General features: G+C 49.0%; 1 protein-coding gene and 1 long non-coding RNA gene across 3 annotated transcripts; both read right to left on the bottom strand.

Annotated features, from left to right (window-relative positions):
- Nucleotides 1-19797: 19797 nt before the first annotated feature.
- Nucleotides 19798-23195, bottom strand: LOC132209268 (uncharacterized). The gene is made up of 2 exons (XR_009445349.1): nt 22437-23195; nt 19798-22327 (listed from the first exon to the last, which is right to left on the bottom strand). It is a non-coding gene; the product is annotated as an uncharacterized LOC132209268 (long non-coding RNA).
- A 113-nt stretch (nt 23196-23308) lies between these two features.
- Nucleotides 23309-42163, bottom strand: LOC132209266 (utrophin-like). 2 transcript variants are annotated; one of them, XM_059644393.1, is made up of 3 exons: nt 33823-33895; nt 27782-28050; nt 23309-23661 (listed from the first exon to the last, which is right to left on the bottom strand). In XM_059644393.1, the coding sequence occupies exons 1-3, from the start codon at nt 33878-33880 to the stop codon at nt 23515-23517; spliced, it is 474 nt and encodes a 157-aa protein (XP_059500376.1). In that variant the 5' UTR covers nt 33881-33895; the 3' UTR covers nt 23309-23514. The 2 variants fall into 2 exon arrangements, 1 of the variants encoding a protein (XP_059500376.1); XR_009445347.1 differs by lacking the exon at nt 33823-33895 and adding an exon at nt 42005-42163 and having other exon boundaries at nt 23314-23661.
- Between the last annotated feature and the right edge of the window lie 25812 nt (nt 42164-67975).

The raw sequence follows: 67975 nt of genomic DNA, 5'->3' as shown, positions 1-67975 counted from the left end.
AGAGGTGAGAATGTGTGCATGAGATTGAGAGAGGGAGCGAGAATGTGTGTGTGAGAGAGAGAGCGTGTGTGAGAGAGAGTCTGTGTGTGTGTGCGCGCGCGCGCGCAGTACGTTTGTGCATGAGGGACAGGATATGCGTGTGCAACATAGTGTGACTGTGAACTTCTGTTTGTGCCTGTGAGTGATGTGATGGGGAGAACAGGGAAAGGAGAGATAAAGAAAGAGAGAGAGAGAGAGAGAGAGAGAGAGAGAGAGAGAGAGAGAGAGAGAGCGCGAGCGCATGAGAGAGAGATGAGATGAGGAATTAGAAATGATGAGTGGTCAATACCTGGAGGAAAAAAAGAACAGCGTCTGAGCGTTAAGAGAAGCCGCTGGATGTAATATGGAGTCTATTGTTTCACTGATTGTACTAAATGAAAAGCAAGTGTCACCTCTCAGTGTCAGGGGACAGGGGATGTGCATTAGAGAAGGAGATATAGTCAGCCTTGTTATGGACAGCAGACATGTTGCAAATGCAAAAAAACTGACATTAAAGCTTTCTTATCAATGTGTAAAGAGGTGAGACAAATATGACGAGTCAATATTGTACCTTTGCGCTCAGTAAAATCATTGAATCATGAATCAGAGAACCCTTACAGTGTGGAAACAGGTCGGTCAGCCCAACATGTCCACACTGCCCGTCAAAGCATCCCACCCAGACCCATCCACCTCTAACTCACCTAACCTACACATCACTAAACACCTTGGGAAATTTAGCATGGCCAATCCACCGACCTTGCACATCTTTTGACTGTGGGAGGAAACTCGAGCACCCGGAGAAAACCCATGCAGGCACATGGAGAATGTGCAAACTCCACACAGAAAGTCATCAAAGGGTGGAATTGAGACAGCCGTGTTAACCAGAGCCACTGTGCTCTATATGATGCGAATTCAGCTGCAAGCATTTTTTTTCAAGAAAGGAAACTTACCATTGTCACAGGATGCGAGTGCTTTCAATTTTCTATCAGCTTTGAAAACTTTATCCATATCTGCCTTCACAAGGGCAAGGTGATGGCAATGGTGTGAGACTGGTTCGTATTCAGCAGCTTGCCATGCAAAAAAAAACGGCACTTTCAAGGCTTTTTTCCCTAGGGGCATAACAGAAAGACAGGAACATGAAAAAATCCTGAAATCTTTCTCCAATTTCAATCTCAGGGGGACCATCCATTCATCAAAATCCATAACCATTTGATTCACTTTAAATCAACTATAACACTAATTTCCAAAGCTTTGAAAACTCAATGTCCTGTTTTTCGAAGATGTCTGCATGTTCCATGTAAAATCATGTATTTTCCACTGCCGACCAGGCTTATCATTCGCTCACTATGATCTCTGACTCACTCTCTCGCCCTCTTTGATTTCTGTAATACCCGCCATCCCTACCCTCAGCGACCTGTGCTCATATGCTCGAGGCTTCTCCAATTTTCTGACGTTCCTGCTAATGCTTTAAGATCCTTGCACTGAATGTCAGCAATTTTTTCCAGAAGCCTCAATGACTACTGCCCAGCGGCTCTTCCATCCATATTTATGACTATGAAGTGTTTTGAGAGGTTGGTCATGGGTCACATCAACGCCAGCCTCCCACATTCCCTTGATCCACTGCAATTCACCTGTTAATGCAGCAGAGCCATGGTAGATGCCCTCTCCTTGGCTTTACACACATCTCTGGAATGTCCAGATAACAAGGGCATTTACGTCAAGCTCCTACTTATTGACCACATCTCCACCTTCAACACCCTAATTCCAAACAAAAACATCTCCAAGATTGAGAGTAGGATCAATTTCTTATATTTTTATGCCAATTATATGGCTGAATTAATTAAGTCGATTTAATTTTCAAACAAGTCTAGGTTCCTTTTTATTTTATCAGAGTCCAAATGTAAATTTATTCACATTAAAATTATTTGTTTGTTGAAGCCATCCATCTAAGTTCTTATGACACTTACAAAACATGATGAAGCAAGGACACCCAACATGCTGTCTCTATGATAACACGGGGTCGAGCTGAATGAGCACAGCAGGCCGAGCAGCATCAGAGGAGTCAGAAAGCTGACGTTTTTGGTCTTGATCTTTCGTCAGAAAATGGACGCTAAAGAATCTGAGATAAAAGGTGTCGAGCTGGATGATGCTGCTTGGCTTGTTGTGTTCATCCAGCTCTACACTTTGTTATCTCAGATTCCCCAGCATCGGCAGTTCCCGCTATCTATGTGGGCCTCCTCCTATGTGGGCGCTCCAGTTTCCTCCCACAGTCCAAAGATGTGCAGGCTAGGTGGATTGGCCATGCTAAATTGCCCGTAGTTTTCAGGGGTGTGTGGGTTAGAGGGGGATGGGTCTGGCTGGGATGCTTCAACTGGCGGTGTGGACTTACTGGGCTGAAGGGCCTGTTTCCACGCTGTAGGTAATCTCATCTCTGAGCATGTGCCTCTGCCTCAGTTCTGTCACAATTGCATTGAGACTTACCCTTCGTATTGGCCCTCTAATAATGCGGCACTTCCTCAAGACTGACCATACAGAATTGAGTCGCTGCCTCAGCATTGACCGCTTGACAACGAGCCACTGGTTCTGAATAGAGCTGCAATACCTCAGTCCTGACCCTCCATTCATGGGGCATGCCTTGAATTCTGACACCTGCATAATGAGGCACTGCCTCTGACAGCAATGCACTCCCTCAGTTCTGACCCACTCAGTACTGAAGATCTAACAGTGCTTCAATATATCAGTGTTGATCCTATGAGAATGAGGCAGGCAGTCAGTGCTGAGTCTCTGATAGAGCTGCATAAAGCTCATTCCTGATGAGTTAAACATGTGCATACCCTCAATTCTGGCACTGAGGCACTGCCTCAGAATGGACCATCTGACAATGATGCAATACCTCAGTTCTGACCCTCTGACAGTTCTGCAACACCTCAATCTGCACCCTTCAATCAGTAGGCACTCGCTCAATTATGAGCCCTTTTTGGGTTCGTTCTGTGGCAATACCTCATTGCTGCAGTGTCAGTGCTGAGAGCGGGCCTTTTCATTCACTCATCAGTACCTAAGGCACTGGCTAATTGTCAGCAGCTCAGTTCTGAGGCAACGTCTCTTTGACACAGTGTCAGCACCAAGGCAGACCCTCACTGTAATGGTGTCAGAATTAAAAGATTGTCATTTAGAGGGTCTAAGAAGTGGTGTTTCAGATCAGTCAGAGGGTCTATACTGAGGCATTTCAGATCAGTCAGAGGGTGCCTCATTTTAATGCAGTAAGACTTGACAGAATGCCTCATTGTCAGAGGGTCAGAACCAAGTCAGTGCCTCATTATCAGACACAGTCCAAAGAGAGGGCCTTGATGTCAGTAGATCTGTTCTAAGGTGATACCTCATTGAAGGATCATTCTTGAGTGTGTGCCGCATTGTTCGTGGGTCAGTACGGAAGGAGTGCCTCAAAACTGAAGAGAGCCACGTAATTAGAGATTTGGTGCTGAGGTCAGTGCCTCATTGTTACACGGTTAGTTCTGAAGCAGGCTCACATTGCTAGAGGGTTAGTTCTGAGTGAGTATATTAGTTGCACACAGTAAATACTGAGTCAGTACCTCAATGCATTGGGTTCAGAGTTGATGGAGTACAACATGATCAGAAGTTCAGTCCTGAACGATTGCAGCTCTGTCAGAGGGTCAGAACTGAGGGGGCAGTGCTTTACTGTCAGTGGATCAGTTCTGACACAGTACCTCATTGCTGGAGGGTCAGATCTGAATGAGTACCACATTGTCAGAAGGCCAGTACTCAGTCAGTGCCTCAAACAGAGAGTACCCATGCCAATAAACAGTAAATTAAATCTTAAAACACAGAGGATCCTGCAAACAAACGCTAAAACAGAGAGCCTCCTGGAAATAAACTCAAAAACACAGAATGCTCTGCAAATAAACTCAAAAACGCAGATGGCACTGTAAATAAGACACAGAGCTCATTGTTTAAAAAAAACCCTGAAACAAAGATCCAACTGAAACAAAACCATGAAATGAAGATCCTCCTGTAAATAAATGCTAAAGCCCAGAGCTCACTGGAAATAAATCCTAAACTACACTGCTCACTGTAAATAAACCCTAAAGCAGAGAGCCTTCTGTAAATAAACCTTAGAATACAGCCTTTCTATGTAAACCTTAAATCACAGAGCTCTTTGTAAATAACCCGAAAACACAGGCCTCAATGTAAATAAACTCTAAAACAAAGACCACCCCCCCCCCCCCCCCCCCACCCGGCCAGTGTCGAAGCACTGCAACACAGAGCCCCCGGTAAATAAGCCATAAAGCACAGATCTACCCTGTAAATTAAGTCAAAAACATACAGGACAGTGCAAAACACAGAGCCCCGTACAATTGTACACTCAAATACTCAGACCCCTTTAAAATGAACTCGAACACACATCCCCCAGGAAGTAGACAGGAAAAGACAGGGCTGAATAAAGCCGAAAACACAGCGCACCTCTTCATGCACCCGAATACTGAGCCGACCTGTAAACTATCTGTAAGACAGGGCCCTTCACAAATAAACCCTAAAAGACAGAGCTCGCGATAAATAAAGAGCGCCCTGTAAATAAACTCTAAAACACTGAGTAAAAACCCAAAGAACTGCGGATGTTGCAAATCAGAAAACAAATACAAAGTTGCTGCAAAAGCTCAGCAGGTCTGGCAGCATTTGTCAGCGGAAAAACAGAGCTAACCGGTTCCGGTTCGGTGACCCTTCCACAGAACCTCCCTCAGTTCTGCTGGGCTTTTCCAGAAACTTTGTTTTTGTTCCTGATTTGCAGCATCCGCAGTTATTTCAGTTTTCAATTCACCAGGCAGTCAGTAACATCAAATGGTTGTGTATCACATATTTACCAGTCAGGCTCAAACACGCCAAACTCGTTCGCTCACGTGGTCTGAGAGAACAAGGTGTCGAGCCGGATGAACACAGCAGGCCAAGCAGCAGGAAGGCTGACGGTTCGGGCCTAGACCCTTCTTCAGAAAAGTGGTCACTTGTTAATCTTGTAATCTTTGCCCCTGAATATCCTGTGGTCTGCCCTGTTTACTCATATCGGTTAGCACTCAACAAGGCTTCCGGAGGCTGGCTGGTGTGTCTTTAGTGATACAGGGCCAATCGCCTTCAAATATCCTTTTGTGTGGTTTTTGTGTGACATTATATCATAAGCCTCTTTACTGTTGCACTGAAGGTCCTCTTTCCCAATGCACCCACAGCGCTCCATGTGACCACTATCGCGCTCTCATTCATTCATAACTTTACTGGCCACTCACTAGGGTCCTCTGTTTACTGTTAGCGCATTTCATTCATTCATTCATAAAATTGCGATCTTGCCATACTTTTCACGAATAAAGGGAGACTATAAATTAAAATGTTCCTTCCACGCATTACTGCCTTTTCACAGTTTGAACTCGTGTTGCTGACAGTGTCCAAACCTGTGTCTACATCAGAGTCAATCCCTGACTATGTGTTAATTTTCTAATCTATTCAGAACAATATCTTCCCATCCATCGTGTCACCCGAAACTATGAATAATTATAATATTAATCAGCCCTCAACAAACGTCTCCCAGGACTTGAATAGCTGGCGGGACATCAAACAAGTTTCTGCTTTACCTGTTTCTCTGTTAGATACATATTGACTAGGGCCCGCGATCACTTTCAGAATGTTCCGACTCTCTCTCAAAACAGCTCTTCCGTGAAATTGAGCGAGAAGAATGAGAAGGTCGGCAATAGTGAAATCTCAAGTCCCGGCCGCGGTAATCAGGCCACTGACCTTTCTGCTGTCATCAACTGATTGTCAGCCCAATCACATCACATCGGGTTGATAATCTTTCTGGTGTCGTCTAATTTTTAAAAAATAAAAAGGATCCACACCAGTCATTGCCCTATTTCAAATACCTCAGTCCTGTCCCTGTAATAGCCCTCAATCCTGACCCGATTGGCCGTCAGACAACACTGCACGTCTACGGTACTGACCCTCTGACGATGAGGTACTCTCACAATGAGATGTTATTGTATAACGTCCCATTGATTTCGATACTTCTACAAATTAAAGTCTTTCATCTGCCGACGCACAGGGATGCAGGCACTGCCCTGAAGCTTCCTGCCCAGCTAGGAATTCAGTGTAAAACTTTTGTAACTCTTTGTCTTCCCACACATCGGTATGCAGACACTGTCTTAAGCTTCCTGACTGAATACAATTAGAATTAAACTGTGTCAAATAGGGTTCGGTGGGGAACATTTGTAAAGGTGTGAAACTTCTAAAGCATGCAATTTCTGTCGCTGACAAAGGGGCCAGGGCACTGAATTTGTGATTTCAAGTTGCCAGTGTGTCTGGCTGGCTGGAACAATCTGTCCGGATAACGACTTGAAATCGCCTCATGCCATCAGCAGCCACTTCAAGAGCAATCGATACTATATCCTGTGAAAATGGGAACTGCAGATGCTGGAGAATCCAAGATAATAAAATGCGAGGCTGGACGAACACAGCAAGTCCAGCAGCATCCTGAGATCAACGCCCTTGACCGCGTCTCCCGCATCTCCCGCGACACATCCCTCACACCCCGCCCCCGCCACAACTGCCCCAAGAGGATCCCCCTCGTTCTCACACACCACCCTACCAACCTCCGGATACAACGCATTATCCTCCGACACTTCCGCCATTTACAATCCGACCCCACCACCCAAGACATTTTTCCATCCCCTCCCCTGTCTGCTTTCCGGAGAGACCACTCTCTCCGTGACTCCCTTGTTCGCTCCACACTGCCCTCCAACCCCACCATACCCGGCACCTTCCCCTGCAACCGCAGGAAATGCTACACTTGTCCCCACACCTCCTCCCTCACCCCCATCCCAGGCCCCAAGATGACATTCCACATTAAGCAGAGGTTCACCTGCACATCTGCCAATGTGGTATACTGCATCCACTGTACCCGGTGCGGCTTCCTCTACATTGGGGAAACCAAGCGGAGGCTTGGGGACCGCTTTGCAGAACACCTCCGCTCAGTTCGTAACAAACAACTGCACCTCCCAGTCGCAAACCATTTCCACTCCCCCTCCCATTCTCTTGATGACATGTCCATCATGGGCCTCCTGCACTGCCACAATGATGCCACCCGAAGGTTGCAGGAACAGCAACTCATATTCCGCCTGGGAACCCTGCAGCCATATGGTATCAATGTGGACTTCACCAGTTTCAAAATCTCCCCTTCCCCCACTGCATCCCCAAACCAGCCCAGTTCATCCCCTCCCCCCACTGCACCACACAACCAGCCCAGCTCTTCCCCCCCACCCACTGCATCCCAAAACCAGTCCAACCTGTCTCTGCCTCCCTAACCGGTTCTTCCTCTCACCCATCCCTTCCTCCCACCCCAAGCCGCACCCCCAGCTACCTACTAACCTCATCCCACCTCCTTGACCTGTCCGTCTTCCCTGGACTGACCTATCCCCTCCCTACCTCCCCACCTACACCCTCTCCACCTATCTTCTTTCCTCTCCATCTTCGGTCCGCCTCCCCCTCTCTCCCTATTTATTCCAGTTCCCTCCCCCCATCCCCCTCTCTGATGAAGGGTCTAGGCCCGAAACGTCAGCTTTTGTGCTCCTGAGATGCTGCTTGGCCTGCTGTGTTCATCCAGCCTCACATTTTATTATCTTGGAATCTCCAGCATCTGCAGTTCCCATTATCTCTCTCTCTAGCATCCTGAGATGTGCTGTGTTCATCCAGCCTCACGTTTTATTATCTTCGGGACTATATCCTGGTCTTTTATGTTCTTGATATAATAATTGTTTGGTATCCTGTCTTTGTCTGTTGTAGTAATTGTTTTATGTATCATGTCATTGTAAAATGTGTAATTATTTTATGTATCATGTATTTTGTAAAGTTTGAAGAGCGGGTCTGTCCGCTGCTCGGGGAGAATTACCTGCGAGACTCTGCGCTCTGTGCCGGGTTAAGTGCTGTGATTCTCCACAGCTTGTACTTGCTTGGTAATAAAAGGATTCGTGTTTTTCTAAACAGGTCAGTGTCTTGTTATTGCAACAAATCCGTGAGGGTCTCCGAAAACGAACATGACAACAGTACTGATTCTCTGACAGTGAGGTCCTCCATCAGTACTGACCCTCTGACAGTGAGGTTCTCCCTCAGTACTGACCCTCTGACAGTGAGGTTCTCCCTCAGTAGTGACCCTCTGACAGTGAGGTACTCCCTCAGTACTGATTCTCTGACAGTGAGGTACTCCCTCAGTACTGACCGTCTGACAGTGAGGTATTCCCTCAGTACTGATTCTCTGACAGTGAGGTACCCCCTCAGTACTGACCCTCTGACAGTGAGGTGCTCTCTCACTCCAGTACTCTCACAGTGCTGCAATAACCATCATCCAATGGTACTCCCTCAAATCTGACTCTTTGACAAAGAGGCCCTGCCTCAGAACTGACTTGCTGACTGAGGTACTAACTCAATCCGACTAATTCGCAGTGCTGCAGTGGGAGCTGTGTTTTTTCATGTTGATTTACAGTGGGCCTTCTGTTTTAGGCTTTATTAACTGGATGTCCTGTGTTTTGGGGTTTGTTTGCAGTCGCCTCTGCGAGTTTATTTGCAGGAGGCTTAGTTGAAGGGAGGATTTGCTGGGGGCACTGTGTTTCAGGAGTTATTTACTTGGAGCTCTATGTTTTACACTTTATTTACAGGGACTCTGGCTTTTATGGTTTCTTTTACATTTTATTTCCTGAATGACCCTTCTTAGGATTTATTTAAAGGGGTGTCTGTGCTTGAGAGCATACTTACAGGGTTAACAAGGTGTAGAGCTGGATAAACACAGCAGGCCAAGCAGCAGCAAAGGAGCAGTAAGGCTGGCGTTTTGGGCGAGACCCTTCTTCAGAAATGGTAGGGGGAGGGGGATCTGAAATAAATAGGGAGAGGGGGGAGGCAGACAGAAAATGGATAGAGGAGAAGATTGTTGGAGAGGAGACAGACAAGCCAAAGAGGCAGGGATGGAGCCAGTAAAGGTGAATGCAGGTGGGAGTTAGGGAGGAGATAGGTCAGTCCAGGGAGGATGGACAGGCCAAGGGGGCAGGATGAGGTTAGTAGGTAGGAGATGGGGCTGGGTTTTGAGGTGGGAGGAATGACAGGTTAGGGACCCTGTACCCCACTGGTGTCAATGTGACTTGACAAACTTCAAAATCTCCCCTCCCCTGACCGCATTCCAAAACCAGCCCAGCTGGTCCCTGCCTCCCTAACCTGTCCTTCCTCCCACCTATCCCGTCCTCCCACTTAATTTCTCCTCTATCCGCCTTCTATCGGCCTCTCCTCTCTCCCTATTTATTTCACAACCCCCTTCCCCTCCCCCATTTCTGAAGAAGGCTCTCGGCCCGAAACGTCAGCTTTCCTGTTCCTCTGGTGCTGCTTTTCCTGCTGCGTTCATCCAGCTCTTCACCTTGTGACCACAGTCACAATGATCTTTAATTGTAAACTAATCTGTCATATAATTTGATCTGTTAAGGTTACAATGGTTCCCGTGCCTCCTATGGAATACACAAATGCTCTCCCTCAGCTCTGTCTCTGGGAATGCAAAGCTGCTTTCTTCCACGCTACCCTCAGAGATAACACCAGCTTTAAACCTAAGCCTAGCCTCAGCCCTAATGTTCACACTTGCATAAACATGAAGCCTAGCCTCAGCCCTAAATCTTATTTACTGGGGGCTGTGCGTTTATGGTTATGTGCTTTATGTACTTGAGCTCTGTGCTTTAGGTTTTATCTAATGTGGGTTCCGTGTTTAATAAGAACCAAAAGAACTGTGGATGCTGTAAATCAGGAACAAAAACAAAGTTGCTGGAAAAGCTCAGCAGGTCTGGCAGCATCTGTGGAGGAGAAAAACGAGTTAACTTTTCAGGTCCAGCAACCCTTCCTCAGAATGGAAGGGTACCCAGGCTCGAAAAGTTAACTCATTTTACTCCTCCACAGATGCTGCCAGACCTGCTGAGCTTTTCCAGCAACTTTGTTTCTGTGTTTAATAGTTTATTTACAGAAGGTTCTGTGTTCTAGGTTTTATTTACAGGAGGTTCTGTGTTTTCGGGCTTTTTACAAGGCACTCTGTGTTTTAGGAAAATTTACGAGCGGCTCTTTGTTCTGAGTTTCTTTTTTACAGTGATCTCCGCGTCTTCGGGAATATTTACAGTGAGCTCTGATTGAGAGCTTGTTTACAGAGGGCACTGTGTTTTAGGGTTTATTTACAGCTAGCTTTGTGATAGGGTTTATCTACAGGGAGCTCTCTGATTGAGGGTTTGTCGGTAGTGAGATCTGTGTTTAGGGTTTATTTACAGTGAGATCTGTGTTTTTAGAGTTTATTCACAGGGTTTTCTGTATTTCATGGTTTATTTACAGGGTTTTCTGTGTCTTTGGGTTTGTTTACAGTGATCTGTGTTTTAGGGTTTATTTACAGTGAACTCAGCGTTACAGGGCTTATCTTCAGGGCCCTCTCCATTTTGGGCTGATTTACACGGTACTCTGTGTTTTAGGGCATATTTACCGGAAACTCTGTGTTTTAGGTGTACATAGATATTCGAGGGTCAGTATGGAGGGAGTGCCAGGCATCAGCCCTCACCCTAGCCTCAGCCCAAACCCTAACCTTCACCATCGGCCTAACCCTAACCAGAACAGGAAAGAGCCTAAGGGGCCAAATTGTGGGTACGCACCCTTCAATGGAAGGAGAGGGGCACCTTCTTCCCCCTCTCCCCCAACTCGACCTACACCCCCACCCCCACACCCTATCCCATCCCCCATCCCAAAACCCTATTCACACTCCCCCTCTACTTTTTATTCTAAAGAGGAATCCAAAATTAGCGGTGTGCACCCATAATCCCTATTTCTGGGGGCGCGGGGGTGCTAGATAACCCCCAGATTAGGGTTGCGCCAAAATAAATGCAGCCTCTGGCACCCTCTCGCCGTGCCCCCCAACCCCGCAACCTGACCTTTATGATAAGGGGGTGGGTGCCTTCCGCCTTTAAAGGGTTGGTTTGTCGGGAGGGCGGGGATGGGGAACCGATGCTGCCTTTCGGGGACCGAGCCGGCAGATCGCAGCAAAGATGAGCACCACCACGGGCGGGCCGCCAGGGGGCTGCAGTCAGAAGAAACATCGCATGGGCCCAAGCTGTGCCTGCCTTTTTGTAGGTTGCATGGAACAGTCCCTCTTCCGAAGTAACACTGGCCCGAAACCCACCTCTTCCTCCATAACATTAACGACTGTATCGGCGCCGCCTCGTGCTCCCACCAGGAGCTTGAACAGTTCATCCACTTCACCAACACCTTCCACTCCAACCAGAAGTTCACCTGGACTATTTCTAATACCTGTTCACCTGGACTATTTCTAATACCTGTCTCACCTTCCTGGACCTCTCTGTTCCCATCTCCGGCAACCACCTCGAAACTGATATCTATTTCACCGACTCCCACAGCTACCTAGAATACATCTCCTCCCACCCACCTTCCTGCAAAAATAACACCCCCTGTTCTCAATTCCTTCACCTCCGCCACACCTGCTCCCAGGATGAGGGCATTCCACTCCAATACATCTCAGGTTTCCGAATATTTCAAGGACCGCAAATCCTCCCCCCGACCCCAACAGTGGTCGAGAACGCCCTTGACCGTGTCTCCCACATTTCCCGTAATTCATGCCCCTTCTCTGCAATAACAACCAAAACACAATCCTCCTCATCCTCATGTACCACGCCACCAACCTCTGGATCTAACGTATCATCCTCCAACCATCATCTGCAATCCGACTCCACCAAAGACATTTCTCCCTCCCCACCCTTATCTGCTTTCTGGAGGGACCACTGTCTCTGTGACTGCCTTGTCTGCTCCGCACTCCCCTCCAGCCCCAATACACCCGGCACATTTTTCCCTGCAACTGCAAGAAGTGCTCCACCTGCTCCTACACCACTCCCCTCACTCCCCATCCCAGGCCCTAGGAACACTTTCCACCTCAAGCAGATGTTCACCTGCACATCTGCCAATGTGGTATACTGCATCCACCGTTCGCGTTGTGGCATCCTCTACATTGGGGAAACCAAGTGGAGGCTTGAGGACCGCTTTGCAGAATACCTACACTTGGTTCGCACTCAACAAATGCGCCTCCCAGTTGCGAACTGTTTCAACTCCCCCTCCCATTCCTCAGACGACATGTCCATCTTGAGCCTCCTGCAGTGCCACAACGATGTCACCTGAAGGTCGCAGGAACAGCATCTCATATTCCGCTTGGGAACCCTGCGGCCCAATGGTGTCAATGTGGGCTTCATAAGCTTCAAAATCTCTCCTCCCGCTACCGCATCCCAAAACCAGCCCAGCTCGCCCTTGCCTCCCTACCCTTGTCCTTCTTCCTACCTCAAGCCCCAACCTCCGTCTCCTACCTACTAACCTCATCCCGCTCCCTTGACCTGTCCATCCTCCCTGGACTGACCCAGCTCCATCCTACATCCCCATCTACACTCACCTTTACTGGCTCCATCCCCACCTCTTTGACCTGTCTGTCTCCTCTCCACCTACCTTCTCCTCTATGCATCTTCCATCCATCTCCCCGTGTCTCCCTCGTTATCTCAGAACCTCCTTCCCCTTCCCAATTTCTGAAGAAGCATCTAGGCCTGAAACATCAATCTTCCTGCTCCTCTGATGCTTGACCTGCTGTGTTCATCCACCTCTACACCTTGTTATCTCAGATTCTCCAGCATCTGCTGTTCCTACTATCTCTGCTAATGCAGAAAACTTGTTTGATATCCTGCAAGCTGTTCAAGTCCTGGGAGACGGTTGCTGAGGGCTGATTAATATTATGCTTCTTCAAACGATGACACGATGGTATTGTTCTGAATAGGTTAGAAAATTAACATGTACTCAGGGATAGACACTGATGTAGAGCCACGTTTTGCAGCTGTCGGCAAAATAAAGCCGTGAGGATTAAAACTGTGAAAGGGCTGTAAATGGGGTGGAAGGAGCATTTTAATTCAGTCTCCCTTTCATAGTGAAAGAGTAGGGGTAAATGGGTGTTTATCTGGCTGGCGGTCAGTGGCTAGTAGTGTGTCTCAGGGATCAGTGTTGGGACTGCAATTGTTTACAATTGATACAGATGATTTATAGTCGGGGATGAAGTGTGGTGTGTCAACATTTGCAGATGATACTAAGATGAGCGGTAGAGCAAAGTGTGCAGAAGAACTGAAGGCCTGCAGATGGTTATACAGTCTCAGTGAGTGGGCAATGGTCTGGCAGATGGAGTTCAATGTCAATAAATGTGAGGTCATCCATTTTGATAGGAATAACAACAAAGTAGGCTATGGTTCAAATGGTAAAAAAATTGCAGCATGTTACTGTGCAAAGTGACTTGGGTGTCGTTGTGCAGGAATCGCTCAAAGTAATATTGTAGCAGGTAATTATAAAGGCAAATAGAATTTTGTCTGTCATTGCGAGAAGGATGGAGTTTAAAAACAGGGAGGCTATGCTGCAGCTGTATAGGGTCCTGATGAAGCCTCACCTGGACTACTGTGTGCAGTTTTGGTCTCCTGACTTGAGAAGGGATATACTCTCACTGGAGGGGGCACAGAGGAGACTGACTTGGTTGATTCTAGACTTGAGAGGGTTGGAATATGAGGAGAGACTGAGTTGGCTGGGATGATACTCATTGGAATTCAGAAGACTGAGGGGAGAGCTTATAGCAACATACAAGATTATGATGGGAATAGATAAGGTGGAGACAGGGAGGTTGTTTCCACTGGCAGGTGAAACGAGGAGGAGGCGGGTATAGCTCAAAATAAAAGGAAGCAGATGTCAGACTGAGGACAGGAGGAACTTCTTCACCCAAAGGGTTGTCAATCTGTGGAATACCCTACCCAGTGAAGCAGTTGAAACTACCTCGCTGAATGTGTTTAAGGCAAGACCAGATCACGTTATGAACATGAAAGGAATTTAGGTTGATGGTGAGCGAGTGGGTGAGTGGAGCTGAGTCTCAAAAAGATCAGCCAGGATCTTATTGAACAGCGGGGCAGTCTCGAGGGGCCGGATGGCCTACTCCTGCTTAGTTCTGATGTTTTTCTATTATAATGTTATAGAGCCTCACAGAAAAAGGATATTTTAAAGCAATTGACCCTGCATTACTGAAGACGCGCCAGCCAGAGGTTCAGAGGAAGGATCACCTGACCCAAAACGTTAACTCTTTCTTTTCCCTCACAGATGCTGTCAGACTTGCTGAGCTCTTCCAGCAACTTTGGATATTTCCCTGATTTGCAGCATCCGCAGTTCTTCCGGTTTTTACTGTGTGCTTTGGTATTTATTTACAAGGGGCTCTTTACTTACAGCCAGCTCTGTCTTTTAGGGTTTATTTGTAAGGGGCCCTGTTTTACGGATAATATACAGGTCGGCTCGATGTTGGGGTGTATTGACACGTGCTCTGTGCCTTCGGCTTTATTGAGAAGGAGCCCGGTATTTCACCTTTTACTTCCTGGGGGATATGTGTTCGTGTTCGTTTAAAGGGGTCTCTGTATTTGAGCGTATAATTACAGGGGGTGAAGTTGATATTGTAGAAGTTTGTTTAAACAGGACTCTGTGTTTTGGGGTTATTTACAGTGAAGCCCGCTTTTTACGGATGATAGACAGGTGTTTGAGGGGCTCTGTGCAGGCGGCTCCGTGTGTGAGGGCGATGAGTGCGGCTGAAACTTGGTGTAGTTTGGGCCTGAGGTTCTGGTGAGTGCCGGATTGGGCGAGCGTGAGGTCTGAGCTTTTCCAGCAATTTTGTTTTTGTTCCTGATTTTACGGTATCCACAGTTCCTTTTAGTTTTTACTTTTTTTTAGTGTTTATGTACAGGGGGCTCTGAATGTCAGGGTTTATAAACTGGGGTTCCTGTGTTTTAGGCTTTATTTCACGGGTGCTGTTTGTTTTAGGAGGCTCTATTGTTTAGTGTTCATTTACAGGGGCATCTGTGTTTGGGGTTTATTCACAGTGAGCTTCGTGTTTTAGGGGTAATTTAGTGGGTTCTGTGTGTTCGGACTTCGATACGGGGGCTCTGTTTTCGGGTTTAGTTAAAGGGGCCTTTTTTTAAGGAGTTATTTACAGGGCGCTCTGTGTTTTAGGGTTGAATATCAGCGACCATCTCACAATGATCACTCCCACAGATCTGACCCGCCGACAGTCCTGCAATCTGTTCGTCCTGAGCATCTAATCATGTAGCACTCCCATCAATTCTGACCCTCTGATAAAGAGGCACTTTCTCAGACCAACACAGTGACAATGCCACAATTCCTCACTACTGACAAAGTACTAACTTCTCACAGAGGTAATTTTTCAGTATTGAGCCTCCAATAGAAATGCAATACTTCCGTACTGACCTTCTGAATGGGTTGCTCACCATTAATTCTGAACCCGTTCCAATGAAGCTCCTCCTCTGTGTTCAGTCTCTCATAATAATGCACTCTGGCTGTTCTGATCCTCTGACAATGCTGCAATTATGTATGAATTATTATCTTGTATTATCAGTACAGGACTCCCTCAATGCTTCCTCCATTACACTGAGGTCTATCGTTTAGATCGGCTCCAACAAACCTGCTCTTATTTAACGGGCCAGGCATTGCTTCACTTGTACAGATTTTGTCAAGTCCTGCTGATGCTTCTGGGAGGACTTTTTCTGACACCTCAGAATTGACCCCTGACAATGTTGCACTCCCCCCTCACTTATGACCGCACCTGAGCTACAATACCTCGGGGCTAACCTCCTAATTATGTAGCACCCATGAATTCTCAGCCCCTAAAATGAGATACTGCCTCAGTATTGACCCTCTGTTACGAATGCACTAAGTCAGAACAACCCTCCAGCAATGTGACCCTGCCTCAGAACTGACACTGAGAATGAGGCACTCCTTCAGCACTGCATCTCTAATCATACATTACATTGAGACATTCCTTGTGTACTGACCCTTTGAACAATCAGGCATTCCCTCAGTACTGACAGTCTGACGATTGTGCACTCCCTCAGGACTGGACCTCTGATAATGAGGCACTCCCGTAGTACTGACCTCTCATAGACCTGTAACACCTCAGCCCTTATGCTCTGACAGTGTTTCAATACCTCAGTACTGACCCTCTGACAACGGGTCAGTGCCTCAGAACTGCCCCCCTGACAATAAGGGAAACCGTCATACTGACCCACTGCTTCTGAGGCCCTCCCTCCACACTGACCTCCCAGTGCAAAACTATTTCAGTACTGGCCCTTGAAATGTGAACAACTTCCTTAATTCTGTCCCCCTTAAATGGCAGCACTCCCTCAGCACTGACCCTTTGACAATAACGCACTCCCACATTTTTGACCCTGTGACAATGAGGCACTCCCTAACCCCTGATGCTCAGACAGCGCTTCAATATCTCAGTACTGATACTGTCACTGCCTCAGCACGGACCACTTGACAACGAGACACTGGTTAAGAACTGACCTGCTCACAGAGCTGCAATACCTCAGTACTGACCCTCTCATCAAGGGACACTATCTGAATTCTGACAGCTGCATAATGAGGCACTGCCTCAGCGTTCACCCTCTGACAAACTCCTGACGACCCCCTGTAAAGACTGACAGTCTCCCTGGACGTCCTATAAATACTCACAGTCTCTCCTGGACTCACAATGAACACTGACACACGCCCCAGGGACTCTTTGTAAATACCCACACACACACACACACACACACACACACACACACACACACACACACACAGGGGCACCCTGTAAATATTGACACACACACACAGGGGCACCCTGTAAATATTGACACACACACACAACCTGTGACACCCTGTAAATATTGACACACGACCTGGCAATCCCCTGTCAAGACCAACAGAGTCCCCGGGGACACACTGTGAATATTGCCACATCTGTGTGACCCCCTGGAAATACTGACAAAGCCCCTGAAATCACCTGTAAAACTGACACACTCCGTGGGACCCCCTGTAAATATTGACACAGTCTCAGCAAATCCTGAAAATAGTGACAGTCCCTGGGACCCTCTGCAAAGACTGACGCATTTCCCGGGGCCCCCTTTAAATACTGAAAAATTCCCGCGACCTACAGGGGTTCAGGGACTGTGTCAGTATTGACAGGGGCTCTTGGTGAGAGTGTCAGTATTTACAGGGTGTTCCGGGGAATTTGAAATTATTTACAGGTGCTCCCGGGAGTGTGTCAGTAGTTACAGGCGGTCCCATGGAGGGTCAGTATTTACAGGGCGTCTCAGGGATTGTGTCAAGATTGACAGGGAGACTTGGGGAGAGCGTCAGTCGTTACAGGGGGGCCTGTGGACTTTGTTTTTTCAGCGGGTGTTGGGGAGAGCTACAGTATTTCAAGGTGGTCCCAGGGAGTGTGCCAGTGTTTACAGGGATTCCAGGGGAGTGTGTCAGTATGCACCGAGCCCCTAGAAGTTCTGACACGCTCCGCAGGACTCCCTGTAAATACTGACATAGTACCTGAGAATCCCTGAAAATGCCACCACACTCCCAGGGACCCTCTGTAAACGCTGACACATTTCCCAGGGCCCGCTTTATACACTGAAAAATTCCCTCGGCCTCCTCTGTATACTGACACACATACCCGGACCTTTGTACGTATAGACACACTCTACGCAACTAACCACAAATACTGGGATATCCCGTAAATACCGACACACACCTCACGACACACTGTAACTACTGTCACATTCCCTGGAATCCGCTGTAAATACTGAGAAACTCCCTGGGGCTGCATGTAAATACGGACACATTTCCCAGGGACCCCTCTAAACACGAACACATTCCCCGGGACTTCACCTAAACACTGACACATTCCACGCAACCCCCGTGAACACTGATAAACTCCCAGGACCCCCTGGAAATAATTACACATTCCCCATTCCCCCTGGAAATACCGATACACAGCCCGGAACTCCCGTAAACACTGACACACTCCACCCCCTGTAACTACCGATACTCTCCCTGGGACACCCTGCAAATACTGATGCAATCACCAGGACCCCTGTAAATTCTGTCACACTCCTCGGGAAGCCCTCTAAATACTGACACATTCCCTAGACACCCTTTAAATACTGGCACCGTCCCAGAGAACCCCTAAAAAAACTGCCACACTCCCCAGGACCCTTTGTAAATACTGATATATTCCCCGAGACCAGCTGCAAATATTGACACATTCCTTGTCCCCGCTTTCAGTACTGAGAAACTCCCTGTATATAATGACACATTTCCCAGGGTCCCCTCGAAACACTGACACATTCCCCAGGAGCTCCTCCAAATCCTGACACACAGCCCCAGACCCCTGTACAGGCAAACTCCCTGCGACCCACTGTAAATCTTGACATACTCCCTGAGACCCCCTGGAAATACCGACACACCACCCCTCCCGGGACCCCCTGGAAATACCAAAACACTGTAGGGATCCTCTGATTCTATTCTATGATGCCCTTGTCCTGTGAATGAATAAATAAAGAAACCTGGTGAAGCCGCCAAACAGCATAGCCAGCAAGTGATAGATACAGCAAAGTGATCCCACCATCAATGGATCAAATCTGAGCTCTGCAGTCCTGCCACATCTCGTCATTTACTGTGGTGCACAATTAAACAACTGATTGGACGTGAAGACTCCACACATATCCCCATCCTCAATGATGGAAGAGCCCAGCACATCAGTGCAAAAGATAAGGCTGAAGTCACCAGTCAGTGACACACACATCCAACAAATAATTGAAGAAACAAACTCCTATTAATTACAGTGATTTTTCACAGTCTCACAGCCAGCCATGCCTCATATACACACATCTTAGTGACAATATGGTGACCGTAACCAGACCCACAGTGAGCCTGGGCTCATCCACACTCCTCCCAGTCACATTTCTGATTTGAAAAATACACCTTTTTCACAAGAAATCTCTTTGTATATGTACAATGTCACAACTGCAGTTGCCTTCTGTCCAGCTGCATATCAAATAAACAAATAAAGCATTGGACTTTGGCTCCACCCAACAAACCAAAGACCTCTCTTAGACATACAACAAAACTATTTACATACATGTGAGACAAGGGGAGGGTCCGAGGACTGAATGGACCCCCATTTACCTTCAGCAGGAAAATCTCAGTGGTCCTTTCCGACTGTGCCTCGGCAGCAGCAGCCCCATCGTCCCAGTTATGCCCCAAACTTTCAGTGCATCAGTGGTAGCAGGACGGCCAACCCCTCACTCTTTCCCAGTGGGGTCTACATGTTAATTACTCCGGGAAGCGTTTCTGTATGAGCCTGGCCTGATCTACACATCTCCCAGGAACTATATGGTAACTGTAAACAGTCTTAAAGTGAGCCCGATTGATTCACCCTCCTATCAGTGACTTGCCAATGATGATTGCCTGTTTCATCATCAGTCCAGTCTCATCTACTCTTCCTCTGAGTGAATCCTTTCTGTCCTCTTCCATTCAGCCCGTGCCTGGGAGAATGCAGCCAGATTCCCCTTCAGGCTGCATTTCATTCTCCTCACTGTCTCGGTGCTGCCACAGACATCACCTGTCTCTCCATTTCCCTCTGTAACAGTTCTTGTGAAATCCATCCCCCTCCCCGCCCCACCTTCCAGCTGCAATGTTGGAATATCACCACATTGGGCATTGCCATTAGTGCTCCAGCTCATTCAAATTTCTTCACAAAACAGAAACACAACTCATCAACAAGACTAAGTGGCAGGCAAATGAGATACATCATACATCTAAAAGCAGTTTGTTGTTCAAAAGTGGAACTAACTTTAATTTGTATGCGTATAATAGAATCAGGAAGAATAATACATATATAGCATGCAACTCATTTCACTGAACACATTTGTGCAAATAAATGATATCTCTGCAGTTCAAACAATTCCAACAGCATAACATTAGAGACAGAGCATTTGGAAATGATACAGAAATTTCAGATACGAATGATTTAAAGAGGAGGACAGATTAAGATGGGGGAAACTGAACAGGGTGTACACACAAAAATCCATTTCGCAATTGGAATGCCTCATTCAGGCAATTACATCTCTCTCCCTCAGTCTCAAATGGTCTTCTTCCCATTCGATTTTCTTCCACTCTCTGAGCCACCCCCAATAAGCAGTTCCCTTCCCTCCCCAGTTTAGCCTCATGCCTTCCTTTGCACTGGTATGTAATGGTACCTTTCTAGTACATGTTTGATTTTCGATGAACACACCGCACTGGTTTGTGACCAGGTCGGCCAGTTGAACCTCACAGAATATGAGTTGCCTGACTGGTCCACATTAACAGCCCAATTCAGGGAGCCCTGACTGACAGCTAAGTCGTGTGAGGGTCAGAGATGCTGACACCCTGGCAACTATCTCTGAATGAGGCAGTGCTAAAGTTGAAGACAGTTCATTTGTAAATAAAAGTTGAATTGGAGATCGACACTGGCCTCAGTGTATTTAAAATACATCTCCAGCACTGGGTTTGAATATTATTGTTATCCTTTTGTTATCAAACATCTCTGTGTGCAGTGATCAGCAGGGTTATAACATGGAGATGTGGGAACAGGATTGTTTAGATTCCCTACAGTGTGGAAACAGGCGCTTTGGCCCAACAACTGCACACCAAACCTTGGAGCATCCCACCCAGACCCACGCCCCTGAACACTATGGGCAATTTAGCATGGCCAATCCACCTAGCGTGCACCTCTTTGGACTGTGGGAGGAGACCGGAGCACCTGGAAGAAACCCACGCAGACACAGGGTCAAGGTGCAAATTCCACACAAACAGTTGCCTGAGGCTGGAATTGAGCCTGAGTCCCCAGTGCTGTGAAGCTGCAGTGCTAATCACTGAGCCACCGTGCCGCCCCATATCGTGTTGCTTTTGCACAAACTTTGACAAAGAGGAAAGGCCACTGATAATGGCAAATGCTGGAGAATCCAAAATAACAAAGTGTGGAGCTGGATGAACACAGCAGGCCAAGCAGCATCTCAGGAGCACAAAAGCTGACATTTCAGGCCTAGACCCTTCATCAGAGAGGGGGATGGGAGAGGGAAGTGGAATAAATAGGGAGAGGGGGGGATGTGGACCGAAGATGGAGAGAAAACAAGATAGGTAGAGAGGAGAGTACAGGTGAGGAGGGAGGGAGGGGATAGGTCAGTCCAGGGAAGACGGACAAGTCAAGGAGGCAGGATGAGGTGGTCGGTCGGAAATGGAGGTGTGGCTTGAGGTGGGAGGAAGGGATGGGTGAGAGGAACAACAGGTTAGGGAGGTGGAGACAGGCTGGGCTGGTTTTGTGATGCAGTAGCGGGAGGGGAAGAACTGGGCTGGTTTTGGGATGCAGTTGGGGAGGGGGAGATTTTGAAGCTTGTGAAGTCCACATTGATACCATTGGGTTGCAGGGTTCCCAAGCGGATGAGGAGTTGCTGTCCTTGCAACCTTCGGGTGGCATTATTGTGGCACTGCAGGAGGCCCATGATGGACATGTCGTCTAAGGAATGGGAGGGGGAGTTAAAATGGTTCGCGACTGGGAGGTGCAGTTGTTTGTTGCGAACCGAGCGGAGGTGTTCTGCAAAGCGGTCCCCAAGCCTCCGCTTGGTTTCCTCAATGCAGAGCGGGTCAGGAGTGAGGGGGCAGGTCACTGTGAGGGGGGTCAGGACTGCAGGGGCAACTCACTCTGAGCGGGTCAGCACGGAGGGGTAGGTCGCTGTGAGTGGGTCAGGACTGCAGAGAGAAGTCGCTGTGAGCTGGTCAGGACTGCAGGGGCTCGTCACTGTGAGCGGGTCAGGACTGCAGGGGCGAGTCAGTGTGAGCGGGTCAGGTCGCTGCGAGAGGGTCAGGATGGAGGGGGCAATTCGCTGTGAGCATCCCATTTCACTCTGTCACGGCATCCCATTTCACTCTGTCACGGCATCCCATTTCACTCCGTCACGGCATCCCATTTCCCACAGCCACTGCATCCCATTTCACTCAGTCACTGCATCCATGCTGCGTGGTCCATGCTGTGTATAAATGTGGCATAAAATCCTCAGTTGGAAGTTCATTTCCTCTTGTAAGAACATGTGGCATCATTAGCATCCTTAATCACTTGCATTTAATCGGAAAGCCTGGTACAAACACCAGATAACATGACAGTCCTAACAGAATGCATTTTCCAATGATTTAAACATATAGTCATGTGTGTCTCAGTGAATAAAAATCCTCCTCATTTTACCCCAATTATATCTCATAATAAAGGGAGTATGTCTGAAAGTCGTCTCATCCGAAGGAAAACAGACTTGCTCCAGGAAAGCTGCTAAAATATATCAAGAAAAATATATATGAAATGATTCTAGAAATTTCTGCAACACAAAGATCAAAGGAAACAATAGTTTGATGAACACACTGTTAAGTGTTGCACTTACACATCACATTTTGGAAAACAAACCACACTGATTTTCTACTTCATAAAAAAAATTGTTCCAAGTCTTCATTATGCAGCACTGCAGTGAACTGAAAAGGTGTAGACTTTTAACCTGCATAGAAAGCATGTGCAGAAGTTAAAACAAAAAAAAAGCCACTTCTGTCCTAAAAAGACAATATTATATTACAAAAGGCCAGGGAAGTTGGAGAATGCAGCATCATGCTTCCTGCAGAGATCAAGTTTTGTCTGTGTTGTAAAAAACAAAAGAACTGTGGGCACTGTAAATCAGCAACAAAAGCAGAAGTTGCTGGAAAAGCTCAGCAGGTCTGGCAGCATCAGTGAAGAGTGAGATCTGAGGAAGGGTCACAGGACGCGAAACATTAACTCTGACATTGTCTACGTCATAGTGAGTTATGTCTATTGCTTCAGCAAAATCGAACCAACTCTGAAAGAAAATCAATGCTGAAGAAATATCCAAAACATCCGCTGTCCCCGTTGTGGCTTCCTCTACATTGGGGAAACAATGCAGAGGCTTGGGGACCGCTTTTCAGAACACCTACGCTCAGTTTGCAATAAACAACTGCACCTCCCAGTCACTAACCATTTCAACTCCCCCTCCCATTCCTGAGAGGACACGTCCAACCTGGGCCTCCTGCAGTGCCATAATGACGCCACCCGAAGGTTGCAGGAACAGCAACTCATATTCTGCTTGGGAACCCTGCAGCCCAATGGTATCAGTGTGGATTTCACAAGCTTCCAAATCTCCCGTCCTCCCACTGCATCCCGAAACCAGCCCAGCTCGTCCCCGCCTCCCTAACCTATTCTTCCTCTCACCCATTCCCCCCTCCCACCTCATGCCGCACCCCTATTTCCCCTCATCCCGCTCCCTTGACCTGTCCCGCCTCCCCAGACTGACCTATCCCCTCCCTGCCTCCCTACCCATACTCTCCTCTCCACCTACCTTCTCCTCCATCCATCTTCCATCCGCCTCCCCCTCTCTCCCTATTTAATCCAGAACCCGCACCCCCTCCCCATTTTCTGAAGGTGGTTCTCGGCCCGAAACATCAGCTTTTGTGCTCCTAAGATGATGCTTGGCCTGCTGTCTTCGTCCAGTTCCACACGGTGTTATCTCGCATTCTCCAGCATCTGCAGTTCCCATTATCTCTCCAAAACAAAGGCTGCTGTCTTTCAAAACCCAATCTCAGATTTTGCAGATAGTCCTTACCCTGAAAAAATACCAAATATGTATAAAGAGGAAAACTGGAGGTGAAACCATTCAAAAAATTTTCATTAGCATAATAAATGTTCAAACTGTAAAAGCAGGTTAAGCACCTGTATATAAGGAAACTTTAAACAGACACTTACAGCCAACAAATGTGAGAAATAGCCATTTCTTGCTGGATTACCAATTTTGCTGTTGGGAAAATAGGCCTAGGCTTAGCAATGTACATTCAAACAAGATAGCCCCCTCTCAGAACTCAACACTCACAGTCGTAGAGTTCTGTTTTCACAGGTTGGCGTATAATAGCATCAAGCACAATACACCAAATCTTCTTTGGTACCTTTTCCTTCCATAAAACTGCTTTTAGTAGATGCGCACTGAATTCATTTTATACACGTTGAACAGTTGCTAAGTTCAAGAGGCCAGTTCCAGCACTTCGACTTGCATCTGCTTCATCATCAAAACAGAACAAAATAAAGACCCACTCTTTGTAAGTCAAGTTTTCCATTTTTAGTGACAAGGTGAAGTGCAAGAACTGCTCACTTGATGTTAAAATCTCCTAAATATGTACCTATATATTTCAATTCTGTGAAATATGTGGAATGAGTTCGAGAGAAGGATTAATTTTCTTGTGCTGGGAGAGAGCTGGGACAGATAAAATAGGTTGAATGGCCTCCTCCCATGCTAAAAATGTCCATAACTGTTCTTGGCCCTGCTAAATTGAAGTGGCCATCCTTTCATTATGACTGTGAGACGCAGCATGTTACGATAGATGGCACAATGAAGAAATCCTTTGTTATTAATGAATTTTTCAGCACTAGGCATTCTTCCGAAGTCAAATGTTCAACATATGCCTGTTGCACTGACTTGGTTCCAAACAGTTATAATGTGGAGGTGCTGGTGTTGGACGAGGATGGACAAAGTCAGAGCTCACATGACATCAGGTTATAATCTGACAGGTTTATTTGAAATCACACAAGCTTTCGGAGTGCAGTCCCTTCATCAGGTGCGGTCAGGGAGGAAAACACACAGTCACACAATTGATAAGCAGACAGATCAAAACATCATACAACTGGTGTGAGTGGAGTGTCAGATAATAAGTCTTCATCCAGGATGTTTGTTTGTTTGCAGATATTTTGTTGAAGAAACACACAACTTGTCGTTACAGTCAGTGTGGTATCTTATAAATTCTTGCTTTTGAAATAAAGGTGAAAACTCTAAGACAGATTCTGAACACAAGCCTCTAAACTACAAGTCAGAGTCTGACCTGAGATGTCACCTTTTGTACATTCCTGTTGCGCTGCCTGATTATCATGACAACACAGCACTGACATGGACTTTATAAACGCTTTACTTGCCTCTAACACTCTTGGTCACCTGTATAGAGTTATTATCTGACACTCCACTCACGCCAATTCTATGATCTTTTGATCTCTCTGCTTATAAGCTCTCTCTCTCTGTGGTCACCTCACTAACTGCACCTGATGAAGGGGCTGCACTCCAAAAGCTTGTGTGATTTCAAATGAACCTGTTGGATGACAAGCTGGTGTCATGTGACTTCTGACTTCAAACAGTTATAGAATGTGTTTTCAATCCTACCGTGACTTGACAATAAGTCAACTTCTTAAAATTTATAAAATGAGAATGTCAAGTGAAGTATGTCTAACCTTGAGCATTTAAAAAAGGAAATATTACAACCATAGTATAGTCAGACAGTAAAGACAGAAGGAATGATTGAATCGACTGTGTCTGACACCACACAATTAATCCCCCTTATGGAAGAAAGGTTGGCTGTGTTCTCTTTCTTCAGGAACATCCAGCTAATACCACCTTACCACTGCTTGTTTTATTCATCTGGTGTTCCATCTAATTCCTTGCAGTCTTGGTCAAACCTTCATGTAATTTATTTAAATTTTCAATGAAATAAATTTAACTTTATATTCCACAATTTTAACATTTCCTTTTAAGGTTTGAACGGTTCAGTTCGTACAGTGCACATGTTGTGTTAATAATTGGAGAAGATGGTGGAAAAATCAAGATATATTGACAAGTAAACAAATGGCTAACTTCTGTTTCCTTGTCAGTAATGCCTTTTGAACAGAACATAAAGTTGCGCAACTATGTAGAGATAACAATTTAAAACTGGGAAGACTACTTTGTGGTCCCCACACCAATCTCTATTCACGACCTACTGATTGCATTACTCCGCCTTGGCAACAATGTAATATTACGCTTGTCTCAGCACAACCTTGGCATCTTGTTTATCCCATGATGAACGTCCAACAACACATTCATGCAATCCCTCAAGCTGTCTCTTTACACCTTTTCAATCCTGCCTACCTGTCTCTTGTCTTGGCTCATTAGCAGTGAAACCTTCATCTGGAACTGCTTCACTTCTGGACCTGACAATTCCAATGCATTCCCTGTTGGAGTCCCACATTTGCCCATTGAAAACTTGACGTCGTCTAAAACTCCACTGCCCGAGTCTCACCTTGAACCAAATCCTATTCTCTGTACTTTCTACCTGACTGACACTATTAACGGTAATTTTATTAAATTCTCATTTTTGTTTCCAAATCGTTCCTTGGCTATGCCTATGGCTATTTTGGTAATCTCCACCAGTCCAACCATACTTCAGGATATCTGCACTCGTCTAATTATGTCCTCTTGCCCACTCTTGATTTCAAACGGCCCACTACTAGTTGCCAAACATTTAATTGTGTCGGCTTCAAACCCAACAAGAGACTTCCTGCACCTTCAGCGAGCAAACTCACATCCAGAACCTCAACCCAAGCAACAAATCTTCTCAAAACTCGCTAACTTCCTACACATCTTAGCCTCTGTACGTTTCCTCTTTTAAGGCACTTTTTAAAACAATCCTCTTTCATCAAGCTCTTGATCGTCAAAACTAAGAACTTAATAAGGCTCAGTTGTATTCTGGGATCGTGAATACTCCTTTCAGACGCCTTCAAAGTTTCCCTCCATTAAAGAGATTTTATAAGCGGTTGAAGTCATTGCCAAGCAGAGGGGGACGAATTGGGGAGTTACTTCAAAGAGCTATGATATGCCAAACGACCTCCTTCCACACTGGCCAACTCTGATTCTACAAAAACAAAAATGATTTTCAGACTTGGGAAGATCCCTCAAAAATGTCACAAGTAACCAGCTTATGGGCAGAGTCGAGCTGCTGAGATGATAGACCAGGATTTAGGGGTACCAGGAGTGATAATATGCTGAACACAATCAAATTTTGAGGTTGTAGAATGATGTGGTCTTCATCATTTTTGACACTTTGACCATTTTCCTTCCTTTCCACAGAACAAGTCAAATAGCGGCAGCACAATGTTGCATGGACACTCGAGCCTGCTCCACCGTCAATGATGATTGTGGCTGGTCTTCCACATCAATTAAACTTTTGCTCATATCTCGTCCTCTGCTCAAAACATCGATCTATTCACGTGCAGTATCCCTCTCGCTAACTTAATGAGAATTCATTCCAATCACTGAACTCCGAACGCAGACCCACCCCAGGTCAAAAAATTCAGCTGAGATCAGGAACTGATCTCGCCTGTATGGCTGAGCTGGCTTTTAAAAAGTTTGCCAGTGAGAGAGTCTCAGTGAGAAACATTCATTAAAAAAAATAATTGCATGGATTGCTCTCCAATCCTAAACTCTATTCAAATTCAGTTGGCTGAACGGTTGGTTTTTGATGCAGACTGATGCCCTGCAGAGAGGGCTCAATTGCCATACCAGTGAGCTTACCACAAAGGGTCTTCGCCTCAACCGCTCTACTTGACTGAGGCGTGGTCATCTTCAGGTTAAATCATAACCAGTTGTCTCTCTCCAAGGAGTCGCCAAATGGCGTGCTAAGACTTTACCTTTAACCCTGATAACATGGCAACAAGCAGATAACTCAGCTGATGTCACTGACTAATAAAATCCTCAATTATACTGATATTCATGTTGTGATATCATCAGAAGGCATGCTCAACTAAGTTTTAATTTGCAAATTAAGTTAACAACCATTCAATCAATATTACTGAAGTACTCATATTACTGATCGTCTCCATACAACATTGTGGTTACATCTGTTCATAAGTGAAGTGTAATGTAATTGCACTTACTGTGGTTTTATCAATGTGATCCTGCAATGAGTCAATAAGCAGGTCACCCACAGGTTGCCAATCAGTGTGGACCCCCTCAGCTGTTATCACATGAGCCTCAAGATCATCCAGAGCTTTCTGCAGTTCTTGAAGTTTCTCCAACGCCTTTTCCACCTGTTTCTGCCAGTTGCTTGCACGGGTTTTCAATTGCTCCCAATTTTCCTTCACTTCTGTTGACTGTTTGCGGACAGCTTTGGCAATTCTCTGGGCTCTCTCTTCCGGGGTAGGTTCTGGAAATATGAAATGCAAATAATTTATCAACTATTCATGATTTTGATCGATAGATTTTCTTTCGAAACCCCTTTCCTTTAAAAGGTCTCTCTGGACTTTCTCCTGAAATTGGGATATATATTATAAGACTGAAGCACATCAATGATAAATTCTGTAATCAGCTAGCAGGTCGTCGAGTCATTAACAGATAATCACAGAGAACCAATACAAAGCCAAATAAAATTCCGCAGATATTTGAAATTTGTCACTACCAAGGAAGCTTTAAAAAAGGAAAAGGATTACTGACTAAATGGGTACAATTCTCAACAAAAGATTTGAAAAATCCTTTCAGTGTATCTTTCGTAGCTATGAGACAAACATCCAACACAAACCAACTTTCATCTTTCAGGACTGGCAAGTTAGAATGATAAACCCAAAGTCTACCCTGCACAGTTCTCTCTAGAACTCACTTAATGAGGTTGTTAAGAGATGTAGAGATACCAAAGTGCGCAGCTGGATGAACACAGCAGGCCAAGCAGCATCTTAGGAGCACCAAAACTGACATGTTGGGCCGAGACCTTTCATCAGAAAAGGGGGAGGGGGAGAGAGTTCTGAAATAAATAGCGAGAGAGGGGGAGGCGGATCAAAGATGGATAGAGGAGAAGTTAGGTGGAGAGGAGACAGACAACTTAAAGAGGTGGGGATGGAGCCAGTCGAGGTGAGTGTAGGTGGGGAGGTAGGGAGGGGATAGGTCAGTCCGGGGAGGACGAACAGGTCTCGGGGGCGGGAAGAGGTTAGGAGGTAGGAAATGGGGGTGGGGTTTGAGGTTGCAGGATGGGATAGGTGGGCTGGTTTTGGATGCAGCCGAGGGGAGTGTGCAGCGGATCAGGGAGTCACCTGAGGGTGGTGGGAAAAACGTCTTTGGTGGTGGGGTCGGATTGCAGATGGCAGAAGGGTCGGAGGACGAGGCATTGAATCCGGAGGTTGGTGGGGTGGTACGCGAGGGCGAGGAGGGCACTGTTTTGGTAGTTATTATGGGGAGCGAGTGTGAGGGATGAGGTGTGGGAAATGCGGGTGACACGGTCGAGGGCGTTTTTGACCACTGAGGAGGGGGAAGTTCCGGTCCTTGAACAACCCTCAACAGTTTCTCTTTCAATTCCTCCCACTTCCAACAGACAAACAGGGTGGCCAGGGTAGCCACATGGGCCCAAGCGATGCCTGCCTCTTTGGAGGTTACATGGAACGCTCCCTCTTCCGTACCTACACTGGCCCTCAACCTCACCTCTTCCTCCGTTACATCGATGGCCGTATCGGCACCGCTCGTGTTGCCACAAGGGGCTCGAACAGTTCATCCACTTCACCAACACCTTCCTCCCGAACTTGAAGTTCACCTGGACAATCTCTGATACCTCTCTCTCCATCCTGGACCTCACTATTTCCAACCACTGAGAAACAAATATCCATTTCAACTCCACCAATTCCCACAGCTACCAAGAATACACCTCCTCCCACCATATTCCCGCAACAATTCATCCCCTATTCCCCATTCCTTTGCCTCTGCATCTGCGCTCCCAGGATGAGGTATTCTATTCCCGCATATCTCAGATGTCCTCATTTTTCAAGGACCACAACTTGCCCCGCTCTGTGGTTGATAACGCCCTCGACGGTGTCTCCAGCATTTCCTGCAACAAATCCCTCTCACCCCACCCCGCAACAACAACCAAAACAAAGTCTCCCTCGTCCTAACGTACCACCCCACCAACCTCCAGATACAACGCATCATCCTTCAAAACTTTCAGATTCTCTGGGAGGCTACGGAACAGGCGGCGGAGCCTTGGGCCTTGATCTTTGAGTCCTCATTGTCTACAGGTTTAGTACCAGAAGGCTGGAGGGTTGCAAATGTTGTGCCCTTGTTCAAAGAGGGCAGTAGAGATGCCCCAGGTAATTACAAACCCAGTGAGCCTTACGTCTGTTGTAGGAAATGTTTTGGAAAGGATTATAAGAGATAGGATTTATAATCATCGAGCAAGCACCAATTTGATGGGAGATAGTCAACATGGATTTGTCAAGGGCAGGTCGTGTCTCACAAGCGTCATTGAGTAATTTTGGAAGGTGACCAAGCATGTGGATGAGGGTCGGGCAGTTGACGTGGTGTACGTGGACTTCAGTAAAGCCTTCGATAAGGTTCCACATGGTAGGCTATTGGAGAAAACATGGAGACATGGGATTGAGGGAGATTTAGCAGGTTGGATTAGAAACTGGCTTTGGCTAAGGCGGCAACCAGTGGTGCTTGATAGAAAATATTCAGCCTGGAGTCTGGTTCCTAGTGATGTGTCTCAAGGATCTATTTTGGGATCACTGCTGTTTGTCATTTTCATAAGTGACTTGGACGGAGGCATTGGTAGATGGGTTAGTAAGTTTGCAGCTGACACTAAAGTCAGTGGAGTGGTGGACAATGTGGAAGAATGTTGCAGGTTACCGGTAGACGTTGGATGAACTGCTGAATTGGGCGGAAAGGTGGCAGGTGGAGTTCAATGCGGATAAATGTGAGGTGATTCACTTTGGGATGAATAATAAGAAGGCAGAATATTGGGTCAATGGAAAGATTCTTGGTTGTGTTGCTGTGCAGAGGGTGTCCATCTATGTCGATCCCTGAAAATTGCCATCCAGGTTGATAGTGCTGTGAAGAAGGCTTAGGTCTTTTAGGTTTTATTGGCAGAGGGATTGAGATCCAGAGCTGTGATGTCATGCTGCAACTGTCCAAAAAGCTGGTGCGGTCTCATTTGGAATATTGCGTACAGTTCTGGTCGCCCCATTACAGGAAGGATGCGGAAGCATTGGAAAAGGTGCAGAGGAGATGTTGCCTGGTCTGGAGCAAAGGTCTTCTGAAGAAAGGCTGAGGGACTTGGGTCTGTACTCATTGGAGAGAAGGTGGTTCAGAGGGGATTTAATAGAGACATACAAGATGACAAGTGGATGAGATCGGGTGGACAGTGAGGGTCTTTTTCCGAGGATGATGACATCAGCTTGTATGAGGGGGCACAGCTAAACAGTGAGGGGTAATAGATTTGAGATAGATGTCAGAGGCAGGTTCTTTACTCAGAGAGTGGTAAGGATGTGGAACCCCCTGCCTGCCAATGCAGTTAGCTCAGCCACATTAGGGGCATTTCAACAGTCCTTGGATAAGCATATGGATGATAATGGGATCGTGTCGGGGGGATGGGCTTAGATTAGTTCACTGGTCCATCCAGATCATCGCAATGGGCAAAAAAGCACACCGTTGTCTCTACTTCCCAGGAGGCGAAGGCAATTCCATGTGTCCACAAGGGCAACTTTCACTGATGTACCACAGAAAGCATCCTATCTGGATGCATATCACAGCACGGTTCCTCTAGCAAAACAATCCCTAATTATTATGCTCCTGCCTTTCTTCTTCCAGGCAGAATTGGTTCTGCTTTGTCATAACTATATTGGGAGAAAATCCACGCTCAGTCTAAGTTAATTCTTCCAACAATTCAGATACCACGGAAGACTGAGAAAATAGTGGGTGTGTGTGGGGGAGAGAGAGAAAGAGAGAGAGAGACAAAGCCAGAGGGGTTGCTGGGGGGTGGGGGGGGGGGGTGGGTGGGTGGAGACAGAGAGAGAGAGAGAGAGAGAGAGAGACAGAGAGAGCGCGAGAGAGACAGAGAGAGCGCGAGAGAGACAGAGAGCGCGAGAGAGGCAGAGAGAGCGCGAGAGAGACAGAGAGAGCGCGAGAGAGACAGAGAGCGCGAGACAGAGAGAGACTGTGAGAGAGAGAGAGAGAGAGACAGACAGACAGACAGACAGACAGACAAACAGAATAGGCTACAGAATGTGAGAGTGTGTGAGCGCCTGCATCAGGCAGTGAGAGAGATGTTGCTGAGGTGGAGATAGTTGAGAGTGTCGATCACCAACAATCTCTCCTGGTCCACCCAGATCGTCGCAATGGGCAAAAGCGCACACCAATGTCTCTATTTCCCCAGCAGGCTAAGGTAATTCGGTGTGTCCACAAGGTCAACTTTCATTTATGTACCAGAGAAAGCATCCTATCTGGATGCATGTCACGGCATGGTTTGGCAACAGCTCTTCCTAAGACCACAAGAAACTACAGAGTCATGAACACAGCATAGTCTATCATGCAAACCAGCCTTCCATTCGTTGATTCCACCTTTACTTCCTGCTGCCTCGGGAAAGAAACTGACATAATCAAAGGCCCTTCTCACCCGCCAATTACACTCTCTTCTCCCTTTTTCTGAAGGGAAGGTGTCAACAAGTTTGTATACATGTGTGAAAAGATTCAAGAACAGCTTCTTCACCGCTGTTATTCGACATCTGAATAGGACACTGAAAAGTTTAAATCTAATTTTGATCTCGCTCTCTGTGCATCTTCTCTGCAGCTGTCGCTATGTTCCATTTCACTAATGCGCCTTGTATGGTATGATCTGTCTATACTGCATGCAGAAGAAAACTTGTCACTGTACTTGGGCACATGTGACAATGACGACTCAAATCAAATTGACTGTGTGCAAGAGAGAGGTGAGTGTATGATTGTGTTCAAGAGTGCAAAGACAGTGCATGAAAGCGTGAGTGTGCGCATGACAGAATGTGTGTGCCAGTGACTGTGCTCAAGAGTGTGTGAAAGAGAGTTAGCACAAGAAGGGAAGTGTTACAGCATGCATGAGGGAGTGAGAGTGTCTCTAAGAGTGAGTGAGCTTGACAGCAAGCGAATTTGCAAGTGTAAGTGTGTGAGGGAGAGATTTGTGGTAGTGTGTGTGTACTTGAGAGTAACAGCATTGGCAAAAGATCCTGCGACAGTGCATGCAAGTGTGCCACAGAATGTGTGCAAGACCGTGTACGACTGTGTGGCGGTATGGACTATGAATGAGTGAGAATGTGACAGAGTGTGTTTGTGAGAGACTGTGTTCCTGACTTTTTTTTTGTGTGTGTAGTGTGTTTGTGCATGAGGGACAGGATATGCATGTGCAACATCGTGTGACTGTCAACTTCTGTTTGTGCCTGTGAGTGAAGTGATGGGGGAGAACAGGGAGAGGAGAGATAAAGACTGAGAGAGAGAGGGAGCATGAGAGAGAGATGACATGAGGAATTAGAAATGATGAGTGGTCAATACCTGGAGGAAAAAAAGAACAGCGTCTGTGCGTTAAGAGAAGCCGCTGGATCTGATATGGAGGCTATTGTTTTATTGATTGCACTGAATGAAAAGCAGGTGTCACCTCTCAGTGTCAGGGGACAGGAGATGTGCATCAGAGAAGGAGATATAGTCAGCCTTGTTAGAGACAGCAGACAAGTTGCAAATGCATAGAAACTGACATGAAAGCTTTCTTGTCAATATGTAAAGAGGTGAGACAAATATGACGAGTTAATATTGTACCTTTGCGCTCAGTAAAATTATAGAATCATGAATCAGAGAATCCATACTGTGTGGAAACAGGTCCGTCAGCCCAACATGTCCACACTGCCCCTCACAGCATCCCACCCAGACCCATCCACCTATAACTCACCTAACCGACACATCACTGAACACCTTGGGAAATTTAGCATGGCCAATCCACCGACCTTGCACATCTTTTGACTGTGGGAGGAAACTCGAGCACCCGGAGAAAACCCATGCAGGCACATGGAGAATGTGCAAACTCCACACAGAAAGTCACCAAAGGGTGGAATTGACACAGCAGTGTTAACCAGAGCCACTGTGCTCTATATTATGCTCATTAAGCTGCAAGCATTTTTTTTTTAAACGCAAGGAAACGTACCATCGTCACATAATCCAAGAGGTTTCAATCTTCTGTCAGCTTTGAGAACTTTATCCATATCCACAAGGACAAGGTGATGTTAATGGTGTGAGACCGGTTAGTATGCAGCAGCTCGTCATGCAAAAAAATTAACGGCACTTTCATTGCTTTTTTCCGAGGGGCGCAACAGAAAGACAAGAACATGAAAAAATCCTGAAATCTTTGTCCAATTTCAATCTCCAAGGGACCATCCATTCCTCAAAAGTCATAACCAAACTGAACATGGGCCTCCTGCAGTGCCACAAATGATGCCAAACGAAGGTTGCAGGAACAGCAACTCATATTCCGCTTGGGAACCCTGCAGCTCAATGGTATCAATGTGGATTTCACAAGCTTTAAAATCTCCTCTCCCCCCACTGCATCCCAAAACCAGCCCAGTTCGTCCCCGCCTCCCTAAACTGTTCTTCCTCTAACCTATCCCCTCCTCCCACCTCAAGACCCACCTCCATTTCCGACGTACTAAACTCATCCTGCCCTCTTGACCTGTCCGTCCCCCCCCGGGCTGACTTATCTGCTCCCTACCTCCCCACCTATACTCTCGTCTACAGTTTCCATCCCGGCCTTTTTAAGTCGCGTGTCTCCTCCCCACCGATCTTCTCCTCTGACCGTCTTCGATCCGCCTCCCCCTCGCTCCCTATTTATTTCAGAACCCTCTCCCTATTCCCCTTTTCTGATGAAGGGTCTCCACTCGAAACGTCAGCTTTTGTGCTCCTAAGATGCTGCTTGGCCTGCTGTGTTCATCCAGCTCCACACTTGATTCTCCGAGGGAGTGGTGGAGGCTGGGAAAATTACAACATTTGTGAGGCATCTGGAAGGGGATATAAATGAGGGGGGTTAAGATGGCTATGTAGCAAACGCAGGAAAATGGGACTGGATTAGTTAGGATATCTGGTTGACATGGACAAGTTGGACCAAAGGGTCCATTTCCATATTCTACAGCTCGATGACTCTGACTTTATTTGGTAAGTTGGATTCAGAATGGGCTGAGTTGGCAGGAAGCAGAAGGTTATGGTTGATCCATGTTTCGTGACTGAAAGTCTGTGTCCAGTGAGGCTCTCGAGGGATTATTGTTCGAGCGCTCACTGCTGTGCTATATCAGAATGATTTAGACTTAAATGTTTCGAGGGGTGATCACTAAGTTTGTGAAACATATGAAAATCGCTGAGATGGTAACTTGTGATGAGGAGAGCCCAGGATTGCAGGGTGATGAAAACAGGCAGGTCAGATTGATTTGTGTGGCAAATGGAAATTAATCTGAACACACACGAGGGGGTGCACTTGCGAACTACACACAAGGCGAGGGAATTCACCAAAATCCATCAACAGCATTTTCCAACTCACGACCACTTCCATTTAGAGGGACAAGGGCAAAAGTAAGATAGGATTCCTGTGTGACAACCCTGCATTTCGCTCTGTCATGACATTGAGAGTACCCACAGCACATCGGCAACAGCTGTTCAAGTACTAAGCTCCCACCACCTTCTCTCTACTCGCATAATTGAATTCTGTTAACTAAATCATAGAACTCTGTTTTTGGAACACTAATTGGGCCATCGTTATTAAATCGAAAATTATTGAAAATGCTTCAGAACTTGGAATTTGCCTGTGAAGGCAGGCTTTTGTTTTTAAAACTCTTCCATTCAAATTAAAATGCAACACACATTCACAACGCATTGCTGCAGCAGCCAGGACATTATATTTCAAATCCTAGAGTAAAAGAACGCTCCACAACCGATTGGAATCAGCTCAATGCTGCAGCCCAATGACTTGAATTTTTTGAAACAGCATAGCCTGGGTTAGAGATCGTTTCAAGTCTTGACAGACCACCAAAACTGCCTGCAACATCAAGTTAATGTACCTTGGCTCGTTCTAGAAATGTAACGCATCATCTTTGAATTCATTTCCGAAATCTTGACAGCACTGGGCCTAGTTGCCCTCGAGAAAGTCAGGATGAGCTAGCTTCTTGAAACACTGCAGTCAATTTTGTGTAACTAGATTCACAATCCTGTTAGGAAGTCAGTTTCATGATTTTAACCATGAAGGAACTGAGATATATTTCAGTTTCAGGATCATCAGTAGCTTGAATAGGAACATCCTGCTGATGGGTCCCCATTTACCTCTCGTTCTTGTCCTTCTAGTTACCAAATATCATCGTTTAAGACGACATGGCCAATAGAAATAGGTCCTTTGACCTGATCCTCCATCCAATAGGATAATGGTTCATGTCACACTCTGCATACCCACTTTGCTGTCCTTTCACCGTTACCCTTGAACCCCCAAAACTTGCCAAGAATGCATTTATCTCAGTCCTATGCGTGCTTTCGGACTTTTCCATCATAGATATCTATTGGTCAGGAGTTCCAAAGACACTCAGCGCTCTGAAAGAAGAAATTCCTTCTTATCTCATTTGTAAACTGGTGCATCTTTATTTTGAGATAATGGGAACTGCAGATGCTGGAGAATCCAAGATAACAAAATGTGAGGCTGGATGAACACAGCAGGCCAAGCAGCATCTCAGGAGCACAAAAGCTGACGTTTCGGGCCTGGACCCTTCATCAGAGAGGGGGATGGGGTGAGGGTTCTGGAATAAATAGGGAGAGAGGGGGAGGCGGACCCAAGATGGAGAGAAAAGAAGATAGGTGGAGAGAGCATAGGTGGGGAGGTAGGGAAGGGATAGGTCAGTCCAGGGAAGACAGACAGGTCAAGGAGGTGGGATGAGGTTAGTAGGTAGATGGGGGTGCGGCTTGGGGTGGGAGGAAGGGATGGGTGAGAGGAAGAACAGGTTAGGGAGGCAGAGACAGGTTGCACTGGTTTTGGGATGCAGTGGGTGGAAGGGAAGAGCTGGGCTGGTTGTGTGGTGCAGTGGGGGGAGGGGACGAACTGTTGCGGACTGAGCGGAGGTGTTCTGCAAAGCGGTCTCCAAGCCGCCGCTTGGTTTCCCCCATGTAGAGGAAGCCACACCGGGTACAGTGGATGCAGTATACCACATTAAGCAGAGGTTCACCTGCACATCTGCCAATGTGGAATGTCATCTTGGGGCCTGGGATAGGGGTGAGGGAGGAAGTGTGGGGGCAAGTGTAGCATTTCCTGCGGTTGCAGGGGAAGGTGCCGTGTGTGGTGGGGTTGGAGGGCAGCGTGGAGCGAACAAGGGAGTCACGGAGAGAGTGGTCTCTCCGGAAAGCAGACAGGGGTGGGGATGGAAAAATGTCTTGGGTGGTGGGGTCAGATTGTAGATGGCGCAAGTGTCGGAGGATGATGCGTTGTATCCGGAGGTTGGTGGGGTGGTGTGTGAAAACGAGGGAGATCCTCTTGGGGCGGTTGTGGCGGGGGCGGGGTGTGAGGGATGTGTTGCGGGAAATGCGGGAGACGCGGTCAAGGGCGTTCTCGACCACTGTGGGGGTAAGTTGCGGTCCTTGAAGAACTTGGACATCTGGGATGTGCGGGAGTGGAATGCCTCATCGCGGGAGCAGAAGCGGCGGAGGCATTGGGAATAGGGGATGGAATTTTTGCAGGAGGGTGGGTGGGAGGAGGTGTATTCCAGGTAGCTGTGGGAGTCGGTGGGCTTGAAATGGACATCAGTTACAAGCTGGTTGCCTGAGATGGAGACTGAGAAGTCCAGGAAGGTGAGGGATGTGCTGGAGATGGCCCACGTGAACTGAAGGTTGGGGTGGAAGGTGTTGGTGAAGTGGATGAACCGTTCGAGCTCCTCTGGGGAGTAAGAGGCGGCGCCGATACAGTCATCAATGTAACGGGGGATGAGGTGGGGTTCGGGGCCTGTGTAGGTGTGGAAGAGGGACTTTTCCACCTTCGGTCCGCCTCCCCGTCTCTCCCTATTTATTCCAGAACCCTCACCCCATCCCCCTCTCTGATGAAGGGTCCAGGCCCGAAACGTCAGCTTTTGTGCTACTCAGATGCTGCTGGGCCTGCTGTGTTCATCCAGCCTCACATTTCATTATCTAACATCCTGGTAAATCTCTGTTTCTCTGTCATGCCTTGTCTTTCTAAATATTTTTGAGTCAACTCCAAATTTCGCCACAGTACATTCACCCCTTTCCTCAAAGTCATGAGTAAACAAGCTCAAGACCTGTGGTTCCTTCAGCGCTACCTCATTTCTTACCGACAAGCCAACCCTGTTATCTCTGTCCATTTTTATCAGTGCTAATGGGAACAGCAGATGCTGGAGAATCCACTTTAACAAAGTGTGGAGCTGTATGAACACAGCAGGCCAAGCAGCATCTCAGGAGCACAAATGCTGACGTTTACTGAAGTATAAGGGTCTCGGCCCGAAACGTCAGCTTTTGCGCTCCTGAGATGCTGCTTGGCCTGCTGTGTTCATCCAGCTCCACATTTGGTTATCTCTGACCATTTGCCTGTTCTTTCTATAGGACATGAATCATTGGATATTTAGTTCCCAACAACAATGTCTCTGTGATACCCAGAGCGATCAATCTGCACCACAAACTCATTCACTTTGTTTCATACACTCCCTGCAATTAAATACAAGATCCTCAGTCCGCCATTTTCGGCCACCGTTCTTATCTGCTGCACCTGAAGTCAGAGTCCTGACCATTTCCATACTTTTGGTCCTATGACTTGCTCTGGAAACTTTGCTAAGCACTTACCAGCTTCTAACTTTTTCCATAATTTTCCATGCAACTGAACTCACCCGCTCCACACTTTTTATTTTAACGCTCTACCCCCGAGACCTAGCTCTGTCTTTTGCCAGGATACTTGTCCCCATATGATTCTTGTCGAGCCTATGCCACCAGAACAACTCCCTCCTTCCCCATACCCATGCCAATGTCCCATGAATTCAAACACATTCCTGCCATGCCACCATTTGAACAATGCATTTACATCTTGAATTTTCTTCACACTGTGCCAAATTGCTCAGATAAGAATGCAGAGATTACTACATTTCTGGTTCTGCTTTCTCACCTCAGCGCTCATAATCCCTCAGCAGAACCTCTTTCCTCTTTCTTCCATATCAATGGTACCTGTGTGGACCACAAAAGCTGGATTTCTACTCCTCCCACTTCAAGTTCCTTTGTAGCCGAGATGGAATATCCTGAACCTGGGCACCAGGCAGGCAACACTACTTTCGAGACTCTCGATCCTCATCACAACGAACAGTGTTCATTCCCCAAACTATACTACCTCTGATTATAACTACATTACACTTTTTATCCCCTCCTGAATGTCCCCCCTGTACCACAGTGCTACAGTCAGCTTACTCATCTTCCCTATACCCTGCACTCTCATCCACACACGAAGAAAGAATCTCAAAGCTGTTAGATAAGATCAAAGGCCAAGGTTCCATCTGCACTATCCTGGATCCTTCCACCTGCCCTGTTCTTTGTCACACTCTCACGTCCCTGGCCACTGACCGAGTTTCAGCTAGTTAATCTAAGGTGTTTGACTGCCTCCTGAAGCACAGCATTCCCTGGTAACTCTCCCCCGCATGATTTGTTGATTGGTCAAAACTGAGGTTCTAGTTCATCAACCCTGAGCTGGAGTATGGGGTATGACCACTCCCCCGTCACGTAGGTACAAATCATCGTCTGGCCTGGCATCTCCATTTCAATTACTTCGATCTTAATTTGATTTAAAAACATTCTGGTCTTTTAGTTTGTAGCCTGTAAATATTTCTCCGACTTAGTTTCAATCTCAAAGTTCCCGATAATAGATTCTTAAACCACTAGCTATCACCAAACAATGAGCCTGGTTCACCCTCTGGGTCCCTGATTCTGGCTTCAATTTACCCTGTTTCAAAATAAAATGCTTATGAACTAACAGGCAAAAAAAAACAAGCAAATGGCACCTCTTACACTCTGCACAGACATTGCCACCAAAATATACATTCACTCTAGATGCAATCTCTCCTTCCAGAACATGCAAAGCATACTGATCCCTAGCAATACACGACCTTCAAAACCTCAGCTCTCAGCTTATTACTTTTGAGTACATTCTCAAATGCTTTCTCCAAGTCCAAACACAACACATTTACTGGTTTTCCTCTATTAATTCTCCTTCCAAAACTTCCTCCAAAAACCAAAACAATTAGCCAGACATAATTTCTCTTTCATCAGGCTATGGTGATTCTGTTTGATTAGATTATGACTTTCCAAATGTCCTGCTACTATTTTCTTCATCGCTGATTGCCACATATTTCCAACAATAGATGTTAGGATGGTTCGGTTGTAGTTATCTTCTTTTTGCCTCTCTCCTTTTTAAATAGGGATGTCACATCAGCATTTTTCCAGCCCTCAGATGCTTCTCTCGAATCTAAAACTTTTTGGGAAATTACAATCAATGCATACACCGACTCTGAAGCTCATTGTTTAGAATCTTAGAAAGTCAACCATCACGGCAAAGAGTCTAATCTGCTTTTACTCCATCAGATTGTCTACTGCTATTTCTCTCATGGTACTGATGGTGTGGTAGTGATGTGTTTAATTCCTCCCTGTATTCTGTAGTAATAAGGGGATCCTTGAAGTATCTTCCACTGTAAAGACTACCCTTTTCTCATTGTCGTTGTTCCTGGATTTAAAAATTAACCTGGCCATCTCAGCCGAGCATATAATTAATGGCATTACCTCTAAAACCTTTTCTGCTAAAGTGTTCAATAAATTGCTACAACCTGAAAGAACTAATTCTTCCCCTAAATTAATAGGCAACCAATTTGAAAATGTGGCCTCTGGTCGTAAAATCTTTCACAAATGGGAGTAATCTCTACAGATATACACCATCAAGCCTCTTAAGCATCTTAAATGTTGAAAAAATAAGATTTGTTTCAATCTTATAAACTCCAATGAATGTCGTCCCAGCCCGCCCAACATTCTTAAGCATAGCAATCCCCTCCGCCATTTCCGAAATCAACCCAGTCAACATGAGGTGTTCGGCCTATGCAGCATTCACTCTGTGGCCGTACACGACTTCTAAGTTACCATCCCGCTGCTACGACTCTACTTCTATTTACGATGCAGTCCTCTGTCCATCCGAACATACTGCCCTGGAACACATGGGCTCTTTTCTTTTGAGACACTTTATGAGCTGTACCTTATCAAATGCTTTGTTGAAATCTCAATGTACAACATCAACTGGTGGTCCTTCGTCAGTAATGTTTGTTTCCTTCTCAAAGCACTGTAGCAAGTTTGTCAACTATTATTTCCCCTTAATAAAAGGATGTTAACTCTGTAGGATGTTATAGCACACTAAGTACCCTGTTATTTCATCTTTCATTGCCGGCATGAACATCTACCCAGGTTCACCTAAATTGGCAATACTGCCTTCCTATTTTGTCGAAGTATCTTTGTAATAATGGTGTTATGTTCACAATCTTTCAATCCTCTGAGAATTTTCCACAATCTAAGGATTCTTGGAAGATTATCATCAGTGCCTCCATTGTAGCTGTCGCTGCATTGTTCAACATGAGAGGATACAACTCATCATACCCCTTAGATATTTTCTCTACTGATTGGAGTCATGTTTGGAATTCTGTGCAGTGACATTCACTTTTAACAGTTTGCTAAATACTACCACGAACAGAAATTGCGATCCAGCTGCAACTAAACTAAAGCTTTCAGCACGGAAGAAAGTCTTTCAATTCATTATGAACCTAATAACTCCTGAAAAGGGCAATACAATTTGCCTCAGTCCATAAATGTTCCTTCTCCAACATCCTGAGATGCATTATCTGTATTTCTTCAAATTTACCACAGAATCTGTTTCAATCACCCTTTCAGCAACACGCATGACAACAATTCGGCATTTTTACTCCCCCTGTAGCCTCGGTTGCACATGTGCATTGTTAGATGATTATTTATTTGTGTGCCTGCTTTTTTGCTCGAATGGAGAAAGGTAAATTTCTGTTCTTTTGTCATCAGAACTATTGCCTCCTCACTCTCATCTTCCTTGTTTTATCCTGTGCTGGAATATTTAATTTGTTGACATATCTGAAATATGTTGTTGAATGGATTGGGTTTTGTAACATTGCATTCCCCATAGACCACCTACCCATCCTGTTGCTTGTTCTAACAGTTATTATCTCGCAGAGTGGAAAATGCAGTTTGAAAGCAATGGAACGTTATCGATGAAGAAGTTGATGCATAAATTGCTGCGATCTTCCAAACTACAAACTCACCTTCAATTCTTTCTCGGTCAGAGCATTATGCCGGCGCAAATGAATCGTGTTCTCAATGGGACTTCCAAAACCATGGAATTGAATTTGCATATTGATTTCTTCTTCCCTCTTCAGAAATGCAAACTAGCATCGTGATGAAGCTTCCAAGGCGATGATTGTGTCCTTCAATGAACGGAAAAGTGACTCTTAGATTCATGGAAATATTTCACTACTTCTATAAACATGAAAGGCAAACATTCTCCCTGCATATGACCCAGTCTCATTTTATCGTATCTTTCTGATTTTACATGCCACGGGACAATCATTGCAGTGTAACAGAAATGTTGATCATGGAAATTTATCACTGTTTTCATAAATAATGGCAAATTTTCAACATCTTGCAATTGTATGAAGGCTCAGTCTCATCACACCTCGCCTGCTGCACAAAGACATTCTTACACTGCTTTGAATGTTAGGACTGAAACAAAACACAATCGTGATACAAATGCATCAACGCACTACTTTCAACAGGATCTGATATCCTTGCCAGGCACTGGAGGGGTTGCGGAGACTGGTGCGTGGATAAAGTCGTTCCTCTGTTCAAGCAGGAAAACAGGGACTTTCCAGGAAACTACAGACTGGTGAGTGTCTCATGTCTCAAAAGTATGGGCTAATAAGGGACAGCCAGCATGGTATTATGCGAGGCAGGTTATGTCTTACCAAGTCAGTTGAAGTTTTCAAGGAGGTGACAAGGGTGATCAATTCGGGTAGAACAGTTGATAACATATATACATGGATTTTACGAAGGTTTTCAATAAGGTCCCTCATGGTATGCTCATCCAGAAGATTAAGATCCATGAGATCCATGGTGACTTGGCCTGCCCATATAAGGCAGACGGTAGCGGTGGAAGGCTAACAAAGATAACACAGTATAGGGCTGGAGGAACACAGCAGGCCACGCAGCATCAACAATGTCAGCTTTCCTGTTCCTCTGATGCTGCCTGACCTGCTGCGTTCTTCCAGCATGTACAGTTCTTGCCGTCTCAGTGGTGGAAAGCTGTTTTTCTGGCTGCAGCTCAGTGACGAGTGGTGTTCCGCATCGATGTGATTTCTGCTGTTTGTGATATGTGTAAATGACTTGGTTGCAAATGTACAGGGGGATTAGTAAGTTTGCAGATGATATAAGGACCAGTGGACTTGTGGACAGCATGGAAGGTTGTCAAAGGACACAGCAAGATACAGACCAATTGCAAACACGAGCGGAGAAATGGCCGATGGAATTTAATCTGGGCAGGCATGAGGTGTTGCATTTTAGGAGACCAAGTGTTAAGGAAAGGGATACACAGTTAATGGTAGGACCCCAAACAGCAGTGATGTCCAGAGGGATCTTGGGGTCCTAGACCATAACTCCCTGACAGTAGCCACACAAGTAGATAGGGTGGTCAAAAAGGCATATCGCATGCTTGCCTTTATTCATAGGGGAACTCAGTGCAAGAGTCAGGATGTCACATTGCAGCTTTACAAGACTTTGGTGAGACCACACAGAGTATTGCATTCAATTCTGGCCGCCACATTACACTAAGGACGTGCAGGCTTTGGACAGGGTGCAGAAGAGATTTACCAGCATGCTGACTGGAATAGAGGGTATGAACGAGAGGGAGAAGCTGGAAAAACTCTTCGTTTTCTCTGGAGCAGTAGAAGCTGAGGGCAGGCTTGATAGAAGTCTATAAAATTAGGAGATACATAAATACAGCTAACGGTCAGAAAATTTCTCCCCCGGAGTTGAAGTGTCCACTATTCGGGGGCATGCATTTAAGCTGAGAGGGGGGAAGTTCAAAAGAGATGTGAGGGGCAAATATTTCACACTGAGCATGTTAAAAGTGTGGAATACATTGCCCGGGGTGGTAGTGGATGCAGATACGATGAAAGCATTTAAAAGGGAGTTATAGTTAAGTGCGCGAATAGGTAAGGAATGGAGGACTATGGATCAAGGACAGGCAGAAGGGATTATTTCATTTGTTGTCATGTTTGGCCCAACGGGCACATTCCTGTTGCTGTAGTGTTCCAAGTTTTATGCTCACTTGTATCATGATTGCAAAAAGTAGGATTGGGAAGAATTTTTGAGAAGCGTTTGTGAACATTATTTCATGGAAGGACAAACGGGATAAGGATCAGGTGACACAGCACAGACAGATTTTGGAGCCCATGATGAATCATAGGGACCTCACAAGCACCAATGATCAGAGGGATCTCAGGATCTTGATGTGCATGCCTGTTGATCCCCCAATGTAATGGACCAGGTTGTTGAAGTGGTTTGGAAGGCACATTGGATACTTGTCTTTATTAGACTTAATATTAAGTGATAGAGTTTCAGAATAGGCAGGGTATGTACAAAATGTTGGTTAGGCCCAACAGTGAAGTCAACGGTGAGAAAATACAGTGAGACTTGGACAACTATCAGGCTTGGCCTGATAAAGGTTAAGTTACATTTGCGCCATACAAGTGCTAAGCAGCAATCAGCTCCAACAAGAGAGAATATGACCATATCAAAAAAATTCCATGTCCTTACCCTCACATCATCCTTACATTTATTTTTTTTTAAACATGCAAGTGCTATCCAAGCCATGCAAGGCTATGGGCCAGGTGTTGGAAATGAGGTTAGAACAATTCAGTGCTTGTCCTTGACTGTCACAGAATCCGTGAGCTCAAGAATGTATTTCTCCTGTATTGTAGACGACTCACGTGCTTGGCTATCCACTAAACCAAGGTTAACACTGATCTAAAACTAAACTGGGTCAGTTATACAACCAGCAGTAGCCAGGTCCATGGTACAAACCACCCTGCTGTGGGACAGGGTCAGGCAAATCCAAGTTAGCGGACGTGGTTGGAGACTCATTCGTTGGGGGCATAGATTCTGCAGCCACATTTGAGACACCAGGGCTGCGTGTTGCTTCCCTGCTGCCAAGGTCAAGGACATCTCTGATTGGTTGCCAGAAACTCTTAAGGGGGAGGGTGAGCAGCCAGAGGCCACTGTGCACGTTGGTACCAATGACATAGGCAGAAAGAGGGATGACATCCTGAGGACTGTGTACAAGGAGTGAGCAAAGAGGCTGAAAGGGAGGACCTCGAGGGTAATAATTTATGGGTTGCCATGAGTGCCACATGTTATAGAGTTAATTCATAGAAAGATAGGTGAGATGAATGCATGGTTAAGGAGCTGGCACAGGGGGCAAGTTTTCCGGTTCATGGATAATTGGGACCATTTCTGAGCAAGGGGTGACCTGTGTAAGAGGGATGGGAGGCAAGACGCTGTGAGTGGGTCAGGATTGAGGGGACAATTCATTGTGAGTTGGTTACGACGGAGGGGACAAGTGCCTGTGAGTAGGTCAGGAAGGAGGGGCAAGTCGCTGTGAGCAGGTCAGGACTGAGGGGGCAAGTCGCTATGGGCGGGTCAAGACTGAGGAGGGAAGTCACTGTGAGCGGGAAAGGACTGCAGGGGGCAAGTCGGTGTGAGCGCCACAGGGGGCCGGTCCCCGGGAGCGGGTCAGGGCTGCGGGGGCCGGTCCCCGTGAGCGGGTCAGGGCTGCGGGGGCCGGTCCCCGTGAGCGGGTCAGGGCTGCGGGGGCCGGTCCCCGTGAGCGGGTCAGGGCTGCGGGGGCCGGTCCCGGTGAGCGGGTCAGGGCTGCGGGGGCCAGTCCCGGTGAGCGGGTCAGGGCAGCGGGGGCCAGTCCCGGTGAGCGGGCCAGGGCAGCGGGGGCCAGTCCCTCTGAGCAAGAGAGGGCTGCGGGGGACAGTCCGTGAGCGGGTCAGGGCTGCGGAGGCCATTCCCTGTCAGCGGGTCAGGGCTGCGGTGGCAAATAGCTGTCAGCGGGTCAGGGCTGCAGGGTACAGACCCTGTGACCGGGTCAGGGCTGCGGGGGTCAGTCCCTGTGAGCGGGTCAGGGCTGCGGGGACCAGTCCCTGTGAGCAAGAGAGGGCTGCGGGGGACAGTCCCTGTGAGCGGTTCAGGGCTGCGGTGGGAAATCGCCGTCAGCGGGTCAGGGCTGCGGGGGCCAGTCCCCGTCAGCGGGTCAGGGCTGCGGGGGCCAGTCCCCGTCAGCGGGTCAGGGCTGCGGGGGCCAGTCCCCGTCAGCGGGTCAGGGCTGCGGGGGCCAGTCCCCGTCAGCGGGTCAGGGCTGCGGGAGCCAGTCCCCGTGAGCGGGTCAGGGCTGCGGGGGCCAGTCCACGTCAGCGGGTCAGGGCTGCGGGGGCCAGTCCCCGTGAGCGGGTCAGGGCTGCGGGGGCCAGTCCCCGTCAGCGGGTCAGGGCTGCGGGGGCCAGTCCCCGTCAGCGGGTCAGGGCTGCGGGGGCTTGTCCCCGTGAGCGGGTCAGGGCTGCGGGGGCCGGTCCCCGTGAGCGGGTCAGGGCTGCGGGGGCCGGTCCCCGTGAGCGGGTCAGGGCTGCGGGGGCCGGTCCCGGTGAGCGGGTCAGGGCTGCGGGGGCCAGTCCCGGTGAGCGGGTCAGGGCAGCGGGGGCCAGTCCCGGTGAGCGGGCCAGGGCAGCGGGGGCCAGTCCCTCTGAGCAAGAGAGGGCTGCGGGGGACAGTCCGTGAGCGGGTCAGGGCTGCGGAGGCCATTCCCTGTCAGCGGGTCAGGGCTGCGGTGGCAAATAGCTGTCAGCGGGTCAGGGCTGCAGGGTACAGACCCTGTGACCGGGTCAGGGCTGCGGGGGTCAGTCCCTGTGAGCGGGTCAGGGCTGCGGGGACCAGTCCCTGTGAGCAAGAGAGGGCTGCGGGGGACAGTCCCTGTGAGCGGTTCAGGGCTGCGGTGGGAAATCGCCGTCAGCGGGTCAGGGCTGCGGGGGCCAGTCCCCGTCAGCGGGTCAGGGCTGCGGGGGCCAGTCCCCGTCAGCGGGTCAGGGCTGCGGGGGCCAGTCCCCGTCAGCGGGTCAGGGCTGCGGGGGCCAGTCCCCGTCAGCGGGTCAGGGCTGCGGGAGCCAGTCCCCGTGAGCGGGTCAGGGCTGCGGGGGCCAGTCCACGTCAGCGGGTCAGGGCTGCGGGGGCCAGTCCCCGTGAGCGGGTCAGGGCTGCGGGGGCCAGTCCCCGTCAGCGGGTCAGGGCTGCGGGGGCCAGTCCCCGTCAGCGGGTCAGGGCTGCGGGGGCTTGTCCCCGTGAGCGGGTCAGGGCTGCGGGGGCCAGTCCCCGTGAGCGGGTCAGGGCTGCGGGGGCCAGTCCCCGTGAGCGGGTCAGGGCTGCGGGGGCCAGTCCCCGTGAGCGGGTCAGGGCTGCGGGGGCCAGTCCCGGTGAGCGGGTCAGGGCAGCGGGGGCCAGTCCCCGTGAGCGGGTCAGGGCAGCGGGGGCCAGTCCCCGTGAGCGGGTCAGGGCTGCGGGGGACAGTCCCTGCGAGCGGGTCAGGGCTGCGGGGACCAGTCCCTGTGAGCGGGTCAGGGCTGCGGGGACCAGTCCCTGTGAGCAAGAGAGGGCTGCGGGGGACAGTCCCTGTGAGCGGGTCAGGGCTGCGGGGGACAGTCCGTGAACGGGTCAGGGCTGCGGAGGCCATTCCCTGTTAGCGGGTCAGGGCTGCGGTGGCAAATAGCTGTCAGCGGGTCAGGGCTGCAGGGTACAGAACCCTGTGACCGGGTCAGGGCTGCGGGGGCCAGTCCCTGTGACCGGGTCAGGGCTGCGGGGGCCAGTCCCCGTGAGCGGGTCAGGGCTGCGGGGACCAGTCCCCGTGAGCAAGAGAGGGCTGCGGGGGACAGTCCCCGTGAGCGGGTCAGGGCTGCGGGGGCCAGTCCCCGTGAGCGGGTCAGGGCTGCGGGGGCCAGTCCCCGTGAGCGGGTCAGGGCTGCGGGGGCCAATCCCCGTGAGCGGGTCAGGGCTGCGGGGGCCAGTGCCTGTGAGCGGGTCAGGGCTGCGGGGGCCAGTCCCTGTGAGCATGTCAGGGCTGCGGTGGGAAATCGCCGTCAGCGGGTCAGGGCTGCGGGGGTCAGTCCCCGTGAGCGGGTCAGGGCTGCGGGGGCCGGTCCCCGTGAGCGGGTCAGGGCTGCGGGGGCCGGTCCCGGTGAGCGGGTCAGGGCTGCGGGGGCCAGTCCCGGTGAGCGGGTCAGGGCAGCGGGGGCCAGTCCCGGTGAGCGGGCCAGGGCAGCGGGGGCCAGTCCCTCTGAGCAAGAGAGGGCTGCGGGGGACAGTCCGTGAGCGGGTCAGGGCTGCGGAGGCCATTCCCTGTCAGCGGGTCAGGGCTGCGGTGGCAAATAGCTGTCAGCGGGTCAGGGCTGCAGGGTACAGACCCTGTGACCGGGTCAGGGCTGCGGGGGTCAGTCCCTGTGAGCGGGTCAGGGCTGCGGGGACCAGTCCCTGTGAGCAAGAGAGGGCTGCGGGGGACAGTCCCTGTGAGCGGTTCAGGGCTGCGGTGGGAAATCGCCGTCAGCGGGTCAGGGCTGCGGGGGCCAGTCCCCGTCAGCGGGTCAGGGCTGCGGGGGCCAGTCCCCGTCAGCGGGTCAGGGCTGCGGGGGCCAGTCCCCGTCAGCGGGTCAGGGCTGCGGGGGCCAGTCCCCGTCAGCGGGTCAGGGCTGCGGGAGCCAGTCCCCGTGAGCGGGTCAGGGCTGCGGGGGCCAGTCCACGTCAGCGGGTCAGGGCTGCGGGGGCCAGTCCCCGTGAGCGGGTCAGGGCTGCGGGGGCCAGTCCCCGTCAGCGGGTCAGGGCTGCGGGGGCCAGTCCCCGTCAGCGGGTCAGGGCTGCGGGGGCTTGTCCCCGTGAGCGGGTCAGGGCTGCGGGGGCCAGTCCCCGTGAGCGGGTCAGGGCTGCGGGGGCCAGTCCCCGTGAGCGGGTCAGGGCTGCGGGGGCCAGTCCCCGTGAGCGGGTCAGGGCTGCGGGGGCCAGTCCCGGTGAGCGGGTCAGGGCAGCGGGGGCCAGTCCCCGTGAGCAGGTCAGGGCAGCGGGGGCCAGTCCCCGTGAGCGGGTCAGGGCTGCGGGGGACAGTCCCTGCGAGCGGGTCAGGGCTGCGGGGACCAGTCCCTGTGAGCGGGTCAGGGCTGCGGGGACCAGTCCCTGTGAGCAAGAGAGGGCTGCGGGGGACAGTCCCTGTGAGCGGGTCAGGGCTGCGGGGGACAGTCCGTGAACGGGTCAGGGCTGCGGAGGCCATTCCCTGTTAGCGGGTCAGGGCTGCGGTGGCAAATAGCTGTCAGCGGGTCAGGGCTGCAGGGTACAGAACCCTGTGACCGGGTCAGGGCTGCGGGGGCCAGTCCCTGTGACCGGGTCAGGGCTGCGGGGGCCAGTCCCCGTGAGCGGGTCAGGGCTGCGGGGACCAGTCCCCGTGAGCAAGAGAGGGCTGCGGGGGACAGTCCCCGTGAGCGGGTCAGGGCTGCGGGGGCCAGTCCCCGTGAGCGGGTCAGGGCTGCGGGGGCCAGTCCCCGTGAGCGGGTCAGGGCTGCGGGGGCCAATCCCCGTGAGCGGGTCAGGGCTGCGGGGGCCAGTGCCTGTGAGCGGGTCAGGGCTGCGGGGGCCAGTCCCTGTGAGCATGTCAGGGCTGCGGTGGGAAATCGCCGTCAGCGGGTCAGGGCTGCGGGGGTCAGTCCCCGTCAGCGGGTCAGGGCTGCGGGGGTCAGTCCCCGTCAGCGGGTCAGGGCTGCGGGGGTCAGTCCCCGTCAGCGGGTCAGGGCTGCGGGGGTCAGTCCCCGTCAGCGGGTCAGGGGTGCGGGGGTCAGTCCCCGTCAGCGGGTCAGGGCTGCGGGAGACAGTCCCTGTGAGCGGTTCAGGGCTGCGGTGGCAAATAGCTGTCAGTGGGACAGGGCTGCGGGGGTCGGTCCCTGTGAGCGGGTCAAGGCTGCGGGGGCCGGTCCCTGTGTGCGGGTCAGGGCTGGGGGGGCCACGTCACTGTGAGCGGGTGCGGACAGTGGGCTCAAGTCTCTGTGAGCGGGTCAGGACGGAGGGGGCAAGTCGCCGTGGACGGGTGAGGACTGCAGGGGCAAGAGGCTGTGAGGGGGTCAGGACAGCAGGGGCAAGAGGCTGGGAGCGGGTAATGACAAAGGAGGCAAGTCGCTGTCAGTTGCTAAGTACTGCAGGGGCAAGTGGCTGTGTGCGGGTGAGGACGGAGGGGGCAAGGGGCTGTGAGGAGGAGGGTGGGCAAAGGAGGAGGAGGGTGTGCAAAGGAGGAGGAGGGTGAGGGAGTTGGAGGCGGCGGAGGGTGTGGGGAAACGAGGAGTAGGAGGAAAGGTGGGGGGGAAAGGAGAAGGAAGGGTGGGGCGAAGGAGGAGGAGAGTGGGGCGGGGAGGTGGCGGAGCAGAGTGGGGCGGGAAGGAGGAGGAGGAGAGTGGGGGGAAGGAAGTGGAGGAGTGTGGGGAGGAGAGGAGGAGGAGGAGGGGGGGGAGGGTGGGGAGGAGGAGGAGGGGGGGAGGGTGGGGAGGAGAGGAGGAGGAGGGGGGGGAGGGTGGGGGGAGTGCAGGAGGAGGAGGGTGGCAGGCGTGGGGGAGGAGGAGGGTGGGGGAGTGGAGGAGGAGGAGGGTGAGGGAGTGGAGGAGGAGGAGGGTGGGGGAGTGGAGGAGGAGGAGGAGGGTGGGGGGAGTGGAGGAGGAGGAGGTGGAGGAGGAGGAGGAGGAAGAGGGTGGCTGGAGTGGAAGAGGAGGAGGAGGGTGACGGGAGTGGAGGAGGAGGAGGGTGGGGGACTGGAGGAGGAGGAGGGAGGGGGGAGTGGAGGAGGAGGGTGGGGGGAGTGGAGGAGGAGGAGGTGCAGGAGGAGGAGGAAGAGGGTGGCTGGAGTGGAAGAGGAGGAGGGTGGCGGGAGTGGAGAGGAGGAGCGGGAGTGGAGGAGGAGGAGGGTGGGGGAGTGGAGGAGGAGGAGGAGGAGGAGGAGGCGGGTGGGGGGAGTGGAGGAGGAGGAGGTGGAGGAGGAGGAGGAGGAAGAGGGTGGCTGGAGTGGAAGAGGAGGAGGAGGGTGGCGGGAGTGGAGGAGGAGGAGGGTGGGGGACTGGAGGAGGAGGAGGGAGGGGGGAGTGGAGGAGGAGGAGGGTGGGGGGAGTGGAGGAGGAGGAGGTGCAGGAGGAGGAGGAAGAGGGTGGCTGGAGTGGAAGAGGAGGAGGAGGGTGGCGGGAGTGGAGAGGAGGAGCGGGAGTGGAGGAGGAGGAGGGTGGGGGAGTGGAGGAGGAGGAGGAGGAGGAGGCGGGTGGGGGGAGTGGAGGAGGAGGAGGTGGAGGAGGAGGAGGAGGAAGAGGGTGGCTGGAGTGGAAGAGGAGGAGGAGGGTGGCGGGAGTGGAGGAGGAGGAGGGTGGGGGACTGGAGGAGGAGGAGGGAGGGGGGAGTGGAGGAGGAGGAGGGTGGGGGGAGTGGGGGGGGAGGGTGGGGCGAGTAGAGGAGTGGAGGAGGAGGAGGAGGGGGTAGAGGGTAAGGAGGAGGATGAGGAGGAGGGTGTTCTGGGGGGGGGAGGAGGAGGAGGGGGAGAGATAATGGGAATTGCAGATGCTGGAGAATCCACGCTAACAAAGTGTGGAGCTGGATGAACACAACAGGCCAAGCAGCATCTCAGGAGCACAAAAGCTGACGTTTCAGGCCCAGACCCTGTATCAGAGACGGGGATGGGGTGGGGGAACTGGAATTAATAGGGAGAGAGGGGGAGGCGGACCGAAGATGGAGAGAAAACAAGCTTCAAAATCTCCCCTTCCCCCACTGCATCCCCAAACCAGCTCAGCTCGTCCCCTCCCCCCACTGCATCCCAAAACCAGCTCAGCTCGTCCCCTCCCCCCACTGCATCCCAAACCTGTTCTTCCTCTCACCCATCCCTCTGTCACACCTCAATCCACACCTCCATTTCCTACCTCTACCTCATCCTGCCTCCTTGACCTGTCCATCTTCCCTGGACTGACCTATCCACTCCCCACCTCACCTGTACTCTGCTCTCCACCCATCTTGTTTTCTCTCCATCTTCGGTCCGCCTCTCCCTCTCTCCCTATTTATTCCAGTTCCCTCACCCGATCCCCGTCTCTGATGAAGGGTCTGGGCCCGAAACGTCAGCTTTTTGCTCCTGAGATGCTGCTTGGCCTGCTATGTTCATCCAGCTCCACACATGGTTCACGTGGATTCTCCAGCATCTGCAGTTCCCCTTATCTCTCCTCCTCCTCCTCCTCAACTCCTCCATTGCCCCCCAGACCACTCCTCCTCCTCCACCCCAACCCTCATCCTACTCTGTGATAACAAAGGAGGAGCAAGAGGAGGGTTGGGGGGGGAATGAGGAGGAGGATAGGGGGTGGAAGGAGGAGGGTGGTAGGGGGAAGGAGGAGGGTTGGGGGGAAAGGAGGAGGAGGAGGAGGAGGAGGAGGAGGGTGGGGGTGGAAGGAAGAGGAGGGTAAGGGGTGGAAGGAGGAGGAGGGTAGGGGAAAGGGGGGTTGGGGGGAAAGGAAGGTGGTTGGGGGGAGAAAGGAAGAGGAGGGTGGTCGGGAAAGGAGGAGGAGGGTAGGGGGGGTGGAAGGAGGAGGAGGGTGGGGGGTGAAAGGAGGAGGAAGGTGGGGGGTGGAAGGAGGAGGAAGGTGGGGGGGTGGAAGGAGGAGGAGGGGAGGGGGTGGAGGAGGAGGAAGGTGGGGGGGTGGAAGGAGGAGGAGGGTGGGGGGGTGGAACGAGGAGGAGGGGAGGGGGTGGAAGGAGGAGGAGGGTGGGGGGGTGGAAGGAGGAGGATGGTAGGGGGTGGAAGGAGGAGGAGGGTAGGGGGTGGAAGGAGGAGGAGGGTGGTGGGGGAAAGGGGGGTTGGGGGGAAAGGAGGGGGGTTGGGGGGAGAAAGGAGGAGGGGGGTTGGGGGGGAAGGAGGAGGGGGGTTGGGGGGGAAGGAGGAGGGGCGTTGGGGGTGGAAGGAGGAGGAGGGTGGGGGGGTGGAAGGAGGAAGAGGGTGGGGGGGTGGAAGGAGGAAGAGGGTGGGGGGGGTGGAAGGTGGAAGAGGGTTGGGGGGGGAAGGAGGAAGGGGGTGGGGGGGTGGAAGGGGGGGGGTGGAAGGAGGAAGGGGGTGGGGGGGGTGGAAGGAGGAAGAGGGTGCGAGGGTGGAAGGAGGAGGGTGGGGTGGTTGAGAGTGGGTCAGGACTGCAGGGGCCAGTCCCTGTGACCGGGTCAGGGCTGTGGGGGCCAGTCACTGTGAGCGTCTCAGGGCTGCAGGGGCAAAGTCGCTGTGAGCGTGACACGACTGCATAAGGGCCAGTCCCTGTCAGCGGGTCAGGGCAGCGGGGGCCAGTCCCTGTGAGCGCGACAGGGCTGCGGGGGGGCCAGTCCCTGTGAGCGCGACAGGGCTGCGGGGGGGCCAGTCCCTGTGAGCGGGTCTGGGCTGCAGGGACCAGTCCCTGGCAGCGCGACAGGACTGCAGGGGGCAAATCCCTGTGAGCGCGACAGGACTGAGGGAGCAAGTCCCTGTGAGCGGGTCAGGGCTGCGGAGGGCAAGTCGCTGAGAGCGCGAGAGGACTGCGGGGGGCAGATCGCTGAGAGCGCGAGAGGACTGCGGGGGGCAGATCGCTGAGAGCGCGAGAGGACTGCGGGGGGCAAGTCGCTGAGAGCGCGAGAGGACTGTGGGGGGCAAGTCGCTGTGAGCGCGAGGACTGCGGGGGGCAAGTCGCTGTGAGCGCAAGAGGACTGCGGAGGGCAAGTCGCTGTGAGCGTGATAGGACAGCGGGGGGCAAGTCGCTGTGAGCGGGTCAGGGCTGCGGAGGGCAAGTCGCTGCGAGCGCGAGAGGACTGCGGGGGGCAAGTCGCTGTGAGCGGGTCAGGGCTGCAGTGGCAAATCGCTGTCAGCGGGACAGGGCTGTGGAGGCCAGTCCCTGTGAGCGGGTCAGGGCTGCTGGGGCCAGTCCCTGTCAGCGGGACAGGGCTGCTGGGGCCAGTCCCTGTCAGCGGGTCAGGACAGCGGGGGACAGTCCCTGTGACCGGGTCAGGGGTGCGGGGGACAGTCCCTGTGAGCGGGTCAGGGCTGCGGGGGCCAGTGCGTGTGAGCATGTCAGTGCTGCGGTGGGAAATCGCTGTCAGTGGGACAGGGCTGCGGGGGCCAGTCCCTGTGAGCGGGTCAGGGCTGCGGGGGCCAGTCCCTGTGAGCGAGAGCCCGTTATGAAAGGATGTTAACTCTGTAGGATGTTATAGCACTCTCAGTACCCTGTTATTTCATCTTTCATTGCCGGCATGAACATCTACCCAGGTTGACCTAAATTGGCAATACTGGCTTGCTATTTTGTCGAAGTATTTTTCTCATCATGGTGTTCTGTTCACAATCTTTCAATCCTCTGAGAATTTTCCCCAATCTAAGGATTTTTGCGACATTATCATCAGTGCCTCCATTGTATCGGTAGCTGCATTGTTCAACATGAGAGGATACAACTCATCATACCCCTTGGATATTTTCTCTACTGATTGGAGTCATGTTTGGAATTCTGTGCAGTGACATTCATTTTAAACAGTTTGCTAAATACTACCAGGAACAGAAATTGTGATCCAGCTGCAACTAAGCGAGAGCTTTCAGCACAGAAGAAAGTATTTGAATTCATTATGACCCGAATAACTCCTGAAAAGGGCAATACAATTTGCCTCAGTCCATCATGTTCTTTCTCGAACATCCTGAGATGTATTATCTGTATTTCTTCAAATTTACCACAGATTCTGTTTCAATCACCCTTTCAGCAACACACATGACAACATTTCGGCATTCTTAGTCCCCCTGTAGCCTCCGTTGCACGTGTGCATTGTTCGATGATTATTTGTTTGTGTGCCTGCTTTTTTGCTCAAATGGTTAAAGGTAAATTGGTGTTCTTTTGTCATCAGAGCTATTGCCTCCTCACTCTCATCTTCCTTGTTTTATCCCTCTGCTGGAATATTTAATTTGTCGACATATCTGAAATATGTTGTTGAATGGATTGGGTTTTGTAACATTGCATTCCCCATAGACCATCTACCGATACTGTTGCTTGTTCTAACAGTTATTAACTTGCAGAGTGGAAAATGCAGTTTGAAAGCAATGGAACATTATTGATGAAGAAGTTGATGCATAAATTGCTGCGATCTTCCAAACGACAAACTCACCCTCAATTCTTTCTCGGTCAGAGCATTATGCCAGCGCAAATGAATCGTGTTCTCAATGGGACTTCCAAAACCATGGAATTGAATTTGCATATTGATTTCTTCTTCCCTCTTCAGAAATGCAATGTCGTATCGTGATGAAGCTTCCAAGGCAATGATTGTGTCCTTCAATGAAGGGAAAAGTGACTTTTAGATTCATGGAAATATTTCAGTACTTCCACATACATGAAATACAAACATTCTCCCTGCATGCTGACCCAAGTCCGCAAGACTAGGGCACGACCCAGTCTCATTTTATCGTATCTTTCTGATTTTACATGCCACGGGATAATCATTCAGGCGTAACAGAAATGTTGATCATGGAAATTTATCAGTGTTTTAATAAATAATGGCAAATTTTCAACATCTTGCAAGCGTATGAAGGCTCAATCTTGTGACACCTTGCCTGCTGCACAAAGACATTCTTACACTGCTTTGAATGTTAGGGCTCAAACAAAACACAATCATTACACAAATGCATCAACACACGGCTTTCAATAGGATCTGGCGCAGGCTTGGAGGGCCGAAGGGCCTGTTCCTGTGCTGTAATTTTCTTTGTTCTTTGACCACATAAAAAGGAAAACAGAGGTGTATAACAGTCATCAAGGGAACAAGAGTCCCTGTAGACGCACTAACGTTAACCAGGCCAACATCCCCAGCACTGAGGCACTGACCATCCTCAATCAGCTACAATGGGCTGGACACTTCATCTGTATGACTGACACGAGACTCTCCGCATGTTCGCATCCCAGCTTCAAAACAGCAGGCGAGACCCAGATGTGCAGAGGAAGCACTCGGTGAAAAACTCAAGTCCTCAATGGTGAAGTGCAACATTCCTGCAGACACCTGGGAATCGCCGGCCTAAGACGGTCCAAAGCCTGAAGAGCACCTGGGAAGGCATCAAACACTTTGAGGCTTGCCTTTGGAAGCAGCGGAAGCCATGCAGCCACACCAACACCTCCCTCACCCCTTCCCACGACTGCCTTCTGCCCCGAGTGCAACAGAGCCGACGGTAGCTGCATCGGTCTGTACACCCGCCGATCAATTCAGCCTGAGAGTGGGAGAGTGTCATCCATATCTGCGAGAAACCACCATGATGATGATGTATAGTGTGCAGGGGCATCTCGTCATAGCAATTCAGAGAACAAATACAGGGCAACACAACGCTGGTGACCAAGATTAGGATTAGGGAGAATCTCAAAATTTTCTACAAGTGTCTCAGAGGGAAAGAGAAAACCCAGGGAAAACCAGGTCTCATTCGGGATGAAGAGGCAAATCAATGGTTTGAACTGGAGGGCAATTGTCAGGTGTTAAATGAGAACTTCACATCAGCTTTTACATGTGAGAAGGAGCACACAATTCTCAAACAGAATTAACAGAGACTGGGGAGATGTTAGGTGTTTTGGTGAATTTAAAATTGGACAAATCCCAGGTTTGGATGAGGTGTATGCCAAGATGCCCAGGGAGATGAGAAAAAAAATTCCCCTCGCCCTCATACAGAGCTTTCAAAAGTACCAAAAGACTGGAGAACAGGTAACATAGTTCCACTTATCAAAATGCGTGACAAACATAAAGCAGAGTATTACAGACCGGTGAGTATCACATCAGTAGAGAGGAAAATATTGGAGAAAATTCTGAACGGCAGGCTTAATTTCCATTTCAAGAAGTGGGGTCTGATCAGCGATCGTCAGCATAGCTTTGTCAGAGGGAGGTCACGCCTCACAAACTTAGATGATTCTTTCAAAGAGGTGACAGAGTGTGCAGATGGGAGTTGATGTAGTGAAAATAGATTTCAGCAAAGACTTGGACAGGGTCCCAAATGGGAGCATGGCAAAGAAGGTAAAGCTCGGGGGCTCCAGGAAAATACAGCAAGTTGAATCCAAAGTTACAGATTGGTCAAATGGGCAGGTCAGTGGTAGATGGAATGTTAACCCTGATCAGTCGGGTAATGCAATTTGGACAAACTAACAAGGCAAGGAATCATTCAAAGAAATGCCAGGACACTAGGAAGATCAGAGGAATGGTGTGATCTTGGGGTGCTTGTCCACAGATTCCTGAACATGGAATGGCAGCTTAAAAGGACAGTTCAGAAAGCATATGGCTCAAGAGCTGTACAGGACTTTGGTTAGGCCCCAGCTGAAGTGCTCAGTGCAGTTCTGGTCTCTCCATTATAGAAAGGAGGTGTTTGCATTTGAGCATGTGTGGAGGACATGCATCAGGATGTTCTGAGGGGGTGAAGCATTTTACCTCTTGGAAGAGTCTGGATAAGTTTGCGTTAGCAATAACTGCTTCTGCTGGAGTCTGAGATCACACAGTGTGGAGCTGGAGGAACACGACAGGCCAGGCAGCATCACTGTTGCTGATCTCTGATTAAGGGTCTAGGCCTGAAACATCAGCTTTTGTGCTCCTGGAGATGCTGCTTGGCCTGCTGTGTTCAGCCAGCTCCACACTTTGTTCTCTTGGATTCTCCAGCATCTGCAGTTCCCATTGTCTCTAGCATCACTGTTTTATCTGGATAAGGTTGGATTGTTTTCTTTCGAGTAGAGAAGGTTGAAGGAGGTCCTGAAAAAATTGTTTAGATTAATATGGGTAGGGGCGAGGTAAAAAGAAGGTCCATAATGGGGTCGGTGGCGGGGAGCGGTGGTGGTAGAGGAAGAGATACGTACATTTAAGCTAAAAGCTCAGAAGGAATTTCAGGAAAGAAAAGACACCCAGAAGGTGCTGGGGGGAATTCATTGTCTGGGACTTCAGTTGAGGTGGATAATCTTTTCACATCAAAGAAGAAGGGTTGGCACAGCACTTAAAATGAAATAACATTCAAGGCAATGGGCCTATTGCTAGAACATGAGCCAAATGTCAACTTAGTGTGGCTTCAGTGGTGACAGACACAATGGAATGAAGTGCTTGTTCAATTCTGTAGAATTCTCTGATTCTGGAGCAGGGGACAGTGAGTGGACAGCACGGGACAGTTCACCTATCTTCTCCTTTATCCATCTTCTATCTGCCTCACCACTTCTCCCTATTTTTTACAGAATCCCCTTCTCCTCCCCGGGTTTTGAAGAACGGTCTCGATCTGAAACGTCAGCTTTCTTGCTTCTCTGATGCTGCTCGACCAGCTGTGTTCATCCAGTTCGACACCTTGCTCTCTCAGATTCTGCAGCATTGGCAAGTTCCTACTATCTCTTGAGGAAACTTACTTGTTTTTTCACCCAACCTGTGGTGAGAACGTGGAACGCACCGACTGTGTGGGTGGTAGAGGCAGAAACCATGATAACATTTAACAAGTCTTTGATTGGGCATTTGCGATGCCAAGGCATACAAGGCTCTGGGTCGAGTGCTGGGAAATGTGATGAGAATAGTTCGGGACTTGCATCTTGTGAGGGCACATACAATTTGCTGAAGGGTCTGTTCCATTGCCACAGCACTCTATTATGCTGTCCCTCAATGATCCTACGACAAGTAAGTGAAGGTTTACAGAAACAGGTACTTTTCAAGGACAATGCCAAAAGGAAAAGTGATGCACAGGCCAAGTGCATGTAAGAATTTAACCAAGGATTAACACCATTGAAGAACTGGAATTTGTGCCAATGCACCAAACCTGCAGATGAAAATGCAGTGTCCAGTTTGATTGCAAACTGCAACAACCACCAGTTAGTAACATGATCCATGGAAATATCTGAATGCCTGTTGTTGTGATCTCAAGCATTTACCTGCATCGAGTGAAATCCACCACCATAGTCCTGTTGCATCGTTGGCCACCTCGCAATCCGTGTTGCATAGTCAGTATCATTCCTTGACAATGCTTGAAGCAAGGCATAAGCAGTGGTTTCCACAGTCATCGCAGAAGCCTGTGCTGCTTCATTTGGATACGGCTTCTCGTCCTCCAACAATGGAGGCTTTCCAGGAACCAACATCAGAATCTGTCATTTGAGAAAGGGATTAGCTGAGAATAAAGTTTACATCATATAGATTTTTGTTTGCATTTCAACAACACAACAATGGTTTTGCTGGTCAAGATCCAGCATTATCTCACCACTGATGTCTATAACATTCTCCATACTTCCCGCTCAGTGATGGGTCCTTTTGTTTGGGAAAAATAGGCACCTTCGAATGCAAATGAATCAAGATGAGCTTTAGTTTCTCATCAGGCTACATGGCAGTTGTTACAAGATGTTACGAACAAAAGATGGAGGAGCAGATGAAACCATTCACAGCATCAGTCTGGATGATCTTCTTGCCCTCATCCTGAGGTGGCATCACAGATCTTAACTTACACGCAATTCAAGTTATTTCACGCAATGACAAGACTGAACGTTCTGGATACTGCAAATGCCATGGCACCTGGCAGTATCCCACAAACTGTATTGGAACAATGTGCCCCAAGATCACCACACCAACAGTAAATGTTTTCCAGTACATTTTTAAACACTTGCAACACTCACATTTCAGAGAAAGATGACCTATCACGCAATCGGCAGACAAATTGTCCTGACCAATTATGACCTCAATGTATTCTCAATCATCAGCAAAGTAATGCAACATCTGGATGACAGTGCTGTCAAACAGTTGCACACTAAGGCTCAGTTTACTTTTCGTCATGCCCACACTTCTCGTAACCTCATTCAGGATTTACCACAAACATGATCAGAGATCCTGAGCTTGAAAAGGAAGGAAACTGCAATCTGTCATTTCCACCCTGGCAACTTCTGATTGAATGTGGTGTGAAGCAGAGGAATAGAAAATTCAGTCAGTGGCATTCACTGGATACCTGCACTGGTTGAAGTCATGTCTTCATTTGAACCAAAGTGGAGACATGAATGTTCATTGAATATTGTCCAGGTGTCCAGCAGAATTCATGACTTTTCCAACAGTGAAGTCAACGATGAGAAAATACAGTGAGACTTGGACAACGATCAGGCTTGGCCTGATAAAGGATAAGTAACATTTGCACCATACAAGTGCCAAGCAGCAATCAGCTCCAACAAGAGAGAATATGACCACATCACAAAATTCCATGTCCTTCCCCTCACATCATCCATACATTTTTTTTAAATGTACAAGTGTTATACAAGCCATGCAGGGCTATGGGCCAGGTGTTGGAAATGAGGTTAGAAAAATTCAGTGCTTGTCTTTGACTGTCACAGAATCCGTGAGCGTAAGAATTTAATGCTCCTGTACTGTAGACCACTGAGGTGCTTGGCTATCCACTTCATCAAGGTTAACACTGATCTAAGACTAAACAGGGTCAGTTATATAATCAGCTGTAGCCAGGTCCGTGGTACAAACCGCCCTGCTGTGGAACAGGGTCAGGCAAATCCAAGTGAGTGATCGTGGTTGGAGACTCATTCGTTGGGGGCATAGTTTCTGTAGCCACATTTGAGACACCAGGGCTGTGTGTTGCTTCCCTGGTATCAAGGTCAAGGACATCTTTGAGTGGTTGCAAGAAATTCTTAAGCGGGAGGGTGAGCAGCCAAAGGCCACTGTGCGCATTGGTATCAATGACATCGGCAGAAAGAGGGATGAGATCCTGCGGACTGTGTACAAGGAGTAAGCAAAGAGGCTGAAAGGCAGGACCTAGAGGGTAATAATTTATGGGTTGCCACAAGTGCCACATGTTAGTGAGGTAAGTCAGAGAAAGATAGGTGAGATGAATGCATGGTGAAGGAGCTGGTACTCGGGGCAGGCTTTCAGGTTCATGGATAATTGCGACTGCTTCTTGGGCAAGGGGTGACCTGTGTAAGAGGGATGGGTTGCACCTAAACTGAACGGGAACAAACACCCTCACAGCAAGGTTTGTTAGTCCTACTTTGGATTCCAGTTCCCTCTCCCCATCCCCCTCTCTGATGAAGGGTCTAGGCCCGAAACGTCAGCTTTTGTGCTCCTGAGATGCTGCTTGGCCTGCTGTGTTCATCCAGCCTCACATTTTATTATCTTGGAATTCTCCAGCATCTGCAGTTCCCATTATCTCCGAAGATTGAAAGACTGGCAGGCAGCTGGGAACAAGAGCAGCAGGTCAGCAAGTACATGAATTGATGGCAGGTACATGTTAGGACCAATAAATCAGAAAAGAATGGCAGTCAGACACAGGTATATGAACATGATGGCACGAACAAGCTGAAGTATGTTTATTTCACTGCCAGGAGTATTACAGGTAAGGCAGATGAGCTTAGAGCCTGGATCAGTACATGGGACTCTGATGTTGAGGTTATTACAGGGGCTTGGTTGAGACAGACAAAGGACTGGCTGCTCAATGTTCCAGGGTTTCATTGTTTTAGACAAGATAGAGGGGAAGATAAAAGAAGGAGGTGCACTCCTAACCTGTGGGAAATGTTACATCTGGACCCAGAAAGGACATTCTGGAGGGCTTGCCCACTGAGGCAATAGAAGTTGCATTCAAAAATAAGATAGACACAATCACTCTGATCAGATTAAACTAATAGCCTGCTCCCCTGTTGCCACTGATACACTGAGGAACAAATATGTAGGCAGCTTGTGAAACGATGCACTAACTCAGAGTTGTCACAGTCAATGAATTTCACCTCCACGGTATTGACTGGGACCCCCTTACAACAAGAGTTTAAATGAGGCTGAATTTGTTAAGTCTATCCAAGAGAGTTTCTTGACACAATATATGGATAGAAGATGGGCCATACTGGACTTTGTCCTGGTCAGGTAACTGGTGAGAAGGGTGGGAAAGCATTTTGGAAATAGTGATCACGACTCCTTCAATTTTAAGATTGCTATGAAGAAGGATAAGTCAGGACCTTGGGGGAGAGTAAATTATATCAATTTTAGGTAGGAGCTGGGGAGTGTTAATTGGGAGGAGCTGTCACATTTGCCATATGGGAATTGTTTAAAGGCCTGCTTATGAGTTTAGGATCAGGAAGGAGGAAGGACAAGGATGGCAAGGTAAAAGACCCTTGGATAATTGGGGAGGTTGTGAATTTAGTCAAATGGGCAAAAAACAGAAATATGTCAGGTTTAGGAAGCTAAAATCGAACAGGGCCGACATAAAGAAAGCAGAAAAAGAAAGGGCGATGAAATGACCTTGGCAAGGAGGGTTAAAGGAAATCCCAAGGCATTCTATGCATACATCAAAAACAAGAGGATAAATAGGGAGAAAGTAGGACCATTCAGGATAAAGGAGGGAACTTGTGTCCGGAAGCAGAGGATGTGGGCAAGATCCTAAATGAGTACTGTGCATCACTATTCACTCAGGCGAAGGGTGTGGAGGATAGTGGGATTTGTGTGGAGCATGCTCATATGACAACAGCATTTTGAAATCAAGAAAGAGCATTAAGGTGGATAAGTCCTCAGGACCCAATGGTATCTCCTCAAGGTTTTTGAGCAAGGTGAGAGAGGAGATTGTCGGGGCATTCAGCAATATCTTTGTATCCTTGGGAGCCACTGGAGGGGTACTGGAGGACTAGCAAGTAGCTAAATGTTGTTCTTCTGTTCAAGAAGGGAAATAGGGTCAATCCAGGAAACAATAGACGAGCGAGTTTCTCATCGTTCATTGGGAAGCTATTGGAGAGAATTCTTAGGGATTGTATTTATCTGTATTTGGAACAGCATGGCCCAATTAGGGACAGTCAGCATGGCTTTGTGCAGGCCAGGTCATGTCTGACTAACTTGATCGAATTTTTTGAGGAGCTAACTAATGTGATCATTGAAGGTAGAGTAGTGGATATTGTTGACATGGATGTTAGCAAGGCTTTCAACAAGGTGTCTCATGGTAGGATCATCCAGAAGATTAAGATCCATGGGGTCCGTGGTCACTTAGCTGCTTGGATTCACAACTGGCTTGCCCAGAGAAGTCAGAGGGTGGTGGTGGAAAGGTGCTTTTCAGGCTGCAGATCCAGGACTATTCTATTCTGCAGGGATCTGTACTGGGACCTCTGCTGTTGTGGTATATATAAAATGACTGAGGTGAAAATATAGATGGATGGGTTAGTAAGTTTGTAGACGATAGAGTGATTGGTAAGAGGGGTAGTTAGGGTAGAAAGTCATAAAAGGATACAGAAGGATACAGATCCGTTGCAGAAATGGCAAGTGAATTTTAATCCATTAAGTGTGAAGTGCTCCACTTTGGGAAATTAAATGTTCAGGATAAATATACAGTTCATGGCAGGACCCTGAACAGCATTTGTGTATACAGGGATCTCGGGATTCAGTTCATAGCTCCCCGAAAGTGGCCACACAAGTTGATAGAGTGGTAAAGAAGACGCATGGCATGCTTGCCTTTATTAGTTGGGGAATCGAGCACAAGGATCAGGATGTCATGTTCCAGCTTTAGAACACTTTGGTTAGGCCTTAAGTATTGCACTCTGAAGAATTGTATCCAATTCTGGTCGTCATGTTACAGGAAGGGCGTGGAGGTTTTGAATAGGGTGCAAAAGAGGTTGCCTGGATTTGAGGGCTTGAGCTAGAAAGGAGAGGCTGGAAAGACTCAGGCTGTTTTCTCTGCAGTGGCAGAGGTTGAGGGAAAACTTGATAGAGGTTTACAAATTTATGACATGCATAGGCAGATTCTGACTGTAACCCTTCTCCCAGATTTGAAATGTCTAAAACTGGGGGCATGTATTTAAGGTGAGAGGGGGTAAGTTCAAAGGAGATGTCAGAGACAATTCTTATATACAGAGAGTGGTAGGAGTCTGAAAAGCACTGCTGGGGTGGCTGTGGAAGCAGGTACAATAGGGCGTTTAAGACACTTTTATATACGTACATGAATATACAAGGAATGTAGGGATATGAATCAAGGACATTCAGAAGGCTTTAGCTAAATTTAGCATCATGTTTGGCACAACATTGCATGCCAAAGGGCCTGTTCCTCTGCTGAAGTGTTCTCGGATCTATGTTAATCAATGTGACTGGAACCGTAGATCAGAGACAATAGATTCTACAGCAAGTAACTCACTTTGGACTTCTCAACATCTGTCCACTGCCTATAAACTCCAAATCCGGGTGTCAATGAAATACTCTTCACTCAGCTGAACGAGTGCGACTCCGACAACACTATCGATAAACGACAGCAATGCAGTCAAATCATCCCATTGATTGCTCCCCCTTCTTACCTGAGGATACAGGAAAACAAGTAGGCCATTCAACCCTTCAAACACTTTCTACCATCCAATGAGATTATAACTTAATTGTGGCCTACCTCCATATTGCCTTTGGTCCATATCCCTCAATACTTTTTTTCCTTTTGGTCGAACTGAAAATTTTACAATTAACAATGGATCGAGAATTAACTGTTGTTTGGAGATGGGGAGTTACAATGAGACAATGCACCAATTCATCAAACTCCTTCCACAGTACCTGATAATTGTGTGATCCCGACCACCCAAAAATATTTAAAGAGCAGCTCCAGAATCAGCATGTTCCCTGTCAAAATCAGCAGAATCCTGATGTGGAACTGTATGACTGTTACTTCATTTCCACTGAGTAAAAGCAATTAATCTCCTGTCCTCAGCAGTTCATTGATATATTCACACCACGTGCATTGCAGCTATTCAACAGGCCAATTCTCCACAACCTTCTCAACAGCAATTCTGGATGGATAGCAAATACAGCCCAAGAAAGCAACATCAATAACATGTTCCTGAATTTTAAAAATTATAATGACAATATTTATGGATTATAACAAATCCCAGACTTCATGACACTCAAATCCATTCTCCCCCTCTCCCCACTGCTTTGATGTGCATTCATGATTGTGATTTACAAAGAACAGCAACTAATTTGAAACAATTCACTTGAAAAAATAGAACAGAAATCTAGTTTTGTGCAAAACCGATGCGAAACAGATAGTAGCGGATAGCGAAGGGGACTGTTGGAGAATGCAGAATATGGGCAGATTGGAGAGTTCGGTGGAGAAATGGCAGATGAAGTTCAAACCGGGCAAATGCGAGGTGATGCATTTTGGAAAATCCAATTCAAGAGCGAACTGTACGGGAAATGGAAAAGCCCTGGGGAAAATTGATGCACAGAGAGATCTGGGTGTTCAGGTCCATTGCACCCAGACGGTGGCAACACAGGTCAATCGAGTGGTCAAGAAGGCATACAGCATGCTTTCATTCATCAGACGGGGTATCAAGTATAAGAGTTGGCACGTCATGTTACAGTTTTATAGGACTTTGGTTCACATTTGGAATGCGGCGTACAGTTCTGGTCGCCACATTACCAATAGGATGTGAATGCTTTGGAGATGGTGCAGAGGAGGTTCACCAGGATGTTACCTGGTATGGAGGGCACGAGCTATGAAGAGACGTTGAGTAGATTGGGATTATTTACATGAGAAAGACGGAAATTGAAGGGGGGGGGGGACCTGATTGATGTCGACAAAATCATGAGAGGTATAGACAGGGTGGATAGCAAGAAGCTTTCTATCCCAGAGTGGGGGGACTCAATTACTGGACGTCACAATTTCAAGGTGAGAGGGGAAAAGTTTAAGGCATACGCGTGGAAAGTTCTTTATGCAGAGTCGTGGGTGCCTGAAACACGTTGCCAACGCAGGCGGTAGAGGCGGGCACAATAGCGTCATTTAAGATGTATCTAGACAGAAACATGAATGGGCAGGGAGCAAAGGGAACAGATCCTTGGAAAATAGGCGACAGGTTTACATAAAGGATCTGGAACGGCGCAAGCTTGGAGGGCCAAAGGGCCTGTTCCTGTGCTGTAATTTTCTTTGTTCTTTTCCTCTTTGAAACAGTTTGAAGGCTGGCTATCAGCTAGACAACAGCAGCGATCCCTGGGATTCGTCATTAGAAACATGAAGGAGTTTCCAACATCAATTGGACAGAGAGCATATATGAAGACTCAAGTCACTATTTCATCTACAACTTCCCACCCACACCAGTGAAGTGCCCTTTCAGAACTACAGTCCACGTTAGTCCAGAACATGCTGCACTCAAGCCACTTCCATTTTTCCACTTCCTGAACTACAATTTGATCCCTTCATTTCCTGGTTTGTATGCTTTTATGTTTTTCTAGTCTTGAAGATTTCTACAGTACAAATTTATAGTTGCCCTATTATCGGAAGGATATTTTTAAGCAAGAGTGGGCACAGAAGAAATTTGCCAGATCGTTGCTGAGCATGGAAGGTTTCAGTGATAAAGGAAGGTTGGGTCAGCTGGAACTTTTTTCACTGGAGCAAAGTGGGATGAAAGGTGACCTGATCGACGTTTATAAATAGGACAAGGCTGGAGGGATATGGGCCAGGAAGAGGCAGTTGGGACTAGTTTAGTTTGGGATTATGTTGGACCTAAGGGCCCATTTCCACGCTGTACGACTATGACTATAAAATAGGCTGACAAGGTAAAGTAACACATACCGTACCAAAACGAGAAAAAAAAGCACAGCATCCCCTTCAAATTACATCTCACCACAGGACAAGTTAAGGCCAGGCTACGACATAGAACAAACATCAACACTGCATCTCAAACCTCCACTGGAATTGAATAGTTTTGCATTTATCTTGATAAGTCAAACCACATTCTGTTCTCCAACCCTCTGGTACTTCCCTTGTGAGAGGAATTGAAAAACTGGTCAGGGCCACTGAGATTTTCTTTGAAGTAACAAGGTGTACAGCTGGACAAAAACAGCCGGCCAAGCAGCATCAGAGCAACAGGAAGGCTGACGTTTCAGGCCTAGACACTTCTTCAGAAATGGGGGAGGGAGAGGGGGTTCGGAAATAAATAGGGAGAGAGCGGGAGGTGGATAGAAGTTGGATAAAGGAAAAGATAGGTGGACAGGAGAAAGGCAGGTCAAAGAGGCAGGGATGGAGTGCAGGTGGGAAGTTAGGGAGCAGACAGGTCAGTCCAGATAGGACGAACAGGTCAAGGGGGCGGGAAGAGGTTAGTAGGTAGGAGCTGGGGGTGGGGCTTGAGGTGGCAGGATGGAAGAGGTGGGTTGGTTTTGGGTTGCGGGAGCAGGAGAGGAGATTTTGAAGCTTGTGAAGTCCACGTTGATACCACTGAGCTGCGGGGTTCCCAAGCGGAATATGAGGCGCTGCTCCTGCAATCTTCAGGTGGCACTGCAGGAGACCCAGGATGGACATGTAATCTGAGGATTGGGAGGGAGAGGTGAAACGGTTCGCGACTGGTAGGTGCAGTTCTTTCGTGCATCGGTGACTTGCAAAGGTCCCCAAGCCCCCGCTTGGTTTCCCCGATGTAGAGGGGGCTGCAATGGGAACAGCGAATACAGTATATCACATTAGCAGATGTGCAGGTGAACATCTGCTTGATGTGGAATTTCTTCTTGGGGCCTGGGATGGGGGTGAGGGACGAGGTATCGAGACAGGTGAAGCACTTCCTGCAGTTGCAGGGAAAAGTGCCGCGTGTACGGGGTGCTGGAGGGGAGTGTGGAGTGCATAAGGGAGTCACCTGAGGGTGGGGAGGGAAAAAATGTCTTTGGTGGTGGGGTCAGAGTGCAGATGGTTCAAGTGTCGGCGATGATGCATTGAATCCGAAGGTTGGTGGGGTGGTACGTGAGGGCGAGGAGGACTCTGTTTTGGTTGTTATTATGGGGAGCGGGTGTGAGGGGTGAGTTGTGGGAAATGCGGGTGACCCGGTCGAGGGCGTTTTCGACCACTGCGGGGGTGGGGGGTGGTGTCGGGGGGGAGCGGGCGGGGGGAGTTGCGGTCCTTGAAAACTAAAACTTCTCTTTCAAATCCTCCCACTTCCTCCAGACAAAGCGGGTGGCCAGGGTATCCACATGGGCCCAAGCTATGCCTGCCTCTTTGTAGGTTACTTGGAACGATCCCTCTTCCATACCTACACTGGCCCTAAACCCCACCTCTTCCTCCGTTACATTGATGACTGTATCGGCGCCACTAATGTGGTAGCTGCATCCGCTGTTCCCATTGTGGCCTCCTCAACATCAAAGAAACCAAGCGGAGGCTTGGGGACCACTTTGCACATCACCTATGCTCACTTCACACTGAACAACTC

This window comes from Stegostoma tigrinum, unplaced genomic scaffold (assembly GCF_030684315.1).
Source record: "Stegostoma tigrinum isolate sSteTig4 unplaced genomic scaffold, sSteTig4.hap1 scaffold_79, whole genome shotgun sequence".
Taxonomy (NCBI): Eukaryota; Metazoa; Chordata; class Chondrichthyes; order Orectolobiformes; family Stegostomatidae; genus Stegostoma; species Stegostoma tigrinum.
Note: the sequence above shows the minus strand (reverse complement) of the source record. Positions and strands in the feature narration are given on the sequence as shown.

What these genes read in the sequence shown, in the direction of transcription:
- LOC132209266 (XM_059644393.1), bottom strand. Translation starts at nt 33,880, where the DNA reads ATGGATAAAGTTCTCAAAGCTGACAGAAGATTGAAACCTCTTGGATTA. An exon ending in TCTTGGATTATGTGACGATG is followed by an intron (nt 28,051 to 33,822) that starts GTACGTTTCCTT and finishes TCATATTTCCAG; the next exon opens with AACCTACCCCGGAAGAGAGA. An exon ending in ATCACATTGATAAAACCACA is followed by an intron (nt 23,662 to 27,781) that starts GTAAGTGCAATT and finishes GTATTTTTTCAG; the next exon opens with GGTAAGGACTATCTGCAAAA.